Raw genomic sequence first — 60,948 nt, 5'->3', positions numbered from 1 at the left:
AGCATTATAACTTGACTTCTCTGATATTTGTAAGTGACAATAACTATCATCAAACCATAAACTGATCACTCAGAAGGACTTCTGCAACATGATGTCTCATCCCTTCTCATGTCCCAAGGTGGGATCAACAGTCCCCATGATGTGTCCAATGCTGTTTGCTCAACCTGCTTTTCCTGATTTTCCAGAAAATTCAACGCCCTGCCTCCTCTATGGTGTCCCAAGTTGCAAGATAGCTGCACAATTGCAATCTCGTTTCTAGGTGACTGTATGGAATGCTCTGCCTACTTTCATGTATGATGCTGCTGCATTTAGCATGGAAAACATTGAAAACTTATAAAGTATGTCTCATGTCCTCATACATTATCCCTACAAGCAGTGAGTTAGTTGAAAGATTGCCTCTCTGAAGGATATTTGTCTCCAGGAATTCGTATTTGATGGAAGGAATGTCCTGGTCTGGAAGGGAACTGTTTTGTTTGGATCAACCTCTAGTTATATTTGGGAAACAGAAGGCAACACAACAGCCTTCAGCAGTGGGCTCAGGAGATGAAAATGGCCTGCTGTTTCTCTTGGAAGGGAAAGGTGCAGAAGTGGTAACAGTCACAGTTAATTTGTTTGGCTAATGAACCATTAGTCAGAATGAGACACTGGTCCTTTGGTCATACAGTGTCACCAGTGAACTGTCCCAGTGCAACAGCTGCACTGTGCTGGCTAGCATCCCACGCTTGGCCCACATTAACATTTCATGGAAAAGGAGTATGAGGGTGTCAGGCTGAAAGGAAACCCCTAAGTGGACAGTGTTTCTTTTCACAGTGAAGCTAATGGCATTTTGTTTTGGAGGAATGGTGACCTATAATGGCTGTAACCTAATAACCACAGAGGTTACCCTCCAACTGAGTGGTTTTGTGCAGTAACTACCTATTTGAAACAAGATTGGTAGAGTCATAATTACCTCAGGGAATTAATAGGATGAATAATTCTTTAGCATTGTCTTGAAAGCAGGTCTTTCCAGTAGTGGACAAAATGCTCTAAATTTGCATGGGATGAAGATAATGGATTCTTTCTAGAATGTTTGGCTACTTTTCATTTTAGTGTTTAAACTCCAAAGAGCCTTGACAAAAGTTAGATCATCTCAGCTCTGTGATAGCCAGTAGCATTCATGTCAAACAGCAGTAGGTGTGAGGTTTCTTCTGGTTTCAGGGTGTAACTTTCAAGTAAATGGTCCCATGGAAGCGCTGCCATTGCCAAAAGGATTAATATTGAATCAGCAAGGATTTCTCTTTCTCAGGGTGGGTCTTGAAGCTAAGTTTCCCAGCTTCCAGGTGCATGCTTGAACCATGGTACTGGCTACTGTTTTCTGTTGGGTCTACCCTGTGTCTTTTGCTCTTCCTCATGGAAACAGGGAGCATTCCTGTTTCAAACAAAGACAAACAATCTTCTTTACAGGAGTGAGGTGTGTTTTGTATGAACTCACTTTCTTGTTTAATAATCTGTTTAATAATAAAATTATACAATACCACAACTGTTAGAATAAGATTTTGATTACACTATCCCTTTAAATAACTGCCAGCCCAATAAACTGAGCAATAATATGAAGAATGGAAAACATCTAGAGATCACAGAATATATCCAGAGAAAGGAAATGCTTTCATTACTGTTATAGTCTAGAGAAGACAGTAGGCTGGAAGCAAACCCTGTCTTCTGTTAGTAAAATACAATTATTGCAGATTTGAAGATGGGTCAACCGAAAAGGTATTACAGATCTACAAGGTTGCCAGAAAACATGAAGTGCACCATAAGGATGGAAAAGGTTTGGAGTGACATGTAGTGTGCAGGAGGAATCTTTTCCCTGATTCCAGATGCAATAGAAGGGGGTTTTTATACCCAGTGAATCTATGTGTAGTTAAATGAGTCAGGTAAGGCTTCTGGTTGTGGGTTAAGGATACTTCTGCATCAGGTCAATAATTTCATTGTACACACGCAAAGGTGCATCCAATCCCCAGATGAAATCCAGGTGTGCCCATTCAGGAATCTTCTTGTGATAGCTAAGCTTCTTAATTTTAGACAATAAAATGGCTGCATCCTTGGGATCTGCGAGCTGATCTTGTCCCCCAGTCCATACTGCAGTTGGTACAGTCATCTCTTCTATGTTGTAGAGAGGAGGAGTAGTCTGGAAAACAGTACAGGAATGAATGTCCAGGAGAGCACAGCAACTTTAAATATTCATTTGGGGTTTTCTTCTGTCACTGCTCAAAGTAGAAGTGTCTAAACCAAAGAGGAAAGAAGTTTCCTTGCATGCCTTTTCTGTTTGTGCTCACAGGGATTACTTAACTGAAAGCACAGCCAAAAGTAAAACACCTCCCGAGCTGGCAAAGCTATTTTTGGGTCTTTGCCCTCTCTAGTGGGAATCTTAGGGCGGGAGCCTGAAACTAGACAGAAATGTCAGGATGCCTCTGGATAAACCCCCTTCATGTTCGTTTTGAAGTACTGGCTGGTCCCAGAAGACATGGGCTGGAGAGAAAACACAACACACGACAAGGATGAAACGGATTATGTTATGGCTTCTGTAGGAGGAGAGGGAAAGCAGCTTAGGACTCCTGTGTTTGGAAAAGAGACATCAGAGCAAGGACAGGAGACAGGTTTATACAATCACAAATGGTATGAAGAAAGAGCACTGGAAGTAATTATCCCAAACACAAAACCTAGAAGGCATCCTGTGACTTTCCAGGAGCAAGCAAATTCAAGGCAAACCAAAGGAAGCTGCGTTTCATGCCAGTCATCATTAAAACATGTAACTCGAAATGACAGGCTGTTGTGGAAGGGTAGGAGGGTCAAGGATGGGATTAGAGTCTTGAATGGAAAAGATGTTCCTCAGGGTGCTTGAGGACAAAGTCCTTTTGTCTCTGGCTTCCAGAATTTAGGGATGGCTGTTAGTTTTCCAGTTTTCCTATTCCTAATGTTGTCATCTGTTTCAGTTACACTAGTAGGCAAGATGTTTTTGTTATTTTCTTTGTACTCTTTCAAAATTAATTTTCTGTTTTTTCTGCCCTTACTTCCTCTTATTCCTATTGATCATTTAATTGAGAAGTTTTTATCCTCCTCTCTCTCCTTCTTTTAAAATGTATTAAAGTTGTTATTGCTATTAGTTGTTGCATACTTTCTCTGTTGACTTCCAAACTGAAAAGTAATAATATTTTCATTTACTTATGTCCTGAAAATGTGTCTCCTACTACATCCTTGCTCTCTTCCTGTGTGTTTCTGTGCTGTCCAAGGTTGTTTCACCAAAACATACCTGTTGGTATTTTTCCATGTTCTTCTTTGAACTGCCCCAGTCATAAGCTTGGAACTTCCCCGAGCGGGCCTCCTAAGAGGATGAACAAGAGAAGGGTAGTTATAAAGCCATAATTTGGGAAGTTTGTGTGCTCTTTCCCTGATGAGCCTCTGACTCCAATCTAAAGTCCCAACAGAGTTCTTCAAAGAGCTTTGAAAAAGCCAATAGTAAATTGATTAAAAGTGTCAAAAAGTGAAAAGGAGTCAAACGTTTTTATTGTAACGAAAGACATTTATGTCTTCTGCAAACAGACCCGAGGATGTTCTCATAGGCAATTAGTTCAAGTTTGTAATACTGCTGTTAACAACTGCTGTCAGCAAGTTCATCTCTCTGCTACTGCCTTGTCTATTCTTACAGTTGTGTTGCCAAACTCAGCTCTGTGAGCGGCTCCATCTTATGTTTTTTCTTCCCACTCTGTTTTGAATACAGAAATTACAATTTTTAGTTCTTCCCCTTCTTGAATTTACCTACAGCATGGGTTATTACTACTCTGAGAGACACCATCATCAGAATCTTAGCATTGAAATTCTGCTAGCTCCTTTAGTTGTAATAACAGTACGGACAACAAAGACTTAGGAGTATTACTTCTGCATGTTTGTGCTCACAGTCTGTGGTTAGATGTCGAATTCCATCTGAGTCAATTTGCACAACTCCCCCCACTCTGCATTTGTTACAGGTCCAGGTCATGGTTACAAAAACAATTTTTCAAACCTACTATCTAGTGCAAACTCACAGCCAACAGTATAATTTTATTTTGAGTAAGTGCCTATGCAGATGTCACACAAACATATCTGTGTGTTTGCTTTGCTGAAAAGGGCATGAACACTCCTGCAAACTCGGTGTGCTTGCAGCTTCCTGTGCTGCTCCAGAGCCCGTGGTGCTGCCAGGAAAACTGCCTTGCTCCAGAGGCTCCTCCAGGGGAGCTCTTTGCATCCTCAGGGTGGGAGCCTAAAGACAGAAAGGCAGCTCCCACCAGCACTGCTGCTGAAGAGGTACTATGGTTATACCTTGTAGGTTAGGGATATAAACATTCTACTAAATATAGTATTTATTTTTACGGTTCTATCTCTGTCCAGACACTGACAGCCTTGAAAGCAAGAGAAAAAATTACAAGGGTTTTAATAATAAAATGTGACAATTTATATGGCAGCCTAAATCCTGCTCACTTCTTGACACCAAGTTGGAAACATGACTAATTTCTAAAGGTAAACTCTCCACAGAACTGTGGACATAATTTATAAGAGGTACTGGATACACAATAAGAATAGTGTACATCTGCACACACAGCTTCCAGCCTACATATTTTTACTCAAATGCAGCACTTCATTGTTGGCTTCAAATGTACCTCTACTACATAGGGCATTTCTATCCTGCTGGCAAAAGAAGAAGCAATGAAAAACTGAGAACTGAGGTTTCAGTTGCAATCCACAAGGTGCATGAGCTTCCAAGAAGTTGGCAATGGCTTCACAGCTGGTTATTTCTGTACCTCTCTATTCAGCTCCAGGTGAGAACCTATTTTATGTTTCTGGGGTTTGCTCATACCTGACTCCAGTGGACTATGTTCTGCACAGAAGTTCCAGCAGAGGTTTGGGCAATGTACACGTTGATTCGGTTCTGAAAGAGAATATTCAGTGAGCATTCTCCTCTTCCCTTCTATGCAGATGTACATCAAAACATATGCTACAGCAGTGCCATGTATCAGTAAAATCAACAGCAACTGGAGCGGCATGATTGGAGACTCCCTTAGATCTGCTTCACATGTGGCAGTGTCAGATTAGGAGTAGCACTGAAAAAGCAATCCCTAACCAGAACATTTTCCAAGATGACTGAGGATCTAGAAGAATCTACAGGTGAGAAGGAATGAATAGAAAGTCAGCAATTTAGACCCCAATCTGCGTGGTGTTTTTCAGAATTCTGTATCAGATTCTGTGTTAGAGAGGATCACTGTTGGACAGAACAGAAAAGGGAAATGCAATTTCCTGATGAATGTACAAATATTTGAAATAAAAGACACCCTAGCACTGCAGGGGTTTCTTAACAAGCTGCTGTGTGATCCTTTCTCAGTGAACACTTTCTGAGGCATTTTTTGAAAAATGCTGGAGCAAAATTTTGACTCCCAGGTGATCTGACCTACAGCTGGACAGAGCATGAGGTGCCCAGGTATGTCCTAATACTCTCCTACCCTGATGGTCCAAGGCTTGGAGAACGAGGACAAGGAGGAATATGTGTGCTCTTTTCTGTGTTGCAAAGAGAAAACATGAAGCAGGTAAACTTTTTATTTCTTCTTTTCCAGTGTGCCAGCATGCGAAATATCTCTGACGAGACCCGTGGCCACAGCATGGACCAAAATATGGTGCCTTGGGTGAGGTCTGTCAGAAGGCAGACTGCAGAATTTGTGGGGGCTCTGAGCAGCTGTCAACTAAAGAACTGGTGCCAAATGCTCTTCTGAGGGGAGAGGCAGTGGTTCCCTGCTAGAGGCAGAGCAATCAGCAGATACTGCTGTCCGGTAGTGGGGACTGCTCCCTGCAATGTGATACTAATAGAAATTCAGGATTCACACTACTGGATAGCAGGTGAATTTGGGGACCATAAGCTTAAGCTCCCAGCAGAGCTGGTAAAAGTTATACGTACCACATCAATGTTTTTCAGGTTACAGCCACCCAGATTGAAGAAGACACTTCTACAAAGCCTGGCAAAAGCTCGGTGGCTGCAGACAGGGGCTATTATCCTCGTTAGACACTCAGTCTGGGGAAGGAATTCTCTGTTGCCAAGCATACGCTGTGAAATACAAAGGTGACAATAATTTAGGAGTGTACACACTTCTCCAGCAATTTCAGTGGTTCTTACTCGCCTTTTCTCCAATTGTCAGATGATGTTTCCACAAACAAGTGAGAAACTACTTGGTTTTCCATTGCATCAGCCTGCTTGGGCATTACTCAATCTGGGTTACATCACTTATAATGAAGAGATATGTTAAATAATATCTCCAATTCATAGTTTAAGCTTTTATATCAGTTCTGGCTTTGCCTGGAGATATCTTGGAGATCTTTGAGGATCTGCATCTTTGTACCTCTCTGGGTGACCTATCCCCACGCTGAGCTGTTGCCTTGGACTGAAAGCTTTTCTTATTGCCCTGTCTGAACTTTCAGAGGCCTCACCACAAGGTAAACCTGCCCACATGCAAATCAGTCTACTTCACAAAGCCCTATACTTTCTATTTATCCATTTTAAGAGCTGAACAAACAAATATATAGTTAAACAGTGGAAAGCAAGATATCACACACCCTGAGCATTTTTTCAGGAAGGTAGAGGAGTTTTGTTGCTGGGCTTTTAGCATACTTGATAGCAGTGACAGGTGCCAATGCAAAGTAGAGTTTGATTTTTTGAGCCAGCTCTGGCATTGTTGAAAATGCAATGAAAGCTGAAAAAAAAAAAAAAAGAGGAGTTAAACCCTCATCATTTTAACATTAGACTGTTTTCAGTATTAATATAGGATACTCTGCACTTTCAATTTATAAACAAGCTTGTTAGTTGCTCAGAGAATATGGTCCAGCCTAGATTTATATGAAATGCTTCTTCTCCATCAGTTACCAGCTTGTAGTTTTTTTTCCCTATTCAGAGAAATTTCTCTTTCTATATTTTGCAGCTTTCTTCCAAACTTGATTAAACATAGATGTACACTTCTGATGCACATTCATGTATTTCTTATACTATTGGGAGGAAAAGTTGTTTTTCTTCCGGTCAATCCAATTTTGTATTTTCTTTTTTTGTGCCTACATCTGGTCCTAACTGGCCAACTTCTCTTTCTGTACTCTCATCTTCCTGTTTTGTTTATTTTGGTGAACTGACCAGCTGCTGTGGGCACACCCTTGCATCTTGAATAGAAACAATTTGTATGGCCCACACACAACAATTTCCAGTATAATTCTTAGTTGACAGATTTCCAGCAGCAGTGCATTTGATCCATTATGCTTAATTATCTTTATAATAAATTTTAAATGCCTACATGTTGAAAATTGCTTATACTAACACAGTATTTCACAACTACAAAGAGTTAATGAAAACTTCAGATACATATGTTAACTCAGTATCTTAAATCACATTTTATCTGTTTTCCCAAAGAATTTCTCTCTTGGGTTTAACTTACCAATGGTAGTACCTTGTGAATAGCCAATATAGTACAGCTTTTCCTGTCCTGTTTTCTCCAAAATGAAATTTATTGCCGCTGGAAGATCAAACTTTGCCATCTCATCAAAACTGCAGGCAGGATATTGAAAGAGAGGCATGCATAAATTAAAAACCAGACTTGAAACTGAATTCAGATTTTTTATTAATAGCTTGTCAGCAAAGGAACAGTCTGAATGATTTAGTGAATCATTCAGTTGTTCTTTGTTTTTCTGGCACTGGATATGGAAGATACTACTCAAGATTATTTGGGTTATTGTATTTCACAGACTAGTGTAATACAATACTAGCTACTTTCTAAGTAGCTGCCAAAACTGGCTCCAGGGCTGAGGAATGGCTTTGAGATGGCCAGTGCAGGTTCCTCTGAGTTGTTCTACTGCTATGCCTCAAGTTTGAAGAACCTGTTCAAGAAGTAATTAAAGTTGTCTCCATTACTATTATAGTTCACATGCTTTTATAGGGGCACCTCAGCAAAAGTGAATGTAAAGAATGTTTATTAAAAAGTAGCACGTGCAAATCCCTGATTTAGCCAGCAGAAAGGGGTCTATAAGGATGGTCAATGGATATCCTCTTCAGTGGTTCTGTCTACCTGAAAGCCCAGAATTCATCTTGATCAATGGAATACTTTTCATGTTTTCTTGACCAGCGATTCCCTCTACTATTTCCCATCCAAACATCAAATCCAGCATCAGCTAGCAGGAAGCCCAAGCTGTTGTTGGGCTGGTTTGTGACCCAGTTACTAGCATCTCCCAATAATCCATGCTGGAGAAACACAGCAGGTCTTGAAGCTGAAAAATAAAGCAAAAGCAAAACAGTTTATAATTGTTTTTATCTTTTCATTTCCTGGTTGTTCAGAGACATTATTGTCTCATATTCAATACTGGGATATTTTCCTGAATCAACAAATCATAAGAACAAAACCCTTCTTTCAGTGAGAGACAAAGTCTAAGCTCCTGAAAGAATTTATGGAAAGATCTGTTTGACACCAGAGTGAACTAACTTGGCACCCTCTGGTCATTGTTTGTACAGCTCAGACACATCAGCTTGAGATTCTCAACACTGATACAGAGATGAAGGTGTGGGATTGTTTTCAGAGGTTCCCTTTACCCAAAATATGAATCAGACACTGATACTAACTAGGTGTAAGCAAAAGCAAAGCAGAATTAGAAGCTGGAAAAGCTTTTGCAAAACAGGCTGATTAGGTTACCTTTATCCTATTTTTTTTTTTTTTTTTAGTTTTACTCATCAACTCTTACCAGGAAGTATATGCTTCATATTATGGTGGATTTTTATTATAAATAAGTGTGCTTGATATTAATTCTGTAGATCTTGCAGGTTGTTCAGGTCAGCCAGAACTCTCTACTACAATTTCACTCATGTATACAAGCTTTGGTGAATGTTTTAAAAATACCAGTTAGGTCTTTTGGGAATATGCCCTATCTAGGCTGGTATTGTGTCATATTAAATAACTGTACCTGGGCTTTCTTGATTCTGAGTGCCATAAGGGATTCTGTTAATGGTAAGGATATAACCATCTTCTGTCATCACTTCATACTCCTCGCTGGGGTACCCTTTGTAAGTAATGAGCTCTTTCTAGGAGAGAAGGTACAAATGCATTTATTTGCACAAGTCCATTTCATACATTATAAGACAGTCACAATGAAGAAATGTTAGAAAGCAGGTATACAGCTGGGGATTTAATCTACATGAATTAAGCATCTGAATGTATGTAACCCTAAAGCAACTACAAATTTCCTTTTTTCCTTGTATTATATCTAGGGCTTTACTACCCAGTTAAAATATGTCCTATAAAACCTGTATTGCACTCCTGCCCTACAGTCATCACAAGCCCTTGCATTCTGGTGATATAAGAATCCCTGCAAGCTCATAGCAGGACTTTATGAGCTGAGATGAGGTGTGTGGTGGAGACAAGGAGCTGTCTGGGTGCACTGCTTCTGATTTACTTTGATACAGCCTGGAACCAGCCTATTTAAACTACATTCAGAGAAATCCAGACAGCTGCACAACTATGATTTGGTGAGCAGCCTAGATGCAGTGAGCACTGCTGAAAAACTGACTATATTATGGGAAAAGAAAGATTGTAGCTGCGGGTTAGGGTATCAACCCTTTGGAGCGGCGGAAATAAGACACACAGCTACACGGTCATCCCTCAGGATGGGAAGGAGACAACTTTACTCTAAAACACACTGCTAAAGTAGAGCAACTCGCAACTGCAAGGACAGAATACAGATGATTGGTCCACAGAAAGTGACACCTCTTTCCCATACTTCTAGCATGTATCCAACAGGTGTTTATCTTTGTAATTAATTCTTCTGTTATGTTTACATTAGATAAAGTGGCTAGCTTTGGGAAAGAACCCTGGCTAAGCCTGAGAAACTCGGACTGGAAAAACTCACACAAGAGGTCTTTCTGGGCCTCAACAGCCACAAAAGATCAGTCATTTGCATAGGGAAGGGATTTGCATAGTTGCAAGTGACTTCTCAAGTACAGCCCATCTTAAGCTCTGAAGTAAATATTAGTTTTGACCTGCAAAGTTCTATCTGTTTTGTTACAAAAGAGGATTGGTTTTCACAATTTCTACTCAGAGAATTACTCAATGTATTTTGCCATGCAGGACAGAACTTCCAAGATTTTAACGAACAATAAAAGACCTAAGCAATTTTGCTTAGCAAGAGGTGTTTTTCTAAAAAGCTGTCCATTTCTGGTCTCTGCTGCTCACCACAAGTTTTTTATTCATTGCTGATGAAATGCTGACATTCTAGATAGTCATTCTTTCAGACAGGTAGGTAGTGCCAGCAATAGCAAGCTGGTAACTGATATTTAAAAGGAAATTATGTCTGGAGATTTACTATTTGCTTTAATTTCTATCAGAGAGAAGATGGGCTGCTATGTATGCAGGCAGAAGAGAACAGAAGAGAAAGCAGTAGTATATACAATGACTAGAGAGGATAGGTTAAATAAAGGCAGCTTATCTACCCTGTTATTTCTAACACTTAGAAACCCCTCTGCTGTAAGTCATGCATAACATCCATTCTCAGGTCACTCCATCAACCAACTTACAATACTCATAAAGGCTTCAGGATCCAGAGTTCTCTTCATTCTTCTCAGTTCTTCTGAAAAAGTAACTCCCTGAAACCAATATGTCACAGCAACAAGCAGCCATATCTTCTCCCTGCAAAATCCAATATATTAATCTCTCAGTAGTCCTCCTCTGCACTTGCAATCCAGACAGGTTCTGTACTTTTCTGATCAGGAAAGTGCTGTCTGACAGTGAATGGAGCCAGTCTGGTATTCCCCACTTGTTAATTAAAACGGAAAAAAGCTGATTTCAAACACCTATCTGAGGGCTTTGGGCAGCAACCTGGACTCTCTGCTAAGGTTTGGACTAGGATGGTGCTCTTGATCAAGGCAAAAGTATCAATGAATCCAAGAAAAGAAGCAAAGCTTCTGGAGAAATGAATTGCACTCATTTTCTGAGAAGTAGGTCACTTGTATTACCATACCAAGCATTTGATCTGTAGTTGGAAACTGGAAACATTTCTGGCTAACTCTGTGAAGCACAGTTATTGGGTAACTCCTAAGTAAATCAAACATTATCACATGTAGCTTTTCCACTTTTCAAAGTGGAGATAACCAAGTTGATGGATAGTTAGTGGAAAAAAATAAAAACAATTGTAAATAAAAAATTTGAATATTTATAATTTAATTAAAAGCTTAGGAACCTAAAAAAAAAAGCAGTTTTTTATAGTTGCAAAATTTATACAAACCTTCTTAATGACAAAATTTATCCACTCTATGGGATGAGGATTGATAAAGGAAAAGAACACTTTGCTAAATGCAATGCTAGGTGGAGACTGAGTGCAGGGACATCCAGTTTTGTTAAGCAAAAAAGGAACAAAAAAACCTGGGAGGTAGCTGTCCTTCTTAGATGCACACATAGCAGCCCCACTGTCTATGAAGACCTACATACTCTTGGCTCAAAGAAAATGCAGTATTTGTATTAGCATCTTCTCTACACAATTTAATCCCCCAGAGGCCACATCTAAACTTCTATCATCCCAGTGATAAATCTTTCTGTCAGACTGATTCAGCCAAAAAAATCTATCGCATTTATTGTTTTCATAATCAAGAAGACTTTAAAACTATTTTTTCCCAAAAGAATATGAATAGTTTTTGGTTTTTTTCTTCTCAGAGAACAACAATTTGTACACTAACTCCCTAGCACTACATTCTGGTACAATCTGTGCACTGAAAATACTTAGCTCCTTTTGTAGAAAAAGAGGCATTTAGAAACCTTTGTTTTACTGAGCTAGCACCCTTTCTTTTGGTTTAAAGTTGCCACTTCCTGATTCTCTCTCTTGCCATCTTCCCATACCTCTTCAGCTATCCCAGAGTTACCTAAATTCAGGCTAGGTGAGCTAGGCCTGAATCTCTTTAGTCAAAAGAAATCCTGCAAGAAATAGCCATACTTTCACCTACTTACAAGCAAAACAACACAAAGAAATGCATTTGTTCCCAAATAGTAAAGCAACTCCTCAAGCTCAGGGTTTCATATCATCTTTTGCAGCTCCCATGAAGCCTTCACCAGTTTTGGATCATAAATTAATCAAAGCATTACTGACCTTGTGCCCAAAGTCATGTGTTTGGCTGAGCAGCTGTGGCTGCAGAAGAATGAAAACTCAATTCCTGGCTGTTTGGAAGCAGGGCTGGCAGTGAAAGGATGGTCATGCACTGTTTTTTCCCCAATCATGCAGCAACTTGACAATAAGCCTCTGTTTCTTTCCCACTACTCATTCCTTCTACTATCACTTCAGCTTCTCCCTGATGCAGCACCAGAGAGGGGTGACTCCTTTTATTCCCAAACCTCATGTTTTTCAGCTCCTTAGCCACCACAGCTATAACAAGGCTCTTCTACTATCACAGATTGCTGGATTTTAAAGGAGAATACCAGCCTGTGTAGAGTGGCAGAGCAGGAACAGGAATTTTGAAAACAAATATATTCACAGATATACCTTATCATACCTAATGAAATTGCCAATAGACCTGCAACAATTTTCTCTTTTACTAACAACCTACCAATTCCAGCTTCTTGTGTTATCTGGAAAGGAAGGAAGGAACTCTGATACCTCTACAGATGTTACTCCACATATTTTTCTTTTATTTTTTAATATTTTTGTTGCTGCTCCATTGCTGCTGGAGTGGTTTCAGGAGATTTTCCTCCATTTATATTTCACCTCTTAAATGGCCGTAGAATTGAATGGATAGTCCCTAAATGAATAGTCTCTAAATGAATAGTTCTGAAACCAGAAGGGTTTTGTGTAATCTGTATGGACTCAGAAAACATTGCTGAGATGAGCACACGTGTGCCAGTGGTCTCAAGCAGACTCTGATGGGCCAGAATTGTTCAGCAGTGGAGATTAGTTAGGCCTGAATAGAGAGTCCAGACAGGTCCTTTTCAAGGCATTCAGGACAGTGACCTTTTTAAGTCTCTTCTTTTTGTGGAGGACAAACCCAGTGCAGCCATGTTCCACCATGAGTGGAATCCTCACTACAACACTACAAGCTTTGCAGAAGTATGAGTGAGGATCTTTTATTCCTTTTTTTTTACTTGTGTACTCTGGTATAAAGCTGGTGGGTTTTTCATTCTGTGTGTTCCAGGTATTTTTAAATCTTGAAACTATTCTTTCTCGTTCAGTTCCCAATTTTTATTCCTCCAAATATTCTGTCTATCTCACAAATGCTATTCATCCACATAGAACAGATCAGCTTAAACACTGAGACGAGCATTGACCAAAGATTTGAGCAGGATTTGATATTTCTATTTATATTATAACTAGCATGCTTTCTTCTTGCAGTGTTTCCTGTGGTTAGGATCAGAAATATTCAATATATCCTCAGAAGTTATTTTCTTTAATATTTACAGATCAGAGAGAAATATGAAAGAAAATCTCAGGAGAAGAACTACAAGACTTGTTATCAGGCCTTCAAAGCGAAATAGAAACATCTGAGTTCAGTTTCTGGCAGCAAATTAGGAGAGGAAATTATTTTCAAAGAGCTAGTTTAGAACAGAGAGTGTTTTCAAATACTGATTCTCCACACAAGATGGGACTTTTTTTGAATCTTCTCATTATTTCCTTTATACACTCCAAGTTCTTTCATCTTTCCTATAAGAAAAGCAGGTTTCCACCATTTTAGAGTCTCAGTGTCATTTGAAGCTCGACAAGAATTTCACGAGTGAACTGTTTAAATGTGTACTTGCCTTTGAGTACCTCATGCTACTCTAAGTAATTAAGATGTGCCATTAACTCGCTGTGAACAAAGCCAACTTCATTCTTTAGTGCAAAACAAAGCTCCAATAATAAAAAACTCACTAAAATATTGCATAAACATGGCACAATACCATAAATAGCAAATGACTGGATAAAGCCATTGCAGGCAGTATGTGTTCGAAGTGAGTGTTTGAGAAGGGAAAAGGTGAACTAGGGTGAATGTTGGGCTGATTAAAAAAAAAAAACAGACATGCCCACTCTGTTGTAAATCGTCAGGTTTCAGTGGAAGTTACTCACACTGTAATCAGGTATGGAATTCGGTAGAAATGCTTGAAGGTTGAGATGTTGCTGTCAGAGTTGTGCTGCATCTTCTCGAGTGTGGTCATATGTAAATGAACTTTAAACTGGTCAGTCTAGGTGCCCTTATATAAGTAAGTGCCTTTATATAAATTGTTCACTGAATGCTGTTTATGAAGCCTCAACTCTTTCCAGTGCTTTTTATGGATAAAACCCCCATCAATGTACAGAATATAATCCCTAGCATTTTTGTGTTTTCTGTAAACTCTTTGCTCTCCCCATTCCCTCCTCCTGAATTGGACCTGGCTCTGGAAATGACATAGGAATGGAAGATATTTTTATACAGCTGAATATAGCAGTTCATCATGGATCAAGTATGTCCTTTTGGCTTCTTCATGCAGCTAGTGAACGTAGTTATCAAAAATGTTTGGCTATTTTAAGTATGTTAAGGAGGGCCTCTAAGGGGAGGTATGCTTTATTGAGAGACAGACTTGTTTTTGTGGAAGTTGCCATCCAGGAGTCTCCAAGGGAACACATAGCAGCAAAAACAGAAGGATCCCCTCGTGCACTCATATGGCTTTAAAGGCATTTCATGTCATAATGGTGCAAACAGTTGCTTCCTGAGAGTGAGAAAAACACTGAGAACCAAGCACGGGGTCTAGTAGTGTGCTCTCTACTGAATCCCTGGGATTATACCTGGTTCCCAGCAGCATGCAACAACTGCCCTCAGCCACCCACCCCATGCTGTTGCCTTGCCTGGAGTGCTCTTGGCCTCCAGCACAGGCACATTTTGGGGGTGAAGGCAGACCCTCCCTATTCACCTCCAAACAGCAAAGGAGCAGTAGAGACCGTACACACAGACAGAAGTGCAGAAGCATAAAGCACCAGCAAGAACAGGCACTGCTCCTGTCAGAGACTCTTCTCAGCTCTGTCAGGCCTGCAAAAATATTTCTGGTGGTCATCATCAAGGTCAATGGACTTGCCTGGGGTCACCAGCAATTGAGCTGAGTAGCACAGTATTTGTAAATTATGAGTGAGGTAGCTCTGCATTGGCACTTAGATAATTATGAATCCTCTGTGTGACAAAGGTGAAGTAAGAAGTGTCAAAAGGAAGGGCTCATGAGGGACAGAGAGGGCGGCATGCTTGGCTGGGCTGCTCACCCTGCTGATGCCTTGTCTGGAAATGTCCCAGGCAGAACTGCCCTCCTGCTCAAGTGCCAGTCACCTATGGAAGGGGCAGCTTGTACATGAAAAGCTCAGCACCTGTCTGTTAACTTATCCAAGGGAAAATACAACTTGCGAGAAGAGCAACTATTTCCACAATACTTTCTGGCTGATGCTGAAATATGTGAAATGTATGCAAGCCAGGATTTCTTCACCTCCGAGGGTGGATGAAGTTTGTGTTGCAATTTATGAGCTTTGTATTGTTCAAATTGTTTTGCCTCACAATCTGCAGGCAATTATTTTTTTATCCTTCTGCTAATTTTGTAGTATTGTATAGAGCAGCATATTTTCACCCCCACAGATATCAATTATATCAACTATAATTAGAGATGAAAGGAATTTACACATCTACCTACATATGTGGAAAGCTGAAAATTACATATGCTTTATTTGTTTTGCACTTGTTGCTAAATGAAAGCCCTGGGAGTGTGAATTGAAATCCTCTGGCAGAAGAACTGGCACCAGTACGAGCACTCAGTGTGCAGCAGTCCCCTGGTGAGCAAGGGCCATTGAGCTCTGCTAAGCACAGACTGAAGCGGTTTCTGGTCAGCTTCGTGCTGCCATCAGCAGCAGCTACCCAGCTGTTTTTAGGGGTCAAAGGGACTGTGGGCAGAGGGGCTTTGGTTTTTCTTAATCCTAATAATTAAAGTAAGGGGTTTGCTCTGGGAAAGAAGGAGGGTGCTGGGGAGGTTAGAGACAGCACTACAAAACCTCTGTCCTCCATTCAAACTGGGAGTTTTGCATACCCGTAACTGGGTTGATTGGGGGCTGAGTTAGCAGCATCCCAGAGTGGGCTGGTACCCCTGTCTCTCTTCCCATGAACACTTTTCTCCTTGCCTTCTTTCAGCTGGAAAATTCTCATCAAATATGAATTTCATTACTAATCATCTCCATCATGGTTCGTTAATTTTTTTTCATGCATTAAAAACAACTTCCCCCTAACTTCTGCTACGGCAGCAGATTAGATAGTCATAGACTTGTCTTTCAAAATCGTAAAGCACTTATTTTTTCACTTGTGCATTTATACATAGTAGGAATTTCTTTTGAAACAGCAAAGGTTTTGCTGATTCATAGATCTGATCCTTTTTCTTTAAAAAGTGAAGATACAGTTACCAATACAAACTAACGGTTTGCTCTGAGCATCAACATTAATTTTCTCACACAAAGTAGTCTACTGTAAACAATGAAAACTGAAATATACAGTAATTATAAAATTAAGATGATTACTTTGTACTTAGGATATAGAATATTGTTTTGATCTTTTGTAAGGCAAAAGGAACATGATCAAAATATTTTAACCTTAGCTATAGAAATGCACTTTAAATAGCAAAGCTGCTTATCAAATATAGTCTGTGTTTTCAATGGAAGCTTTCCCTTATAAAGACAAAATTTTCCTGCTGATCCCAAAGTGATACTTTCCAAACCAAATGAAGAACCTACATGTTCTATTTTACTTATGTCAACAAAATGTTTCATACTCTTGCTACGTGAAGGAAGTTAGCTTCTAAAATGTTAGTGCCAACACATAGTTCCACAACATTGCACAGAGGACAAATGAAACTTATGGACCTCTTTCAAGCTCTGCTCCAGTGAATGTTCCACTAGACACCAAAAGTTTTCATTAAACAAGAGAGTATTCTTTCACTAAGACAAACAATATCAGACAAGGGCATAATTCTTACCATTCCAAAAGAAATCCATGTCTTTTTGATGATCAGGATGACCTCTTTGCTTTGGAAGCATTTTCTTGTACGGTCTTGAGGCAGGAAGATCCCTTAGAAGAGGGGTCTTGTGGCTGTTTTGCTCCCCTGGAGCAGATAGCAGTGGCCATCTGAAAAGCAGTCAGTTCCCAAGGTCTGTCTAAGAGGACACTGTGTCCCTCTCTGCTAGTGGGACCGTCAATCTGCAGGAGAGAGGCTCCAATGTTAGAGGAGAACAGGTCTGAAAAGCTGGTAATTTGTATTTTCCTTTTGAAAACCAACAGGACAACTAGTCAGGTCTTCACTCCAAAAAGTTCTGGTGTGGTAATACTCAGGCTGACTCTCGTCTGAGCTGGCAGCAGCCCTGCAGAGCAGCACACAGGGGTACCAGCTAAGACCTGGCCCTGGCAGCGTCACTTTTGGGGTCTGTACCCCTTGCACTGTGCCCTGTCCTCACCTGGCAAGGCTGGGCTGTCATCTCCCTGCTGCACAGTGCCCAGCCAGATCAGACAGCACTGGTTGTACCCATAGTCTTGCCCAGGTCATCCTGACATCTTGAAATAAGTGTCTGGTGTCCATGTCTAATGACTGGGACATTGGGCCACTCATCGCTGTTATTTAATCTTCTCAAGTAATTCTGATCTCCAGGGCTTTTGTTTCCTTCCTGTGCTTCAGCTGGCACCTCCAATTAGGGAGATTTTGTGCACGAACTGTCCTGTTACTTGTCTGAACAGCTTCTAAGCTGCAATCTTGTTAATCTGAATTAATATTCACATAAGCATATGAAAATTGTGGCTGAAATCCTTCCCTTTGTGCCCTAAGGGATGTCAGATTTTTTTTTTTATATAAAGCATAAATCATGTTGTAATTACAAATTGTCTGAAAGATACTTTAGAAAATGGATTACTAAAGATAAAAATGTCACTCTTATTTGCCTTGAGAAAGTATCTGACACAAACATATAAACAAAATTTAACAGGCAGGTAAATATTTGCAGTTAGCAATGCTGTAAAAATTTTAATTCGATCCTAGCAGAATTCTTTTTTGTTTAGTAAATCATTCCCTGAGCACTTGATGAAGCCACCCCGGTTTCCTGTCAGTTTATACCTTACAGTTAATTGCAGGCTCCAGTCAAATATTTAAAGTATCTCTCTTGCTCTTCCTCTTCTAATTTCCTAATCATGCTGCAATCTTTACTGGTCAGGACACTTGCAATCTTTCTCTTCTAGTTTGTCAACTTTTTGTAATCAAACAACAAAGCCTTAATTATTTTGTGGAGGGCTATGCTGAAAACCAGGGAACATGCTGACAAACACTCAGGCAGCATAATCTCCTGAACATTGTTCCTTTAGGAAAGCAGCTGAACCATCCCCCCTTTGGCCTTTGAATAAAATCATGGTATGCTTCTATACTCCTGCTAGATTGCTCATCTTCATGTTTTGAAAATGGATTGTGCCATTGCAAAACAGAATTGTTTTTTTAGACTAGTATAATTTTCAAATAGTGAAGACATGCACAAGTACTTTTAATAAATGAGTTTTTCTGATATTATGGACCCTCTGCAATCAGACTCACCCTTAAACTTACGGGCAATGTATAGTGCCAAATTTGTATGTGATACACATACTGGATACCTATGTTTTTAGTTTCATAGGAAAGCATTTGTTTCCATAGAAGGCACTGGATTAGGAGGCACACTGAAGTTACTATCACTGTTTTCTGCTTGGCTGTGCATGGTTCACTTCTAACAAGTGAGAAACTGAAATTAGACCAGTCCAGAGAAAATGGGATCCACCCAAAAATGGGAGTTTCCAGTCTCCAGGGATCTTGGCATGTACATGGAAAGAATCATTACCATTTTGTGTACTGTCAATTCTCACCTGGCATGCTCAGCACCCTGGAGCTTGTTCCAGATTGTGCAGAAGTGAACCACATCTCCATAGCAAGTTCTAGCAAGGGACATTGAGGAGGGCCATCATCATTGGGATGATCTGGGGAAGGAGACAGCCTTGCCTTCCCCACTGCAGGACTGCTCAAATCAGCAGATCTTCCACCCGATGCCTTCCCCATGCGTGATGCTGCCAGTGGCGCCAGGGAGGGGGAGCAGCACGAGGGGCAGGTCAGCTCTGAGATGGCTTCTGTGACCACTGGTCTATAATTTTCACTTGGGACTGCAGAGAATTACAGACTTGGACTTTATTTATTAGAAAATTAAATCAAAGCCAGGGCTAGATAATTGCTTACAGCAAACTGACTTCTCTATGTGGTACACCAGCTGTCAGCTACCAGTGGGTAAATCATAAATACAGGGTGTATATGCATACAGGGTGTGTTCATGCAATCCTCTGCTCACAGTGGCTACATTTTCCCTCACAGGACAATTCACCTCAGAGGGAATTTTGGGGAAAACGTTTTTTTTTTCAGAATTTCAGGCACTAATCTCTCTGCTTTTTTCCTTTTTCTTTAATCCTTGGTCACTTTTACCTGTAGGACACTGGAAAAAGAGTGGAGAGTAGCAAAAGAAGGGGTTACTCAACACAACAGTAATCAGATCCTGGATCCATCAGCAAGAGGTAACCAAGAGGCACGAGTGCCATTTCAGATGTCCTTGAGAACCTTGCCTGCCTCTGGGATTTGACTCAGGCTCTGTATGCAGTCATTTTGGCTGAACCAGTTTCTTGCTCGATCATGTCTGGACTGTGTTTTATCTTAATCTGCTAAAGATTGCTTTATTTACAAAACTATAAGCAAATAATGAAGACTGGATTTTCAGGTAAACTTCACTTGGTTTATGCAAAGCAACAGCCAGATTTTCAGGTGTAAAAGAAAGATGACTGATGGGCACAAGTTGTTTAAAATCCTGAACATCAGTGATCTGAAAATCTACACTGTATGTAGCTGAACATTATAGGGGAAAAGAAGGATGAAAGAAGTGGTCATTTATGAGAGGAATTCTAAACATTTTCCCTTTCCCAGGTGATGCAGACTAGGCAGTTTTGTGCATTCAAAGCCATAAACAAACTCTTCAGGATCAGCAGGTGCTCCCAGTTCTCAGGATTTTTCTTTGTGACAGAGGAGAATAGGAGCTCAGTGTCTGATATCCTCACGTGACTCCAGGAGTAGCAATCTTTATGGAAGTGCCAACCAATCTTTCAATAAAATCTTAGTAAACTCATTAATTTATAACATCATTATAATTTAAATTGTGGTTTTTCATAGCTTTGACAAGCCTGGAAATTACTAGCATGATCGTATCCAGTTTGATATTATCCTTGGACTTCAGAATACTTGATAGATAATCTCACAGCTTTTTATCCAGTTCTTTGATGTTGTGCAGGTTAGAAGGTTTTGGGTTTTTTGGTTTCTTTTTTGTTTGTTTTTCCTGTTACTGATATATTTGGTTTTGGTATTTAGTCTGGTGGCGAGGCTACTTTACACCATTATGACTTTTCTAGTCATGATATATTTTCATACCTGCAACAGATTTTGGCTTGTACAACAGAGTGTGTGTATAGCCATGCTGCAGAGGTTAGCTCTGTTAGCATGTGAACCCCAGAGGGTTTGGTGCCTTTGAAACATCAAATGCACGATGCATCAGCTACCCAGTGTGCACACATGCAGTTCTGCCTGAGAAATCACAGTCACAAATAGTATCACTGCACCTAATTGGAGACAATTACCCTGGTATTTCCCATCAAAGCAGTGTGGATTTACCAAGCTGAGACAAAATGAAATAGCAGGCTCTTAATATGCAATGCACATTGTCTTATTAGTAACAGTTAGGGGTGGTCATTTAAGATGAACCTGGTTTGTTAAATACAATCATAGCATGGGGAGGTGTGGTATCTCCTGGATGAGCTGAGGGAAAGCTGGATAGCCCCAGCAGTGGGGTTACAAGGACGAGCCATTCCCACACACACCTTGGCATGCCACGGCTCTGTCCCATGCTCTGCCCTCCCTCTGCACGGGGAGGTGATGCACACTGTCCTGCTGCTCCTGCCATAAAACCACACAGCGATGTGCAACAGCAGAGGATTGCACAGTGTTCAAGCCATCTCAGAATTAAAAAGCTGATAGAAAAGTTATACAGGGCAACTAATCATCATGTATCCATGTTTGCTTATGCTTGCTATATATTTGCATTTTTTGAATCTGCCTTCTGGGCTTTGAAGGGGAAAGAGACACTCCTAATATATGTGGCAATTTCAGTTTCAAATTCAACTGTATGTTGCCATAGTTCTGCTCAGGAAGAAGGAAAAGAAATCTCCATTTGCCCTCTCCTGCTTTTCATATACATCCATTTATGAGTGATTCATCCACGACAGAGTAAGTTTATAGACTTGTGAACTCAGAGGTCTGTTAAAGTTTCTCCTGACTATTTCGAATAAATCAGATTTAAAACATGATTAAATAGATCAAATGAAATATAAACCACAGTATGGTAAAACAGAAATTCTACTTGGCTTTGGTTCTTCTTAGCAGCTGTTCTGCACAGGTATTGAGCCATGCATACACCTACTTAGCTTTATAAGAAAGCTTTTCATAGATGTCAAGCTTTTTCTTAAAAGGATAGAACAAAGGCAAAATGCTATGAACAAAATTATATTTCATCTTAGTAACTCCAGCATTAAAATCACTGTAAAACAGATTAATGTTTTCAGAAACATGATTTAACTTGTAATTTCTAATTATTGTTAAGTGAAAACTCTGTAAAACTTGATTAACAATTACCATTGCTGATTTTCTACCTAGGATTAGCTTTGACTGAATTCCATTCAACATGTAATTTTGACTGTGCTTGCCTGCGATGTAGTCTTTTTAATAATAAAAACCACCCATCTGAATGGCTCATCTGAATGCCAGTAAAATGTGGGTTACAGTCCTATAAAAAAGGTTTAACACATTGCTCAGCTTGATTTTTCTTACACTTTTGTTTTTAATTGTTTTACAAAGTTAGCTGGTTGTAGGGAAGTTATTTGAATAATTACTTTTTCAATGAAACTATTGAGTAACAAAGCTCAGTTTATGCATGGCAGTTCTGAGCAGTCCAGAGGGGCTGCATGAGCATTTCACAGGTGACACAAGAGTTTTCACAGCTATAAGCAAGTAACAAGAGAGAAGAGAGTCTGTCCAGAATGGCACAGGGCATTGTTTTGGGGCAGAACCAGCACAGTGACTGCAATAGCATTTCCACGGCAATGTAATTCCATGTGGCATTTTTTACTTTGCCTTATCTGGAAGTTTGTCTCACATGATCTGTCATGGCACTCTGTCTAGATACACAGTATTGATGAAGTAATTCATACTCGTGGCAGGGTTTCAGGACAAGCAGCATTGAAATTAAGGGGTTTGGGGCATTGTTAATTGTAGCTGTGGGACATAAAGCAAAAAATATTTTGCCATTTTGTGCCAGCTTTTCCATGGCTGAAAGTACTATGTAAGTGGAAAACAAAAAGACATGGAATTTTGATTTAGAAGGAATCAGCTTGAATAAGGAAGTGTTTTTTTTCTGTGATTACTAGCTGGAAGTGAAGAAAACATAAAACAATGAGCTTGATAAAATGATTATAGCAGAAATGCAGTATTTTAGTACTGGATAAGAGCCAGGAAAAGTAATGACAAAAGCAGAGGCTTCTCCATTTCCAAAACAGTCAGCAAGAATTTGTTTGCAATTTCCTTCTTAGGGCACTTCCATGAGAGATGTTGACAGTAAGACTGTCATATTTTTCACCCTGTCACAACATGTAGTCCCAATGTGAAACACATAACATGTCTATGCTGGAGAAGACACTGAATTTCCATTTCTGCAGCTGATGATTTCTTCTGAGCTTGAAGATGCTTGCATGAGAAACAGATGCTGAGATGGAATAAGAATTAATTAGAGATTAGTAAGATGGAGTTCACATTCCTGCCTGAGCTTGGGTTTTTAAGGGAAAGGAGCTGCTACAGGGTTCAATTCCCTTCTCAAGTCCAATCCCCCAAGAACGTCTCAGATCAAGCTTCCTTGCCATGCTGCTGCAAACTTATATACACAGAAAAGGGGACAGTTTCCTCAACAGGCACAAAACTAGAAGAAGTAATAAAGAACCCAGAGCAAGTCTCCCCACCTTGAAAGGAAGAAATGGAGTGCTACTATATCAAATTCAAAAGTCCTATCATTATATCAAATTCCCCCAGAGAATTTTACTTAAGTGTGGCTTAGAGAGTAGCCAGTGCAGAAGAGTTTCTTCCCCTCAGTTTTGTGCACAATAAAACCTTTTTGTGCTCTTCTGCTTTCTCATGCTATTGAAGGAAGTAATGCAGTCTAGCAAAAAACATTACTGAAAAAAGCCAAATTGCTTTTTTTTATGGCACAATTTTTTTTTTTTTTTTTTTTTTTACATACTGCATCAGCAGGCATCAAAAGCTGGAAGGCGAGGTTTGCAAAAAAAAACCCCTGGAAAAACATAACAAGTTAACTAAGACCGCTGTATAGTCTCTCTTTTCTAGGCACATTCCCTGTGTCTGCTCCCTTCTTTCCTTCTAGGCACAAATTGGAAGATGTGAGTCCCCTCTGCAATGTGTTGAAAGCCTCATCCAAAACGAAGCTGCAAGCGTGTGTCTCCAGGGAGTGTGGGGGCACTCAGGAACAGGGGCCTGGGGGCTGGCAAGCAAGGCTGGGCATCTTGGTGACCAACAAACACCATGGCCACTACCCCACTGGCCATGTGGCCACCCCCCACCGACCACATGACCCCCTGGTGTCATGTGACCCAACCCCCGGCCATATGACCCCTGCATTGTCATGTGGCCCTGCCTCCCTGGCCACGTGATCCCCAGCATCACGTGGCCCCACCCCACCGACCACGTGACCCTTCCTGCTGGCCACGTGACTCCACAGTGTCACGTGGTCTCACCCTGGTCACATGGCTCTGTCCCACCTGCCATGTGACCCCCTGGTGTCACATGGCCCCGCCCCCCCAGTTTCCTCATGTCTGTTTCGAGGAGGTGTTTGGCACTCCGAAGGCAGCCACAGTTCGAAGTAGTGGCAGCTTTGGTCTGCAAGAAATCTGGCTCCGTTCAGGATTTTAGCAGGCAGAAGACCAGTCTGTGGAGCAGGGCCCTGAACACGAATGGTGGCTCTTTTCCATGGGAAGCAAAACTCACCCCCCAGTTTCCTGATATCAGTATGGAGGAGGTGTTTGGTACTCCAAAGGCAGTCAGGGTTCTAGGTGGTGGCAGCTTCGTCTGGGAGAAATCTTGTGTTGTTCTGAATTTTACCAGGCAGAAGCCCACTCCTGGCCCAAGGCCCTTGGACACAAATGGTCGCTCTTTTCCATGTGTCACAGTGCAAGCTGGCTTGTACTGGGCAGTTATTCTGACCACTGATAAGAGAAGTGGCCTGTCCTGATAAGACAGACCCCCAGAGAACAGAGATAGGACAAAATTGGAGACAGACAAGGATGTGACCCAATGAGTTCCAGCCCAAGCTGCAGAGAGCTATTGGTCAGAGAGCTGAGCAGCCTGAACTTGGAGCCAATCACAGGCGCTTATCTGGGAACATTAAACGGGGTATTTAAGGTAAAGTCAGAAGGGAATAAAGGCTTTTTGTCACATGGATTACAGAATATAGTGTCTTCTGTCTCGGGCACTACGCCAGTGAACGTATCATCCATGGGAAACAAAACCCACCCCCAGTTTCCTGATGTCAATTTGGAGGAGGCATTTGGCACTCCAAGAGCAGTCAGGGTTCTAGGTGGTGGTAGCTTGGGTGTGGGAGAAATCCTGTGCCATTTAGAATTTTAGCAGGCAGGAGATGGGTCCCTGTAACAGCACCTGTACATGAACGGTTGCCCTTTTCCCTGTAAAAAAATCTCAGTGCCCAGGTTTCCTGATGTCAGTATGGAGGAGGCATTTGGCACTCCAATGGCAGCCAGAGTTCCAGGTCACGGCCACTTTTATCTGGAAGAAATCCTGTGCCATTCGGCATTTCAGCAGGCAGAAGCCCACTCCTCACTACAGGGCCCTGAACATGAAAGGCATCCCATTTTTATGGGGAACAAAACTCACCCCCCCAGTTTCCTGATGTCAGTTTGGAGGAGGTAGTACATAGCTTCTCTTACAGAGGAGTTTGGGAGAGGCAGGAAGGAGCTGTACAATCATGTCTCAGTGCATATAATTTTGTTTAGTGTGACTTGATCAAGACAATATTTCCTTTTAAATAGTGCTCTGAAGGGGAAAGGTTTGGGGTGAAGAAGTGGCTGGGCAGAAGGAAGAGATGAGAGTAGGATAGGGATTACTGTTAAGAGCTGTTCACAACTTCCCCCTAAGCTGTAGAAGTCCAGGATGTGATGAGGAGGAGCTGCCAATAAACATTACTCTTCCCATTTTTTCCTTTTTATTTACTTTTTTTTTCTGTCTTGACATCTGGATTCCCTCTTTGGTCTGTATCCAAAGACCTGAGTTGGTTCCTGGTGTTTGCCTAGAGCCTCAAAACAAGATTCAATAAAGCCACATGCTGAGTGAATAATTGCCTAGAATTAGAATCCAAAAGCTACTTCAAACATGCATTAGAATATAACCTACGCAGTCATTTCACTAGTGGTATGTCAGCTGATATATGGTGGCTGGAATTCATATTCCTGCTTTTCCATCATGCCAAGCAGACAAGGGAGCTAACAGCTCCAAGTAATCCCAGGCAGGTTTGGGATCTACTTTTGGTTTCTGTAACTTCCCTCACAGCACAAAATGCAGGAGGCCAGCCAAAACAGAAACTGCATTTCTGTCCCAGCACATAGGAGAATCCCCTGACTGGGATAGAAGAAGGTGCAGGGCTGAAGAGTGGTAGGGTTGCAGGTGTATTAGTGTGTAGCATTTGGAATCAAGTGGAGACAGGTCCTCTTCTGCATGTGGATATGACTCAATACTGAATTAGAAGCCACCAATGCCACTGATGTTGATACTGGTGTTTGCTGATGTGAGTGTTGCAGTTACAGGCTCAAGCAGGGCATTTTGGATTTTAATTACTGACACTGCAGAAATGAAATACTTTTTACTTTCTGAGTGTGCCTTATTTTCCTAGCACTGCTGTTGTTTGGGTAAAACATTAATTTCCATGTTTCAAATATGGAGCAGTGCTCAGAGAAATGAGGGGCCAGAGTCCCTGTGGGGATTTTGGGAGTTAGGAGGGGGACCATCCAAGTCCCTGGTGTGAGGTGGGAGCACTGTGGTGGGGCAGGTAGTGTCTGTCTCTAGGGCTCAGCGACAACTACTTGTGCATTGGAAGAAGAGAGGAATTTTAAGTGAAGCTTGCACACAAATTTGATTTTCCTGCATATAAAACTTAAAATGGAGTAACTGCTCGCAACATACCAGTTCACTACGTTTTGATGGGGGCTGTCAAGTAACATTGTAGAGTGTTTCCACTTCACATGTAAAGCAGGCTAATTTTTCCTTATGCAGGGGAATCTTTGGTGGAAATTTTGAAGGAAACAATTTCTGCCAGGATTACCTCACAGAGTTTTACCTTACACTTGTATTTCTTTTGGATGATTCATCTCATTTCCTTTCAGTATGTGAATCCACAGGAGTTTATAGCTTTATGCACTCTAACTCAGTGGATTAATCTCAATGGACCAGGCGAGTAATGTATTTTTGCAATGCAGGACAAAAATTACGTAGCAGAGTTCATGTAGTGGCCTGTGGACTTACAGCTCAGGCAGCTCATATTCAGATACAGTGCATTGCAAAGTTAATAGCATCAAGTTCTCCCTCTTTTTCTTTTTCTGCAAATACCATGCATATATGAGAGCATTTCTCATACAGACCCCCCACAACCCTCTACAGCATCTCTGGTGCTTTCGGAAGCCCCTGGGATGGCTCTCACAGCTAGATGTAGGGAGCGGGGCCAACAGAGAAGTGCACACTTGAGTGAATAATCTCTGAGGCCTCTGCAAAGTCATCTGACACCCCCTGAGGCTGAACGTTTCCTCTGCACTGGGTTTTAAAGAAAGCCCGAGGCTTTGTTTCTTTAAGCAGTTGAGCTGCTCTAACAGCCTGCTGACTCTGAAAGAGGTTCTTTTATCCCCCATCCCCTTCATTTGTGGTTGGCCCTCCCTGAACTTACTTGGCTCATTACCCAAGAAGATAGCCACCTGCTTTCTTTTTCCTAATTAATGTTCCACTGGGCTAACAGGTCTATGTGCTGAGGGAGCTGGAAGGTGGCACCAGGCGTGGGATGGGTGGTGAGGAGCAGAGAGGGGGATGTGCAAATGGACTCCTTGGCAGGGAGAACCTGGGAAGCAGCTCAGGTGCTGTTTGAGGTGCAGCTTGTCTGCCTCTGAAGGAGCAGCCACTTCCCCAGTATGGATGCAGGCTCTTGGCAGACTCCAGGGTGAGACAGCCATGGACCTTAATTGAACAGGCAATTTAATACCACAGAAAAGACAAGAAGCTTTTTTTCCCAGCCTTTATCTCCTGAGCCTACTAGCTGTGGGGTTGGAGAAGAACCAGGCCAATACAAGGGAGTGTGCAAAAAAAGCAACCAGGTCCAATGCTGGCTCCATGAAGCCTGAAAAAACACCTCACCTGTAGCTTCCTCCAGTCTTGATTCTGAAGGGAAACCTACAACGGACTTTTAAAAGATGAGGCTAAAAAAGGAAACCTAATTGTGGGGACTCTAATAACTGCAAATGCATTTTAAGCACTTCACAGAGCAATGAAATTTGCTCCCTACACACTTCAAAGTGCCAAAGGTGCTGTCACCACATTGCTTCACCCCTTGCCTGCTAGCCCTGCTGCCCAAAGGTACAAATCATGCGGCTGGCTGATCGAGTAAAGGGCTGAAGGACAGAATTTGTGGCAGACCATCTGTTCCCACCCAGGCTGCCCAGGAGCTTTGTTGAGGGCTAGACAACAGTCTGCAGCAAAACAGTCTTTCTCTTGCCAGCAGATTGATCAATTTATTGGTAGCAGTGCCTTTTCAATGAAGCTTATCTCCCTGTCTGCAATTAATTATGCAATGTTCAAAGAAGAACCTTGGATGATGCAGAAAGCTGACTTGGCTAATGAAAGTGGCTCTAACTGCAGAGCAGATGTGTGGTCAAGCTGGGGAACCAGCTCTGCCTTTTTGGGGAGAGTAGGCCAGGGTGGGTATCCTGTTAGCATGGCTGGGTTGGGACCTTGGTTGGTGCAGGTATGTTTGTCACCGACTTTAGAGGAAAATAGCTTTATTTTTTTATTGCCTAATGTGATGAATACACCAGGTTGAGAGTGAAGCTGTGGGCTTGCTGCTATCAGTTGTGCAACGTTAACTGGGTGCAATTTTCTGAAGATATTTTTACAGGTGCAAATCCACCCTAAAGGAACATGTGTATGTGACTTTTCCCCAGTACACCATGACAGGGTGGAAGATTAATTTCTGCAGCCAGAAACAGGAGGTCTCTAATCCATGCATCATATTTAGAGCAGATTGATACCAGCTATTTTAAATGTTGGTGATTCAACAAAACGTTTTTCGTCTATGTCTCATTGTAGGACTGACAAGTGTGTGTAACCCTTCGTAAACTGCTCCTGTCAACAGTTTCATTATTAAACACAGGCAGTCAAATATTGTGAGTCAGTATCTTTCATCTTCGTCCTCATCCATATCACAAATTAGAAGTCACTTAAAAAAAGTTTATTAAAAAGTAGCACTGGTTTCTTATCTCAGTTGCCTTCTGATTACACTTTGACCTACACTGCTTTCCTAAATGAACATGCTGATTGCTTCTTGGAGAGCTGAGATCTTAAGTAGAAGAAATAATGTATTTACAAGAAAACAGCCAGCTAACTGGCCTCTACCTTATAAATAGTCTGGCAGGTCCCAGGATCCTCCTCTAATTACCATCACTTCCCTCCAATGCTGTGTGTCTGGGCTCAGAGCAGTTACAGCTTTTCATCCCAACAGCAGTGACAGTGTGGCTTCTTGTCCCACGTCCACGGGAACCCAGCCACCTGAACTCTTCCCATATCTCCTCAGGTGGGAGCTGAATAGGAGGAAAATGCTTGATTACAACTGAATGGTCCTCAAAAGGCAGAAGTTATGCCGGGATTAAGACAGAATTAAGGGGTTCAGGGAAGAGCTGGCATGGAAGAAACTGGTGGGGCAGCATGGTAATTTTATTATTGCCTTTGCTCTCTGGGGGCCATAATTACACACACTGGAGTTACACACAGTCTGCTGTGCCAGTGTGGTGCTGAACCTCAGGACCTGGGCTGCCATATTCTGCTCCTGCTTAGGTGTCCCCAAGGCCAGGGATGATTTCCCTGCTGGGCTCAGAGAGTGCCTGGGGAGGCACTAAGCAGGTACTAATGCCAGGGGTGTGCTTGGTCCCAGCCCACCTCCGAAATATGTTCTGCATGTCTCAAGCTGCTGCAGCGGGTGCAGGTGCTGTGAGGGAGCCTGCAGGCTGCAGTGCCCTGTGCTGAATGCAGCTCAGCCCTGAGCTCTGCAATTTGCAGTGAGGGCCAGAGGGACACGAGTGCCCCAGCAGAGGCTGCTCTGGGGCACGGAGGTGTCCCCTCCTCCTGCCTGCTGCTGCAGAAGGGAGGCACATGCCATGGCTGTGGTGCCAGGCAGGAGCACTGCAGTGTGTGCAGTGCTGAACAGGGGTGACACGGGTGAGGCCATGGGACAGAAACCTCGCTGTGCTGGCACTACCTGAACCACCGCCTGTCCCCTGGGCCTGCCACAACGCGTGGGACCAGGGAGGGCAGGAAGCCCCTGAGGAGGGGGTGGCACAGTTGTCACCCCGAAAGTACAGAAGGCAAAAAGGGCCACCAAAAAGGGCCACCTCCCGAGCCCCTTGGGCTGCTGGAGCATCTGTTCCAGGGTAGCAGGTCTGTCCTGTCCTCATTCCTGCTGAGGGCTCAAAAGAGGCCTGTGGAGCTGAGAGGGGCGATGATGATGGGGGCATCAGGTGGAGTGAGGATGGGTGTTGTATCCGACGTCGTCTCCTCAGCCTCACTCTCCACATCCTCCAAGTTCTCGCTGACAGAGGGGATGATCTGCACCACCTTCTCCTGAAAGTGCACTTGCTTGCGAGGGACTGGCATGGCTGCTGGTTGGACAGGAGTTTCTGGGGCTGAGCTCCTGTCCTTGCTGCCCTTCAGGATGCTCTTCATATGGCCCAGCAGCGAGCGGTGCTGCTCCCTCTGGGCCCCGTGGAAGGTGTAGGTCTGCTCAGTGTCACCAATGATGGTTGGGGCTGCCTCAGTGGCTGAAGGGTCCACGTACTGACCTGCCTGGGGATGCGTCTCTTTGTGCCCTGGGCTCTTCCTCCTCTTGCTCAGCAGGAAATAGGCCAGGGCAGTGAACACCAGCATGGACCCTGGGGACAAGACTGTGTTGGCTGGGGGCTCTGGCAAGTGGGAAGATCTTGCCAAGCAGCATCTGGCCCAGCTAGCCCAGTGCCACTGGCCACCAGCCCAGCTCTCTGCACATCCCCACCCCCACCCCTTGACAGACCATGCTCCACTTCCATCTGCACTACTCCCCAGTCAAACTTCTCACCAGGGATGGTGACATGCCAGACGAGGACAGGATGCAGGAAGCAAGCAACTGAGAGCAGCGTGTACCCCAGGAATTTCTGGAAGCTCCCTGGGCGTCTAGCTCGCTTCCAGCAGGCCTGTGCCAGGGATTCAGGCTTGTGACTGGGGAGAGAAAGAGAGGTCCATATGCCAAGAAGATTTGGTCCTAACCATGACCCATCTAGGTGCAGATCCTCACTCTGGTTTGTCAGGAAGTGGGTGTGGTTTCAGGGAAGGTAAGCAAAGCCTGAACATCTCGTGCTGGGAGAAGAGCATTTGCCAGAGGCCAGCATCTCAGCTGATCACTAATCAAGTGCCTATTATTTGGAACAAGGTGTTGCCTGTAAGCTGTGAGGACTTCTGAGTTTATGCTAGAAGACAGCAGCAGTGCACAGCCTCTGAAAAGGACATAAGGATTGTCTACATTTTAACTTCTGTGCTGTCTCTGGAGGGAGCTGAAGCTCACCCGTGGATCTGGTTCTTTCTTCAACCCTGGTACCTTGTCCCTACAAACTGTGTTAAGCAGATGCTGAAGACCAGGGTTTGTTGTGCTGATGCTCAGGAAATGAAGGCACAAGCCTGGGTTAAAATGCAGGTTTAAATGGCTGTGCACATGGACCCATTTACCTCCCCCCTGTATGAGTGCACTTGCCTTAGGGGCAGGACTTTTGGTCTGGCACTTGCAGCTCCCCTAGATCTGGTGTTGCATGTAAGGGGCAAGGTCTCTTTGGGAGGTCCCACCATGGCTGGAGAGTAGTGGGCAGGGTCTACTCACGTGAAGCACATCTCCAGGAACAAACTGATAAAGAAGAAGCCTTCACAGACAGTAACTGCAGCCCCTGAAAAACTGAAAGGTGGAGCTGTCAGGGGAACAGGGCTGTGTTTGGGTACATTCTCCAAATGGGCAGAAAGGGCAAAGGGGGCCAGAATTTACAATCCAGTTCTCAACACAGTCTGTGTGCTGGGGTCTGAACACCCTCTGCTCATCTGGTTTGTGAAGGAAAACTCACAGCCCTTCTGTCCCTGGGGAGTCAAGTTGCAGCCAGTGTCACCTCTGGCCTGCCTGAGTCTGCAGTAGCATCTCTTTTTCTAACAGAAATAGCTTATTTTTCTGAAACCTCAGTATGGAGATCTGAAATACCCAAAGCCTTGGACACTGTTTAGTCTGGTGCTACATATGATGGAGGGGTTGACCTTGTCACCCCTGCCAACTCTGATTTCAAGGGCAAAAATACTTACAGCAGATAGAAAGCCAGGCTCTTGAACTGTCCTTGCTGCAGCGTTTCTATGCCCACACCGATCAGCACTAGAAAAAGAGAAGGCAGGAAAGTTGCTGACTGCAGAGTTCATTCCCAGTTCCCTTGGGTTAGTTCCCAGCTCCCAGGATAGATGTCCCCATTTCCCCAGGGGCTAGCAAGGCAGCTTCTCCCATGCAGGGCAGCATGTTAGAACTTCCAGTACTAGTGATTCATGCTGACACACCAGCCCAGAAGAGTCAGAGCTGAGTGCTGCCCTTGATGTACAGCCCTGATACTCATCCCAGCTGCACCCCTATTATGGCAGCCTTGCCATTGTGTGGGCTGGGGAAGGGTGCTCTGGGCATGCCAGCTGGCCTTGGACAGCTGGGGGAGGTGAGCAGCAGCGTCCTGTGACTGTTCCACCCTCTGCCATACTTCCACCTCTCAGGTGCCACAGAGCACACTGCCCACTGCCCCTTCCTTCTCTGCCCAGGTCCCCTCAGTGCCTGCCAGCCCCATTCCCTTGCCCTCCCTGCTTGTCCAGGCCTGCTGCACCCCACACATGGCTGCAGAGCAGAGGAACTGTGCCAGCTGCCTTCATGAAGGGCTGTAGCCATAGCATCAGGATCCTTTGCTAGCCAAACAGTAAAAAATATAATGGGAATAGGCAGATTAAAAACAGGGAATGAACATTCTCTCAGTGCCTCTACCAGTACAGAACACCAGGGAGTCAGTTTTAGGGGAATTAAGAGTATTAGCAAGGCTAAAATCTTTGATGGATTGGTCAATAGCTTAGGGGACGGAAAATTTCCTTCAACATCCTTAGTTTCCTTCAAGATTATTTCTAAAATGGAGCAGATATGTAATGCCTCACATCAGCTGCAGCATGTTGGTCAGCACAACTTGTGCCAGTTCACAGGGCACAAGTGTCAGCAGTGTGGAGCTGAATGAAGCCCAGGTTTCATAGCCAGAGCATTGCCTTGGGCAATCTCCTGTCTGTACCTGATGCCTCCACCCCTCACTGAGCAGTCTCCACCCATCCACTCGGACTCAGGAAGTTCACTACTGGTCCTGTTCCATGCACACTGGCCAAAGTTTGAGGTGCAGGTTGGATCCATTTCTCTGAGCTGTGCTTTGCCCCTTCTGGAGAAGGGTACCAGGCTCCCAAACAAGGACACAGATTGGTGTCCATCGAGACTGCAGTGTACGTCAATGCCAAGGGTCAGCTTTCCCATCAGGGCTGAAAGAAATCCCTCTGTGTTTTCCCTGTGTCTCCTGCAGCTACTGGCCCTTGTCAGCCAAGGGAGCACATGGGGCCCATGTGCTACCCTCCTACACTGCCTTTCCAGCCCTGAGCTGAGCACGGAGAAATCAGTCTCATCAGAGGGCTGTGAAGCTGCAGGAGCTGTGTAATCCTACATGCATCCTACATTTACTGTCTTGTGACTGAGAACCATCCTTTTTAATCTTCCCTACAAATGTGGAGTTCATTCATTCTCATTCATTCATTCATTAATTCATTCATTCACTCATTCTCTGTGGATGAATGCAGAATTCTACAGCTTGACTGTTAGCTCAAGCCTCTGCTCTGGATGGGGAGATTTCCTCCTTTTGCACAGCTTCTGCTTTATCCACAAAGCTGTTTGGATGAAGAATCTGCAAGAAGAAAAGACCTGTTTCGAGCTGTTTGTTTGGCCTAGTCACTGCCTTGATTTGGATCTTGTCCAAACCATGTGGCTAAAGGCACATGATTAGGAATTAAATGGTTGAAAGCATGAGAATTAAGAAATAAGTAGGAACTCTTTCCTAGATGCAAAAATCACAATCACTGAACTAGAGATGCTGCAAACACTATAGCAAATCACAGGGCTATTTGAGGACTCTTTGCTAACTTGCCATAAGACAAATTAGTCATTTTCTGATACAAAGGAAACCCTGTAGCCTCACCATTGCAGAGAGCCATTACACTCCAAGATCCTGGGGGAAGGAGAGGTTTATATTATGTGGGTAACTTGTATTTACTAGCAGCATAAGGAGCTGGCCAGGCCTTCTCAGAATCAATTAGTGAGGCTGATGCACTCTCCATTTCATAGGTTTTTTTTTCAAACAAAACCCATGGGAATTTCTTCTGCATGGTTTCCATTTCATTCAAAAGCCTCACACACCTCATCAGGCACTAAACACTGCATCAAGCCGATTTCTTACTCCATTGAAACTCACATAGGAATAAAACACAGGCACATCCCATTCTTCATGGGCCTTTTGGGAAAGTCAGGTGATACTGGGAATGCATCAGAGCTATGGAAAAGCACAGTGAGTTGCAGTGCAGCTCTCTATGCTCTGTGACACTAAGCAGACAGATAACTTCAGTGCTCATTTAAAGAAAAAATAAAGAAAGATGTGCAAATGCTGCAAAATTATGAAAAGAAAACATGCAGGAGAGAAAGATGATATTCCATTAACACATTTCTACATTGTAGACTACTTTCAATTTTGTTGTTTTAGCTTTAGTTTTCTCATGGCAACAAGCTCACATTTTCTCCCAGGAAGGTCTCTATGAGTTTCGTTGGAGTTTTAAGTGAGAATATGACCAGTGTGAGGTCATGGAGGCCCAAAGGGATGGGGATGAAGAGATGAAGAGATCTGCATTTTCTGATAAAAGCTGTGTCCCATCTCCCACTGTTGTAGTATCATCATGACATGGACTTATCTACTGGAGTTTGTACAAACTCAGAGACTCAGATCTCTGCCTGTTATCAGTATCAGGCCTTTAAAGCACATTCCAGGGCCTCCATCACCCCAACTGTGTCCTTGGGAACGTGTGCACACTTCAGCTGACCTGTGTGCTTTCTACTTTGTCCCTGGTTTGAGTGAAGTGTTTCTTCATGACTGTCTGCAGCTGATAAAGGAAATACAAAGGTAGGAGGGCCTGCTGTGATTTACTCTTTAGTGTCTGACTCTGAAATCCCTGGGGCTTTGAAACAGGAACCACAGGTACCACCTCAAGTCACCTCTCACCAGGAACCTCTGGGTCACCCCTCCAGCCTTTAGACATGCCACACCCTTTGATTTCTGCTTTACTCATGGGGAAGCTGAGGCAGAGAGTGCTTCCTGTCCTGTCGCATAACAGCTAGTCAGCAGCAGTGCCAGAGTCAACCCCTGAGCCTTCTGCTTTAGCTGATTCCCCAAGTCCTATCTGGAGATGCTCCATGTGAGATGGTGTTCCATCTTCGTGAGTGAGCCACTGTATCTAACACCTAGCTCAAAACACCTGCCTTTCATCTGAAACCAAACTCTTGGGTGTGCCACCAACCCCAGAACACCCTGGCCCAAAGCAGCCCCTGGCAGCAGGTGAGAGGATCTCACCAGGGAGCAGGTGGGTGAATTTATGGAGTTTGTACTGCAGCTATAACCTGAATTGCTCTGAGCTGCTCCCTGACAGGCTGCTAGAGAGGCAGAGCAGTGCTTTTATAGTAACTATGCCATGATGGCTGGGACAGAACCTCTCTACCCTACCTGGCACAGGACATCTTACTGTGCACACTTCAAGGAGCTCCTCCATCCTACTCACATCCCATAGTGTAGCCCAGCACTTTTGCACAGCCATAAATATTTTGCTTTTCAGTCTCATTCACATCTTGCCCATGTCTGTCTGCTTTAGAAGAATACACTTTAATGTTCTTATTTTATTTTTTTCTTTCTTTTTTCTTTTTTCTTTTTTCTTTCTTTTTTTTTTTTTTTTTTTTTGTGTGTGTGTGTGCTTTAGCTTGTCCTCTGAATGTTGGCCCTTCCTTTCTGATGTCTCACTGTGCCTCCCACGGCATTTGGAAAGATCTTGGCCAGGCACTCAGCACTCTCCTACCCGGGGTCCCAAAGCAAAAGTGAGCAAGTTTCCTTGTCCCCCCATAGGATGGGGCCGTGCTGCAGCACGCTGCAGGCTGCTTGGAGCATCCACTACGTGCCTTTTAGTCCCAAAGACAAAGAGAATTTGCTCTTACCTGCTGCGGTGGAGATGCCCAGCAATCGGCAGGTATACTCCAGGGCACTCCAAAATGCCTTGTGCTGCATGGCAAAGAGATGAAGACTGCGGTACAGCCAGGCACAAACTCCTCTTCAGAGCCCCCACCTCAGGCGTAGCCCAGCAGCTCCAGAAACAGGCAGAGCCTCTCGTGTCCTGGACTGAGTGACCTTCCTGGAGGAAAGGGCAGTGCGTGCAGGACTGGCCACCTCCACAGGGCCTCCCAGGGGAGGGTGGTCGGGCAATGAGCTGCCACCCCAGGGAACTGGTCAGCGCTGCTCCCGCTGCTCCCGTGGGGGCTGTGGAGACCCGGCCTTTTCCTGCTGGCTGCTGGCTCCTTCCCGGCCCGGGGTGATTAATGACTGCTGAGGCAGGGGTGCGGCTTTGGGAGCGTTTGTACCCCAAGTGCATGGGTGCACGGCCTTCCCTGCTCCTGAGGTGGAGGCTCTGGAAGCCCAAGCTGATTAAACGAATGTGAAGTCATTAGTGCTGTGCAGCTCCCGGCAGGTTAACCATTTGTGAGGATGACGATGTTTGCTCTTGGCAAGAGAGCAGCACGTTTCTGGCGAGTCACGAGGGGCACCCCAGGCCACTGCCTCCTGCAGCTGAGCCCCCGGCCATGGCTGCTGCTCACCACCCAGGTCCCAGCCAGTACGGCTGGGAAGAGTCTGTGCTGATGTGCAACCACAGGAACAAGATCAAACGTGTTCACAGGGGTCCCACAGACTTGGGACAGCCATAGCTAGGGAAATCTGGCCCCATCATTTTTTGGGAACCCCGGTGAAATGCATTTTTGTTTTGTAGCTACCGGAGCCATTTGAACAGCACCGGGGTCTCACAGGTGTCATAACATATGAAATGAGCTGCACAGGTAGTCTGATCTCTTTGCCTTAGATTTGGTAGACAGCCTGAGGATCCTCGGCTTGTCCCTGCAGGACACAATGCCTCAGGAGAGAGGCAGCTCTACATATGTCTGAAGGACAAGACAAGAAAACACTGGCTGTTCTGGACCCCAGCCCCACAGTCTTTTGTGCTTGAACAAGAGATCTCTCTGGAGGTCACCATTGATGTTCTGCTGCCACTCAGGGAAGAGGTGGTGTGTGCAGCAGCATGGCAGTCCTGGCATGGCAGTCCCAGCAGGAGGGTCATGTGAGCACAGCACAATCCCAGTGGGCAGCACAGACGTGTGGTGCCTGCAGGGCAGTGGGTTCACAGGTCAGTGAGCTCACCTTGTGCTGCAGCTGGAGTCTGGAGAGTCACTGCAGCCCCTGCCCCTTGCTGTGCTGGATGGGAAGCTACTGTGAGTCACGCTCAACTCACACACAGCCAGCCCTACAGGGAGGGAGCAACCAGCTGAACCTGTCCCCCTGTGATGCCTTCTCACCTGCCTGACACCACAAAGCTGAGCCTGGCCAGTATGTGTTGTACTGACTTGTCCTGGGAGTAGAGATGACTTGTGCCAAGGACACAGTAACAGCTTCTCTTCCATGGGTTCTTGGTTTGTATTTCCAACTGGTATTTTCCCAGTGTTTTTTTAACATTCGCAAGGTTGTGAGTGGCAGAGATTTTGCAGCAGACCATCCTGACAAGGTTTGGGCACAGTGCACATTTTCCATGTGAAAAATGGAAAGGCCCACAGGAGAAGGGTTCCCGGAGCATCCTGAGGGGCAATGCTGAATGGTGCAAACCCAACTCATGTCTTTGCTTTGTGGCACTGTCACACTTTGGGTGTTCCCATTTCCTCTTGTCTTCCTGCACCACCTCGCATGTTTGATGGAACTACTTGTTGTTCCACACTGGTGCCTCAGTGGGGAGCCTTCCTTTTCAAGAGAGTGGAAATCAGAGGCAGCCAACAGGGAAGGTCACATAAAGGCTGAGGGAAAACCCAGCTGGGGTACCTGCTGCCCTGCCTGCTATGGCTGGGCATTGCCTGGGTGGCCCCCATGCCCTCTAATGGTCCTTTGCTGCAGGCTCCAGGAGCACTCTCTCTCTCCACTAATCACCAAAACAGCTTAAAGGCCCCGGAGTTTACAGAATACAGATTCACAGAATATTCTGAGTTGGAAGGAATCCACAAGGGTCATTGAGTCCAACTCTTAAGTAAATGGCCTATATGTGTATTGAGCCCACAATCTTGGTGTTATTAGCACCATGCTCTAACCAACTGAGCAGATCTCAGGGATTCTCAGGCTGTACAGGTTGTACAAGTTCTTTCAGGTTGTGCAGTCTGGATGCTTTTTTCCTTGCTGTCGCGTTCTTTTTTTTAACACTGATGTATTGAATTGAAGGTGTCTCTTTACAAATGTGAAAAGTAGAAAAGTAGTTTAAAAGCAAATAGAGGAAAGGAAGACATAAGAGTCTTTCAGAATTACTTAGAGCCATGAGCTTAGGCTTGGAGATGCAGAAAACAGTGCAGCCCTGATCTATCACCACCCATCCTTCAGCAGCACCCTGCACTGCTCAAGGCAGCAAGCTGCTGCCTCCTCTTGAGTTGGGGATCCCCTTAGCCAACATGGGAGTGCAGCAGGCTCGGCTCTTAGCCTGGCACTCTTATTAAACTTCACTGAGCTCTCACCCAGAAAGTTAATGATTTTGTCTAAGTGCCCTTCACAGCAGTGTTTCCTTTCTGGAAAACAACATGCCCCAGGGTTTTAAATAAATGTAAATGTATGGGTGCCAGTGGTGATGGTTATGGAGGAACAGAATTTATTTGGAAAAGGCAGATTAATACATTAACAATTTAAACCTTGCGTCTCCTCCCCGTGTTCCTTTGGCTGCCCAGCCTCCATCCTCTGAGTGGGCCTGTATTAACCTTCCTGAGGGTCCTTGTCCCCCATGTGGAGAGACCCTTAGCGTGGAGTAGCACAAAGCCTTCACTCACTCACTCTTCCTGGGTGCACTAGGTGTTTCTCTCACTCCAGTGCCCAGCAAGGTAGCATGGAGTGAACTGGTATCCTCAGACTTCATTTGTATCAACACACATTTAGCAGGTCCTTCCTTCCATTTAGGATTTTTTTGGCTAGTGCTCCTACAAAGCAACCTCACATGAACTTGATTTTTCACAGTAGACCCTTCTGCCTCTGTTCAAGTGGGGAGATGATACCCTTAATGAATGTGTGTTTTAGTGAGCTTTAGGAATGAGTTTAGGCAGTCAGAAGAGGACTGACAGCTTCTGAGCTTAGAGGGGTTTAATAGCCTGTAACCAACATTGCAAAACCTATGCACCAGCACACGTTGTTCTGGGACACTTAAGAGCAGTGGTCCTCACAGCACATTAAACCACTACTCTTGCACAGAGGGTTATCATTTGCACTTTGGCTGCTAGCCAGGATTCACATTTACAGTCTGCTTCCCCTGATGTATGGGTTGATTTGAGAGGATATTATCTCAGGGTTATGGCTTCATGGTCATGTTAGTCTCTGTCTTCATCTCTTCCTACTCACACTTTGCTCAAGTCAGTTTTGCTGTGGCACGACCACCGTGGCCATTTTTCTGTGACCAAGGCCACAGGGCAGGATCTGGATTGGCTGCCCCAGTAAGGATGTAGGGGAGCAGCACACTCACCTCATGTTTGTCTCGGCAAAATGGTGATGCTGCAGGAGTGCTGCAGAGAGTGGAGATCCTATCCTGGGGCATAGGGTACCACTAACCGTGCTCTAGAAGAAACCTGTGGGAACATGCTTAACCTGGCTTGCCCAAAATAGAAAAACAGTTCCCAACCTGCCTTGGACAATGTTCTGGAAATCTGTTTCTGGTATTTCACCTCCTCTTCTCTCCTTAGCTATAACCACCATGTCAGGTAGCCCTGTTCAGCAGCCTTGGTCTCCTCTCAGCAGCAGCAGAGTGTCCAGCTAAGACAGACTGACACCAATGCTCTCCCTTGTCCACCAGAGGACAGGGAGCCAGCAAGCAGCTGCCCAGAGCCTTTGCAGCGGTGCCAGGTGCCACCTCCCTGTGCCCTCCTTCCACCAGGTCACCTGCCATGGAGAGGAAATGGACTGTCACAAGAGCAGGCTGATGGCAGATGGACCCAGTCGGTCGGAAGCACCAGTGAACTGCAGCTGTGGGTTCACTGGGTACAAATATTTCCTTGCAGTCAGCAAGTTTCACTCTGCCTTGTATCCCCAGAGGTCCACTGCTTTCCAAACCAGTCTGAATGCACTGACAGCACCCTGAGGCGAGCTTGGCAGACCTCCCTCCGCTCCTGAGCCGGGAAAAACATGGCACAGGGCTGCCTGAAGTCACAATACCAGCAGAGCTAAAGAGAAAATCTGAAGTATGCCACCTCTTCCTTTGCTAAAACAGGAAATTATGTCCTCTGCATTCTCCAAACCCGGGGCAGCACTGCAAGCCGTGCTGGGGATGCCCGGCAGGGGACAGCAGGACCCCACCACTGCACAGGCTGCTCCCTGTGCAAGGCAGGCTGCAGCCAGCCCCCTGCAAGGTAGACATGAAAGGGCATCATTAAGTTTTACTGTTTGAACAAGAAAAGCGTGATAGCCACAACATGGATCTGAAGGGGACCGGGGAGAACCCAGAGCTGCAGTGAACACAAATCAACAGCTGGCCTGTTTTGCTTTATGATCTGTGATCAGAGGGATCAACACGCTGCTGAACACTCGTCTGCTCCTCCAGGAATTTCTCACCCCAGCAGAAATGCCAAGTGTGCCTTGTGCCTGGCAATGGCTGGAGGGGGGGGCGGGGGGCTGGCTCTCATCCGGGCATCCGGTGTTAATAAAACTCATCGCACACGGTGGTGTGGGATGATGTGGAGATGATACCGGGGAAGAGGGCTGAGGTTGATACCTCCGTGGCAAAGGCAATCTTAAGCAGAAAATGGGTAAGTAGAAACACATCTGAGGCACTTGTGGGGATCTCACAGACCTCTACAGCACCTCTATCACTCTGACTTGCTGGTGATTTCTGCTTTCCCTGAAACCTGCAAGCCCTCACCCCAGCCCCTCGCTCAGGAAAGCAACCTCCCAACATGTCAGCATGAACTTCCCTTCTCTTATTTGCCACCTGTTTGACACCGACCTTAGAGGCTTTCCAAAATGTGGACTAATACCAGCTCCCTGTGGCAGCATGTGTGAGGGGCTCCTGGCTGGCCATCCCCCAGGAGTGGGGCACAGCTCTGTACAGCTGGGATCAATCCCCATCCCAGTGCTGCTCTGCTCTCCAAGGGGGTGGGCTGAGCAATGTGTGCTGAGCTTGTGACATTTTACACAGTATTTGGCAGAGAGATGTGTGATCAGGATGCATGCATAGATAGGCAAGTGTATGTACATATGTGTTGAAAACCCATGTGTTTTTCTTAAACTAAGCTGTAATAACAAGAACTATCAAAATTACATTTATTTATTATGCATTTGATCTCCAGATCCACAGCGGGGTTCCCAGAGATTGGTGTCCAGCTCCCAGAACCACGTGATTATGCAAGACTCTCCATGAAAACACATTTCTAACTCAGAAAACTGCAGAGAAAAATATGCAGAAACTGACTCAAAATCCAGAGGAAAGAAAGATCCCAAGTTAAATCTTTGTTTCCTATTACTAATAGTATTATTTCTAATTGTATGATTGAAATGCATGATCTTTGGGGGATAGTAAAAGCTAAACAAGGAATGTCACAGGGAACTAGGCAGAGGGGACATGAGGAGAGCTGAGATTAAGGTCAAGGCAGTAATTCCAAATCTAAGCCCCAAGGCAAGAAATACCTTCGATCTCAGCACTTCTCAGCTGCCTGTGAGTTTCTTTGCTGACAGCAGTGTGAGTGGTTAGGAGGACTGAGGCAGGAGTGGGGCTGGGAGCTGCAAAATACCATGAAGGCAGCAGAAACCTGACAGGGATAGGGGTGCTCCCCCAGATTAACAAGGGGCAGAGGATGCCAGAGATGTATGAGCCTTCTGTCCTGGGATCTGCCAGGGAGCTCCTCAGGGATGTTCCTGGCGCACAGGGGGGCTGCTCCATGTTGCAGGTACAAGCCTTCTCCTGTGGGACTGTCTCCACTCCACTGCGAGGCAGCGCAGCCACAGAGCTGATTGTCAGCTCTGACAGGGACTGGGCAAGGGGAAGCCCTCAGCCTGGTGGGGTTGCTGTAGTGTGCCCAGGGCAAAGGGAGCACAGCTCAGTGCTGGCCTTGGCAGTGGGGACTTGGAGGCTTTGTCCCTCTTCCTTAGGAATCTCTGGTCGTTGTGATCTTGGCTCTCAGGTGGATGAATGGAGATCTCAACTTGCATGTAAAGAGGGAAGGGAAACATGAAAGGAGTTACTTATGTGATTTAAAGGCTTTGCTGCCCCCTGCACAAGTCCCTGCATGCCCTGTATGCCTGCTGCCCCTCAGTTCTTGACCTTTCTTACAGTCTTCATTGGACTCGCTTGCAGTGAACTGCTCCCATGCAATAACCGTGGGAATTCCAGACGTGTTCAAAGATGACATGTCACAAAGACCATGTTGCCCACATATACAGGAATCCCCTACCATGAATCAGTCAGCTCTAGAGCTTGGAGAGACTCATCATGCTGAAATTGGCATCAGTGCCTCTCAATGGACTATCACACTAAAAATAGATCCATCTCCTTTTTCCATGTCTGGGCTGAAGTCTAAATCATTCCCAGAGCCTGAATTTGATGGAAGTCCTTTAGCAGGTAGGTATGTTGGTTACATAGTCTAAGAGGCAGCTAGAAGTGATCAGTAAGGCATACACAGGCAGGCAGAGCAGATGGAAAAGACTGTGCTTAGGATCATTTACTGCAATATGGACATGGCTTGGGATCTGGGTGTGAGGGCCATGGATTTCACCTCACATGGATTCAGTAAGCACACATCCACTTTTCCCACTGACACTGAAAAATTCCTCACACCACAAGAAGTCCCATGGGACTGAAGTAATCAAATACAGAGGTAATTGAAGATTGAAAGACCATCCCCACCTTAATAATAACAACGTGTTGTTTGTAGCAGTGGACCATAGTTAAAGAAGTCCAGCCCCAGACCACAGGTCACAAAAAAGCAGAGTACAGAAGGCACCAAAGGTAACTACACAGCAGCATTGCAGAGGCAGAGAAATGACCCATGAGATAGTCCAGAGTAGTCTTAGCCTATGTGTACAGAGCTGAAGAAGAGGTGATATCAGTCACACATCTTCTGTCTGAATTTCCAATTCAGCTGCTGCTGGGACCCCTGAATAAAGACTGTAGCTTGCTCCCAAAATCAGTCAAATCCTTCCTCAGTAGCTGTCAGTGGATATGAGTTTTGGGCTGTCACAGTAAGTGTTTGAACTGCTGGCCAACCTGCTCTAAGGTTCCATCTCCTCTCTTCTGACTTCTCCATCCCTTCAGCTTCCACTCCACAAGAAAATTTCTATCATCTGCCATCACCCTGGGAGACAGCAACTTGCAGCAGCAGTACTGGAGCCACATGACCGTGTGAGAGGGTGTTCACAAGGGGTTGCTTTCCCTGGAGCAGTGTGACATGTTACAGTGTTCCATGTGTGCCGAGTGACTCTATCACTGAGACCCAAAAATGAGGCCAACGGGAGTGCTGTGTCAACATGAAGTAAATATCCTCAGTTTTTCTATTGCACGGATTAATTTTCATTTTGAATGGGGAAACTGGGGCGGGGTGATGCCTTGATCCAGATAGTGTCACACTGCATTATCAGCAGCACAGCTTACTCAGGGATGATGAATCTTGCCTGCCTGTCTGTAAGTCTTCACTTCCCTTGTGAAATACAATGCTAGCTCTCAATCAAGGGACTTACTCAGCTAAACTCTAACCTAAACCTATGATTCATTCCCTGAACTGAAAGTTGTGCTATAATGATGAAGGGTGAGATCCACCTCTGTGTGGAGCAGGTCTGTAACAAGACTAAAATACCACCTTAACACAACAAAACAAGGCTGTTGTTTTACTTATTCCTGTAGAGAGAGAAATTGCCACCACGGGAGGAAATGCAGTAGTGTAAAAGGAGCTCACAAAGAGATCAAATATTCATGTGCAGGCTCTTGGTCTGGAGTATATTTCATAAGGAAGGCTGGTGGAGCAGCATTTTATTAGTAGGTGGGAGGAGGGGGTGCTAGTAACTCAGTATAAACAAGCTCTGTGCATGAGCTTTATCCCACAGACATTCACCCATCCATCAAAACCATTTGACTCTTTGCCTTCTTTTCTGGCAAAGGGGACTGGTAGCTTCTCCCTGCAAGGGAGCAAACAAGGTGTGCACAGCAGTGATTGATGCACCTGGGGGTTGAGATACATCAAAAAGCCTGCTTGCTGTATTTCGAGTCCCAGTGAGCAATTTATAGAAGGGTTTATGTAGATAAATAACCAGGGAGATTTATGTGAAGCAATACAAAACATATGTTTTTGGCTGCAGAGATGTAGAAATGCTCAAGGACTTGGAAGCTGTGTAGCTGAGTTATTTGTAAAAGTGTTCCTGCTAGTAGGATTTATTCTGAAGCTTCATTTTACTTGGCATTGCTTCCAAAAGGCTGCAGAGCAAACAAGCATCGCAGGATCACCCCTTTTACTATATTGCCTGAAAGAGTTTCAAGCATATAGATTTAAAACCAGAAGTTTGGTCACATCACCCCTAGTTGGGGCTGGGAACAGGAAAAGGCTGAGAACAAGGAGAAGCAGTAGCAAAGGAGACAGACCTCATGGACATGGAGGTTGGGTGAGGTCAGACAAATCTCTGGAGAGACCCCAGATGCCAACTTGGTCTGCCTAGGCACTGGGCACTGGGTGCTTACCTCTGAAAAAATGGATGCTTACCTCTCTGAAAACCTTGAGATCCTGCCATGGCTAGTGTGATTCAAAGGGAGAAGAGGAGACAGTCCTGGCCTTAGCTGGAAAGCTGGGATTAAATTTGAATTTGTCCAACACATCAGGTGAGTCTATGGTAATGGGGATAAGTTTCTGCCATGTATTATATTTACCTGGCTTGGACATCCCCTGCAATCCTGTGTCCCACTGGCTGTGTAGTGTTCCCTTTGCACTGAGATCCAGTCCCTGAACTTGGCATGGCCTCATTTGTGCCTGCTGCAGGTTAGAAGCAGGCTCAGTGCTGTGTTAGTGAGCCAGAGCCTGGGTGTGCTCTCACTGCTGTCCCACCCTGAGAGCTCACAATCTGAGGAAGTTGTGTGCCCTGGACCACCCCCCTGCTGCTCCTTTGCCCTCGTGGGATGGCACAGAGGACTGTCAGAGTAGGCAGCTTGACAGAAACTTCTTAAATCAGAAGAGACTCACTGTGGGCAAAGTCACCCACTATCTGTCAGAGGATGAGCACCAGGGAGAGCTGGCAGTCCTCACGTCCAGTCCCACCACCCTCCATGCAGACCCTGACATATCCACTCCCCTGACAGAGGGGCAGATCACCTACCACCATGGGATACTGCACAGGAAATAGTGATACAGCTGTCTGGCAGCCTGAACTGCCTCATCACTAATTTTTCAAATCTGAGTCTGAGCTGTTCCTGCAGGAAGGAACAAAGGAATCACTCAAACAAATTATACCTGTCCCCATTAGGTGTGCACCCAATGAACACTGATAAGCACATATATCAACAATAAAAGAGTAAGACTGGTAATCCCTTCTGGTTGCATGTCACTTATCCATAAATTTTATCCCTACATATCTCCCTGTCCCCTGACCCTCTCTCCTCCATGTCTCCATCTCCTGGTGATGGAGGCAGATCTTGGTGTGCCAGTGCCTGTCACTTTCTACCCTAGGCAGAAAAAAATATCAGCTATTTCAAGAAAAGTTGTGACTGCTCCTAAATCTTAGGCTCCCTTTCCCTGTGCTGGACTGCAGAGCTTGGGATTTGCTTGGCAATCAGCCCTCCCATCGATGGGAAAGGCCCCCTGCCCTCATGTGTGCTCACCACATGGGCCACTTTATTTACATAGCTGGGTCCACACATTTATATTTAGTATGTTTGAGAGGCCACCATGGAATTAGAAAGCTAAAAATGAGGATGGAATAAAATATATGGAAGTTAAGGGGGGGATATGAGTGAAAACTGAGGAGGCTGGAGGTAACTCCAGGGCTTGCTTGGCTGTGTGACCATGAATGCTGGAGTCTCCTGCTCTGAGCAAAAGGACCAGAAGTTGAGGTCACGTTTAGATATGAACCTGGATCAGATTTGAGCCCTTCTTCAAACATTCTTACTTGAATACAACTTGAAATTAAAAAACCAACCTAGTCCTATGGACTATCTCTCTGTATCTGTCTATCCCAATTTGGAAATTTTTCGTCACCACATAAGTCTGACCAGAGTTAGGCCTATGGTTTCTCAAGACAATGCTTTAACTCAGGTCTCTTAAGTGACCCTCCCTCTGTGAACAGCATCGTCCCCCCCAAAAAAGAAGCCATTTGTTGACAGCTGGAAGTTGATGATGCATTCATCTTCCTCCCACACCCTACACACATGAAGGGAATGGGGTGGATCTGTTTCTGCCAGCATCTCCAGTGGCACACAGCCTGCTGCAGCTCTAGTCACCTCTCACCTGAAGGGCCTGCTGAAGGTGGTCTGTGATAACAAACGGTTTTGGTTCCAGCTGAAAGGTTTTTTTTACCTTAGATGTATTTGGTAGAAATGTTGCATTCAGCACAACTAATTCCTTCCTATAGTAACTATAAGCACAGTAAATTAAACTTTCACAGGTCTGAAGTACATAACTCTCCTTTAACTCCAGGATCTGTTTCCCTGGCCACCCTGCACTAACAAGGGCTTTGCTGGTGGTGTTGGGGCCTGGGCAGAGATGGTGCTGCTCACGCGAGCTGGTGATGTGACTGGTACTAAATTATTGCTCATTGCCCTTGGTAGATTTGTGTAGCTGCAATGATTGAGGCTGGTTGTGAGTTATGGAAGGGCAGTGGGTGCTTCCCTGCCATGGCTGGGATTAACCCCCACACAAGCAAAGAGAGTTTGAGGATCACCCTGCAGCCAGCTAATTGTTTCTAGCAGCTGAGTGCCAGCAGTCCCCTCCCCTTGAGGAGGTAAATTTCCTCATGTGCTCTGATGAGATGGGCTTTAATTATGAAGAGAAGGAAACACGGACCCTAAGAAGAAACTTTTTGACTCCCTAGCCTGTTTTGTGCTTTGCTGGCGAAAAAAAAAAAAAAAAAGCAGCTGGGGAAAATAAATGTGGTTTTGAGGTTCAAGCAGGCTCTTCTACCTTCTCTGAGTCAGCGCAAGCAGCAGCTCCCAGGAAGGTAATTTCAGTGTGTCCAGGCTCCTAATAATGCAGTGCTCTGTTAAGGAAAGGTGCTGAAACCCTCCCCTCTGCAGCTACAGTCAGTCCTTCAGAAACCCCAGTCACGCTCCTGGGTTTTCCCATCCACAGCAGGGTATCCTGAACCCTGAGAGGAGCTGGGGCTTAGGGTGCCTGTTTTGATGCTAAGGCTGCCTCTCAGGAAAGCAAGCAGATACAAATTTCATTTACTGTCCTTAGTTCAGTGGCTTAACATCCTTATGGAATAGCTGTGGCAGCATTTTTCGTTGATGGATATTAAATTTTCTATGATTGGGGAACACAGGATTTTGAATCTCCTGTAGCCTATGATAAAACTTGTTTCAATTCTGGCATGAAATTCAAAGGCAATTTCAGCCTTTTTCAGAATGGCAGAAAACGGTATTCTTGACCAGAAGCAAAATTCTCTTTTAATGACTGCAAGCTCTATTTCTTTCATATTTGCACCTCTAGCCAAAGTTATTCTTGCTTTAGATTTATCTCTGCCTGCAAAACTCTCAGCTTCAATCTAGCAACATTTTCTTATGAGACAATGTTGCATCATCTAACTTCAGTCAGAAGCTCCTCAGGCTGTGAAAAGTGAACAGAGGAGAGATGGTATCCTATTTTAAGAAATATTATCTGTGCTGGTGAGGGATTTTCTGGGGGATTAACTTTCCCCTTGGCATGAGGAGAGACAGCAGTGAAGGCAAGATTTTGCCTTGGCGCTCTATGGCCTTGATAAATCAGGCACCACAAATCACTGCTGTTAGAACTTTAAAAGTTCACATCCTTTAATGGGTGGGAGGCTGAAATGCCCTATCTTTTGAGAAGATCCTCCTGTTTCTTACTTGCATGTTAATTTAGCAGCTCCCAAAATAGCAACGTATAGTACCTAGATTCATAATTCATAATTAAAACTCTTGACAGTGTTCAGGCTCCACTGTTAGTTTGACCTCTATGCCTCTCCATGAGCATACATCTCAAGGGATTCTTGCCCTCTTCTCAGGGAGGGCCCTGTGACTTATCCCATTAAGTTAACAGAAGGTCATATAATAGTCATAAAAATATTATGGATCCCTCCCACATTCCTCACCCATGGCAAAATACTGCAACAGGGAACAATCAGTGCTTTTTAGCTGGGCATCCAATAAATCTGGAGGGGTATTAGGCAGAACTGAAGCTCTACAGCTGCTGGGGTGGAGCGTGAGCACAGATGGATGGATTGGGAAATGGAGTTCTTTTTTGCCTCTGTTACTGTTTGTAAGCAAACCTGTGTTTCAGGTTTTGAAATATCTTTAAGAGGTGTAAATGTTCTATTTATTAAAAGATCTTGTTTTCTGTTTATTTGTCAGCTGTGTTACCTAGGGAAGTAAATTCAACAAAATTGACGTAGTTTTGCAGAAATGCTGTTCTGCTTGCTTGCTTTCTCAGCAGTGAAGAGGCTTGTTTTGTATGGGACCTACTCAAAAGCAACCTCTTTCCAAACTCCCTGTACTGCTCCTTGCTGGAGTCTCATTGCTGCCAGATGAGCAGCTTTGAGCCTTGTCTCTTGGATTGCAGCAGCAGCATGTAATTCAGGCTTTTTGTACAGAGGAATTGCAATGCTCCTGCAGGCTGTCCTTCTCCTCAGCTCCAGCCCACGAAGTCCTCTCCATCTGGCTGCTCTGGCTTGGGCTCTGCTTGCAGCTGGGGACTGAGTCAGGCTGGCACTGTCAGCCCAGCAAGCAGCCAGAGCATTTCTTCTCCCTGTGGTGCCTGAGCTTGTCTCACGGACTCATTCCTTACTCTTTTCTAAGCCCTTGGGAAAGATCTGGGGGAATGTGGTTCTTTCTATACATTTGTTATTTGATCTGCTCTGGGTCTGAGCTGCTGTGTGCTCATAACCTCTTGGTGGGGTATTCGGGGTGAGAGTTGTGCCATGTGCAGTAGGATGAAACTGGTTGCTGCTACTTAGGCCAGCACAGGGTCACAAATCTTTCATGCCACTTGGGTTCCTTCAGGGAAACTTGTCTGACATACATGTTCAAAGTTTCCTCCTTCACACTCCCCAGTATTTGCTGGAACCCCTTGGTTCTCTTGTGCCTTGTCTTGGTACGTACAGAGACACTGTGCCTTTGCTGAGGACTCTGACACCATCCCAGCTCTACCTGGAATTTGGGTTCCACAGCCCTGCTGAGTCCTGTATGTCATACCTCAAGCCCAGCTTTAGCAGAACCTTTATCTAGGAAATGCATTCCATTTTGTTAAAACATGTCACAAGGGGCAGGAATCAAAGGATGCTGCTGCCATGTGACTGAAGTCCATGTTCTGAACCTTTTGTATGCTCTCATCTCCTTGCTGTCGAATGTTTGTTGTGTGTGTGCTTAAGAGGGCAGCAAAACAAACCTTGCCTGGCCTCTCTGGAGCCAGTTGTGTGGCAGTAGTCAATACAGCTGTGACTAACTCCTGCAATGACACAACCTTTCAAGATGAACATTGACCTTTATAGGCTTAAGTGTGTTTCTCCCAGTAAACAATGGTCATGGCAATATTCCCAAATAATTTATCTATGGATGGCAAGTAGCTGGAAGAAGTGTCTACAGACAGAATTAGCAATTTGAAGAAACCGATGTGTGCTCCTGCTATTGACTCTGTTGAAAAGTTTCTGCAGGCACTGAATGAACAAAGGAGCAGGCTGTGTGGCTGTTGAAGAAAATCCTCCTGATGCTGGAGGTCAGAATCTATTAGAATTTTATCCAGAAGTGAATTAATGTGTTGACAATGTGCTGCAGGGGTAAGGTCACATGCAGTCACTAGATTTTTCTCAGGAACTTCTTTTGCTTCTCACGCAGTTTTCAGGCTGAAATGATGTATGTGAGGAGAGCAGCAGGAGAGACAACTGCAACTCATTGCCTGTTAGCCTTTGGGATAAACTTCAGATTTTTGCATGGGGATGCTAGCCACACTATCTAGGAGGGAAGTAGTCTAATTTGCTACATCTGCAGGCTAGTGGGCACCCTGTGCCCCAGCTTTGGGCTGTGGTGTGCTAATGAGGAGTCTCAGCCTTGCAGGGAGTCTGTGTCCAGGCTGGCACCTCTGGGATGCACATGCTCACTGCCTCACAAGAATGCTCTGGAGACATCTCCTGTCTGAGTATTCTTCTCCAGAGGGCATGGAATGAGCACCTGTAGGTCAGTTGCTGTGCAGTTGCCTTTCCTTGGAAGGTGTCTGGCAGCAAGGAGCTGCCTAATTCAGAGTGAGGCTGGTCTCTGCAGGATCCTGGCCAGCCTCAGCCTTGGACCCCTCCTAAGGATCAGCTTGGGGGCCCACTGCAACCCTTGCTCAGGCAAAGGCCAGGCAGAAGGAGAAAGTAGAACTCAAGAAAATAGTTTCCCCAGGGAAGCTCCTGCAGGAACAAAAAGCCAAAACCTCTGTAACAGAGCCAAACATCAATGAAGGAAAAATCTAATTACCCCTTCTTGTGGGGTTTGCAGTACAGGAAATGTGGCCCTCTGGGACAGATGTAAATATAGGCATAATCTAATGCCATACTTGCCTGAACTCCCTGAATTCAGGATCTCCCTATTAAGCAGTCAGTTGGTTCTAATGGGAGTTGTTGAGCTGGAGGTGGTGTCTGCTTTTTCCACTGTCTCCCTACCAGTCTGTGCACAGTGCAGTAGGTGAAGGCCAGGAGCATTGAAAAATAATTGGCATGAGTTACTTCTCTTGATTCTTTTAGCTTTCCACATAATGTGCCGATATCTGTAACCTCCTGTCTGTTTCTACAGTGATTGCTGGAAAGGAGTGTAAAAAGAGAGCCCTTCAGGTATGGGAAACTGCCCTGAACAGCAGTCTGTGTGTCTGTCTATGCTCCCTCCTGGCAGTGCTGCAACCTGTCTTCAGCAGAGATCTGCCTCAATTTGAGTGGATTTGAGAGCTGCAAGAACTTGGGTCTCTTGCCAGTCCTGATTTTTGCTTGTGATTTGTTGCTGAAATCTTGAGAGCTGACAGGTTTGCTTTCCAATCCTGCCTTTGTGAGCCGGTGGGGTGGTCCTGGGATGATCAGTGCAGGTCCATGACCCAGTTTCCACAGACATGTATAAAGTTGGTTGTTTCAAACTGCTGAGAGGTGCTTCAGTGTAGCCATGTGAGAAAAGATGTTGGAGTGCATCAGAGTAAGGGCCAAAGAGTCTTCAGCACCTGCGATCTCCATTATTGTTGCTACAGTGCAGTACACACTGTGCAGTCATTTGGCAAAGGCTTGTCATCAATGGAACCTGCCACTGAGCAAAAACTGCCTGAAGAACCCACATTGCTGCCTTGGGCTCAATTTGACTATCCTAGCCAGGGGGTTGTGCCTTTAGGAAGTAGTGTGCTGCCTGAGATGTGCCAAGAAGAGAATAGATAAGTTTCCCTCGAATGAAGAGAATGCATGTGGTAGAAACCCAGAAGACTGGCTGCAGGGATAGCATTTAGCAGGGAAAGGACCACTTCAAGTGTCCTTTGTTGCGTTAATTGACTGCTATCAAAGTGTGTTTTCTTAACGTGCTTTCGAGGACTGATCTGGCCAGATGCAAAACACTCTGCTATGAAGGAGCAGCTGTGTGTGCTAGCTGGGTTTGCTTGGCTCTCAGTCCCAGAGAAAGGGCAATCTGAGTACTCAGCTATTCCTAAAAAATTGCTGCTGAGGAAAACAAACTAACAGACGCAGCGGGGATTTTAGCATACAACTGAGGAGCTGAGATCTTTTCCCCAGCAGAGCTCAGCACCGGTGTGCTCCCACACAGGCTGCAGGCAGTGGCCTCTGTGCAGGGGCTGTATTTGAGCCCAGCCCCAGGGAGCTGCTTTCCACCTTGGGCACAGCCTGCAGGGCAGAGTCAGCCCCTGCAGCCTGGGCACAGCCTGGGCTGTAAGGCCAAAGGAGGGCACGGTCCAGCCAGGACTGGCAGAGTGTGTAACTGTGGAGGTTGGGTTTACTGACCAAAACTGAATTTGGAACCAGTGATCAAGACATGTCTTTTTCTATAAGATCTGTGCAAGTTAGACAAGAACTCATGGCATCTTGGTCCATCCTAGAACACTGTCTTGTTCCTGCAACAAGCAGTGGAGCATCAGACTGCTTCTGATGGAAGAAGAGGGTAAAAAAGTAAGTGATAACCGGTTGTAAAGGCTGATTTTATTTAGTAATGAAAAATTGCCAGCCTGCCTTCATAGCCTTGTATCCCCTGGGGAGCAGTAATGCCAGTTCATGCAGTTGTATGAATACCCACCAGCTTCTTCAGGCTGGAGTTCAATTGCTCTGTCATGTTTAACAGAGGTAGAGCAGGAGTGGGTGAGGTGATGTTACCCAGACCCCTGTTGTTTTGGGAATCACCCAGCGATGCAGGCAGCTCCCTGAGCTTAAATGAAGTTCTTGGTAGCAGACTGATAATATCAAACACTCAGTGGCCTGGCAGCACTTCTGAAAGCCAAACTCTGGAGTGAATGACAAAGTGTTTTTCCGTTCCTTGGAAAGTACAAACTGCTTTTCTTTTTGCTGCCCCACCACTCACTGCATGTGGGGGATTTGTTTATGTTAGGCTGTGTAAGGAAAAAAAAAATCTACATGTTATCTCAGAGCTGGGCAGATTAATCCAGAGGAAGATTTACTTGAGTGCAAATCAAAGGCTTAGTTTTCTTGGATAGTTCTTCAGTGTCTTGAATTTAAATCCATCATGCTATCCCTACAGCACTCAAATATTTCAAAAGAATTTGGAAAGTTTGCTGTTCACTGCAGTTTGTAACTAGACTGGAAGTACAGAGTGTATTTTGTCTTTTCCCCCCTGTTCCTAGGGCTTCAGCTCTGCTATCTTTTATCTAATTTATTTTTTGTTGTGTTGAGTGTTCAAGATCTCTGAAGCCCTAAGGAAGGCTGTACAAATTCAAGGTACAGTCCAAATCCAGGATATGCACTCCTAGTTCTGTGTAAACAGATTCAAACTGAGCCTATGTAATTGATGTGCCCAGGACTTAACTAATCTCTCACTGCCCAGAAGAAGGACAGTATTTCCATGTTTGCTACACTTGTCTGGTTTTCCCAAGTGTTCCAGGCAGGCATTATAAGACCCTTTGATTTAAAATGCATATGTATTCCTTGCTTTAGGTGTTAATTCATTTCCTGCATCATGTTCTCGAGTTGTTGTTGTCCCACTGCCTACCTGGGGAGCTCTGCTTCTGTGTCCACATCAGGCACATTAGGAAGGTACTGGGAGCAGTAAACTCTCCTCCTGATCAATGATTTTTTTCATGTGAGTGATGGGAATGGCAGTGGGCTGCTGCTTGTTCTGACACCTTCTGTGCAGGGAGGGCTTTAGAAGTGGGTAACACTTTCATTCCCAGCTTCTGCCTTCAAAATATGAGTGTACAGAGAATATGGGTCTCAATATATTGATAGTTGGACAGTCCAAGAAATGTTGCAGAGTTCTGAGGTATAGCAGAATGACCATGTGGGTCTGGGTTATTTAGAAAGTTGGGCAGGATCAGTTCTGAGTGTTGACAGATAGTTGATGGTTTGTGTATAGCAGCTTGGCTTCCTGGACTGATTCTTGTGTCCAGTGTGGTCTGGAGGTATTCCTAGTGAGAGCTTGAGCCCTGGCTTGTCTGTTGCATCCACGGGACAAACTGGAGACTCTATCTGCTTTTTCCAGCAGTTGTGAGCGCTTTTCAGTTGATCACATGTATGCAAGTAAAATGATTTTTTAAAAAGGTGTAACCAAATAGATGTCAACTGCTGCTGCAGCTCTTTAGTGTGAGTAAAAAAGAAAGCAGAGTGGCTCTGAGGCTGAGCTCCACATCTGGCTGTCAGGCTGCAGGAACGTTGGATGCAAGGGGCTGGCCTAGAGGAGATGGGGAATTCAGACTCTGAGCCAAAGACACTGGGATCACAGGGAATGATGGAAAACCAGGTGCAGGAGCAAGAGTGGTGTTTCCATGGTGTGATTCCAGCAAAAGGGCAGAGAGCTTAGGAGATAAAAGGTTAATTAGCCAGAGCTTGGGGTGTTGTTTGGTATGTGTCTTGTGTTGGGAACTAGCATCTTTAATGAAGCCTCTTCCTTTGGGATTTAAATGCTGGGTTCAAATAACAGTCAGGACAAGAAGTTTTGTTTCCCATGTCACATCAAACTGGAAATGGCAAGATATCCAAACAAATTGGCAGCTCACATTGTCAGGTGCAGAAGGCTGAGAACTACCAGCCAAGTCTTTGCTGGGCTCTTCCCTTAATTTCTTCAAGTTGTTAGTGTGTGTGAAGGTTCTGACTCAATCTCTGCTCTGGGCCCCTACGGACCAGCTTGTCTTCCTTTTGGCTTAGGGAGCACTGAAGTAGATCTCAAGTGAGAAGCCATTTTGTCCAGCAGCCTTGAAGAAAGGCAGTTTTCTCCTGCATGTTTTGTGCAGCTGTGGGCAGTCATGCACAGTCACAAATTTTTCAATTCTTTATTCTGTTCATATTTCTGGCTCAGGCACCATAACTGAGAGCTGGGTATAGAGTATTGCATTTGCATTGCTGCCACAGATTTCTGTCTTGGTGCTGATGCTAATAAGGTTGCACTTCTGTATTGGCATGATACTCCAGTAATCAGTGCTTGCCTTTGCTTCGTCAAACATAAAATTTGTGTTTTTCCACTGCTAATAAGAGGTGTTTCCTACAAACAGGGAACTCACATACAGTTTTTAAGATACTTTTCTCTACTACAATGGGATTGCCCATGGATTTATTGTCTTTCAAAACATTTATCAACAACATGATGAATCTGCTGCTGCATTTGTTATCAACTGCACATGAGCATATTTGGGAGACACACTGTTAGTGCATTCAAAACCATGAGGAAGTTTCCCAACTGATTTCCTTTTTTTTTTTTTTTTTTTGCAAATCGGTCCTGCTGAAGTGAATGGCAATTCTCTTGAGTGTGAGCTAGATGAAATCAGTTCATTTTTGCTCAGATTACAATAGCTTTTGACAACTTTCTGGAAAGCATAGACAAATAAGAAACCTTTTCATGGGAAACCTAGACAAATGAGAATCCTCTGATATGGAGGTATTGCCCACTTTGCCAAAGGTTTTTTTGGAAGCAAGTTATCTCTAGACAAGAGGCTTATCTATTCTGTTTTTTCACCAGCATTGTTGCACAGGGTGAAAATGTTGCCTATTCCAGAAGGAGAAGATTAGTTTGATTTTACCCACAACTTGCTGTCAGGTCAGATATTGTTACTTAGGTAAAAATGTGCCAATTGTTTTTTTCTTAATTTTTCAGGGTTTTTTCCTTTTCCATGATATCTGTGAGTGAGAGGTTCAGAGCCTTGCATTCTACTTTTCATGTTATCTTCCAGATCCATTTTATCTCTGTCCAGATCTTTTTGGCACAGCTCTCTGTGCCCAAGTGTTAAGGTATTTTTACCTGGCTCAGATAAATCTTTTATTTTAGTGGACATCAGATAAAGACCAACTATTTCTATGATGTCTGCTATATTTGGAAAGGCCCTCCTATTCTAGTCCAATGTAAAATTCATTGCTGTCATGACTGACTCAGCTTTTCCTTTCCCAGGCTGTATCTCTTTCTGAAGTAGACTATAGAGATTCTGCTTCCCTGGATGTCTTTGTACATGGCACTAGAAGGCAATTTGCACTTCAAATTGGATGACACTTCATGGCTGGCTGACATGAGCATGTGTCTGACATTGTAGCTGGCCCAGCTTTAAAACCAAGTTCCCATTTGTAGCTGCCAAAATCTTCATAGGATATATAGTATTCCAGCTGATGGCAGAGGTAATTTTCAAAGGGGGCTCAGATGGAGGGCTTGTTCTGTCTCCAGTCCTTGGGATTAGCAGCATTCATGGACATGTGTGAACATTTGCAGACCCAATGTGAAAAGCCAGACTGAGGATTTCATTAAATCTGTAATCTATTGTCATTTGGCTGCAATCTATGACTGCAAAAAAGCAGCCACACAATTTTTTTCCAAAAATTTACTTCCAAGCTAAGATCTATTTGAAGAAAAATAATTTTCCTGTATTACATTTCTTTGAATTCTTATAAAGATGTTGTGCTTTGTGTATGGCCTAAGCCACTTATAAGCCCCAAGAAACAGTTGTAGTGCCAGGGCTGACCCACCTGCAGTACTGGTTCCAGCCGCCATGGGAATTTACTGATCTCTGCTTTCCTCCTTGTTTTTCAGCTGGTTTCCTATTCAACCTTTTGCTTAGTATACTCTTTCATGTCACTTTGGTCCAGCTTTTGACTTTTGATGTTAAGCACTGTCCAACACCTTTGAGTATATTGAATTTTTGAGGGAATTTTAGAGTTTGAACAAGTTATGCTGCCTTTATATTGCCTTTTGAATGCCCTGCTAACTTATTTGTTGTCCTAGTTAGTGCTTCATCCAATTCCCTGCCAGATGTTTTCTCAGACTTCATCCCCTAGGAGGTGCTCTGAGACAATTTCCCACTGTTGATGATTAATTGGCAAATCTGTCTTCTGTGTTTGCTCCTTAAATCCTTGTTTAAGCTACAGCAGGACAATGTGATAGTTTTCTTTTTTGCCGTAAAACTTGACAGCTGAGACACTCTCCATAAAGGAGGATCTCTTCATCTAGTTGTTTTGTAATCAAAGCTTGGGAAGGAGCTGGGTAAAAAAAAAAGCTTTCTGGAAAGAGAGGAAGTTGCAGCCTAAACCTGCTGAAACAAAGGAGTGCATAGTGCATTTCTTAAACTGTAAATCCCAGCAAATATCCTTTCAGAATTTGCTCTGGGATTGATGCTTGGCAGCAAATCATGGCTGAAGACAGGGCTATTTTTGGCCCAGTTAGGATTTCCCTTAGTTTTGTAGCCAAGTGCAAAACCACCATCCAGCTGTATTGCTAGATATAGCACTGACCTTTTTACCTTTTTGGACCACAGTGTGACTCTTAATTGAAATTGCACTATAATTACACCTTATATCCCAAACTTGTCTGTCTCATGAAACCAGCACAGCATATTGGAACAATCTGTTCTCAAGTGATACAGAGCACACTCTGAGGAACCACTGTGTCTCATCTCTGCTGGTGGTGGTGATTCCTCCAGAACACCACGGCTAAAGTTACTATTGAAGGAGGTGTTCACTTGGGTGGAAGAGGGTGCTGAGGCTGTGGCTAGTTTCAAGGGAGTTTGCTCCCCCTCTGAACTGACCATCTAAAACATTCCCATTAAGAAGAAGGAAAAGGTCATTGGAAAAAACTTCTTTGAGATCTTACAGGAAGAGGAAGATACATCTGTAGAAATTGGAAGTTCCTTCAAAGCTGCTGTGACATCTGCACAATCTGCAGAGCAGTGTGCACTGTTTGTGTCAGTACACCTTGACCCTGGATTCAGGACTGGAATATTTGTCCTGTCTGTATTTCAATCCTGTAATATGAGAAGTACCAGCTCTACTGAGCTCTCAATCACAGAATGGGTCTGGCTGGAAGGAACCACACTGGGTCATCTGGTCCAACCTTCCTGCTCAAGCAGGGTCATCCCAGATCCCATGGCCCAGGATTGTGTCCAGGTAGCTCTTGAATATCTCCAGTGTGGGAGACTCCACAACTGTTCAGGACAATCTGCTTCAGTGCATGGTCACCTTCCTCCCTCTCAAAGGCATCCTAAAGGACAAAAGGAGGCTATTCCATGTTTGGCTAAATCTCTGATTTGAGCAGTTGGAATATCAGGATCATGAGGACATAAATATGCTGCTTGGTTTAGCGTGTTTACTTTTGTTTCCTGTAGTTCTGATGCTTTCCTGGCTAAAATAAAACATATTTATACCAAAAGACTCAGTGAACTTTGTGCTAAGGAATACAGTGATATTTATATGAAGGGTCACTTTAACACTGTACCTTGTGCTCTGCCTAGGAAGAAGGTGCAGAAGAGTTTTGTAACACCGTTTGCAGACCTGCCAGCAGGGAGTGGGAGAGACCTGTCTGAATTTGGAGATCAGCAGTGAGTACAATACTGCTTTCCACCTAACAAGACTAAGTGAGTAAAACACAGCTCCCCTGTGCTGCTGAAATATCTGCAAAATGATACAGAAAATAAATGCTGTAGCAGCAAGCCAGTTCTGCAGTAGTTATTTGGCATATGATATATGCAAAAACTCAGGGCTATTATTCCTTCTCAAACTCTGTCCAAGCTACCTTCAATGGTCTCAAGTAATGGGAAATCTGTCACTTTTTCCTGGACTCCTCCTTGTTCTAGGAGCCATTTCTTCCAGTCAATCTCCATTAACTTTCCTTTGGTCAGATTCATACAATTACACCTTCTCTGGCCTTTCTTTCTCTGATTGCTGCTCTTTGCTTTATACATGTCTAGGAGAGCTGTACAAATAGTCTCTACCTCTAGGATAGTTACCTGTCCCAAGAGGAATTTGCCAGTGCTGAAGATAGGCATTTTTACCATGATGGATGACCTCATGGAGACAAAGTGAAACGTGGAGTCTTGAGGACTTGCCGGTAAAGTTGGGTAATTGGTTGCATATGAGGCAGGTTAATCAATGTCATTGTCTTGTGTGTTCAATGTACAAGAAGAAGGTTGCATGGTGGTTTGGGGCTGTCTAGAGGGGATATGCAGAGTTGAGAAGATGCTGTGCACTCAAGATCAGTGTGGCTAAATGGTGAATGCTGGTTAAAACCTGGGAATAACAGCGTAAAGACTGTGCAAATCATGTCTTCAAACATCAGCCTTCACTCAAGATGGCATGACCCTGACAGGTAGATGTGTGTCATTAGTGTTATACTGGGGGAGTGTGAAGGAGCTATGCTGACCCCACTTTAGGCAGGTACCTAAAATGAGGTAGAACTTGGTGCTTCATTTCTCAGCATAGCTGCTTGTGGTCTTTAACTGTGTGTCTTGCTGTTTTGTCTGTAAACTGGGGGTAATGCTGCCCTACCTTCACAGGAGCTTGTTAAATGTGTTTTTGGGGCACTGAGACTGAGGAGTGGTGAGCAGGATACATTAAAGGAGGTGAAAGTAATAGCATTGTGCAGACAGCAGGGCTTAGGAGCCCGTGCTGAGCCATCAAGGGGGAAGAAAATTGTGAGGAGCTGTTAAATGAGATTTACCTTTCCTGTGTTCTCATGTTTTGTGGAGCAATAGTCTTTGACCTGTATTTTAATGCTGCCTACACTGGATGCTTTTCTCTGCTGTTCTAGGAGTGGTTTTGGCTCTTCTTGATCATTTTATCTCAAGTGGGGCTGGGTATATAAATGCTGTGTGATTAAGTGTATGAGGAGGATACTGGGGAGTTGTGAGCTGATGTTCTCTGCACATTGACTATTCCAGGCATTTTTCCTCTTCAGCTGGGCTGCACTAAGTCAAACTATCTGAGTGAACATAGGGACAAAGTGACAAAGAGTAAATCACTTAAGAAATGGCAAGCCTAGAATTATGTGTGTTATTTCTATATAGTGAACTTGAGGAGCCTGATGGAGAACTGTTTTGTCCATTGATGGAAATAGTTTCCCTGATAAACTATTTGCAATTACCTGTTAATTGTCTTCCTTCAGCTCCTGTCGTGCCATCTGGAAATCACCAAAGCCTGGCTATTAACAACTGCCTTCTCAGCTCAGCAGGAAGACTGGGCTCCTGATTTGCTAATCAGAGTATCAGGCAGTCACTGCTGCTCCTCTTGTCTGGGCTTGAAGTGTGAAATACAGCATGATGATGGTTGAAGGCAAGATTACTGCATGGGGCACTCCATATTTACCCTCCTGTCTTGAAGAGACAGCTGTGAACACAACTCAAGTGGAGCAAGAAGGGGTTGGTCTCTCCCCTTTTCCCAGATAGGATCATTTCTGCTTAGGATTGTCCAAGGTGCTTAGGGAACACACTGCTCTGCTCCTACAGCAAGCTGATACTGAACTCCCACTTCATGCAGTTTGAAAGGCCCAGGTAGAGCTTTCCCACCAAGCAGATTAATTTGTCTTGGATTTTCTTGTGTCTATAGTGAAGACAAAGGAATCCAGAGTTTTCAGTAGCTAAGAAAACCTTGAAGCAAACAACTGCAAAATCACACTGCAAACTTACACACTACTTTTCCTGGGAGTTCTGTATGGGTGCAAGCAAATGGAAGATGTGAACTTTTTAAGACAAGATGTTTGTAAGCTGTGCATTCTCAGGGAAAGCAAGGACGGCTTTTTCAAGTGTGAGTGATTTGAAAGCCTTGTCTTCACAAACTTCCTCTAGAAAAGAATTTGGCAGGAGACCACACAGGATAAACTTCAGGCAGAAATTATCTACTGGAAGGGAAAGGAGTCAAAACTCAGGACCTCTGGTGGGAAAAAGAGTTGAATATGTAACAGGACAATGACTGATCTTCCAGTGCAACCACTCCAAAACAAAACTGACAGGAAGGAGTAATCCCCTCTGCCTTGTTCACTGCGTTGGGCAGGGACACCAAAGAGTGACCAGTGTTTAGGGCAACAGGCACACAGAAATATTTCCTCTTAATCAGCATCATGTCAGACTGGTTTCCTCCAAGGAACTCAGATCATATTGATGAACATAGAAGAGGAAAACATCACATTAAAAAAAATCTTCATCACTTTTTTTTTTTAATGAAACCAGGCATTTTTCCTTTGTCAGAAGCATTGCAAGTGTTTCACCAACAGGTTTATTAAGTCAGATTTTGTTCAATGAAAAAATACTGAAAAGCAAAGCTAGTGTGTATTGTACCTAAAAATTCATAAGGAAGATGAGAAACAAATTTGCTTTGCTCCTAACTTATATGAGCTTTGCAAAGAGAAAGGAACATTGTTGACCTTGCACCTTTGCTAAAATGAATCAGCCATCTGGAGCTCAGTTTTTTCTTCAGAAATAATTACTGGGAAATAAAAAAGCTACAGTTATTGCCTT

The 60,948-nt window shown here is 44.3% G+C and overlaps 2 protein-coding genes across 4 annotated transcripts; both read right to left on the bottom strand.

Moving 5' to 3' along the window:
- Positions 1 to 1,466: 1,466 nt before the first annotated feature.
- On the bottom strand, positions 1,467 to 12,279 carry LOC106852671 (lipase member M-like). Of its 3 annotated transcripts, none has more exons than XM_088169092.1 (10): positions 12,157 to 12,279; positions 10,595 to 10,706; positions 8,989 to 9,106; positions 8,103 to 8,301; positions 7,476 to 7,585; positions 6,613 to 6,749; positions 5,960 to 6,106; positions 4,871 to 4,942; positions 3,290 to 3,361; positions 1,467 to 2,167 (listed from the first exon to the last, which is right to left on the bottom strand). In XM_088169092.1, exons 1-10 carry the CDS (start codon positions 12,171 to 12,173, stop codon positions 1,934 to 1,936), a joined length of 1,218 nt encoding a protein of 405 aa, XP_088025218.1. In that variant the 5' UTR covers positions 12,174 to 12,279; the 3' UTR covers positions 1,467 to 1,933. The 3 variants fall into 3 exon arrangements, with proteins under 3 accessions (XP_088025218.1, XP_088025216.1, XP_088025217.1); XM_088169090.1 differs by lacking the exon at positions 12,157 to 12,279 and adding an exon at positions 12,018 to 12,152; XM_088169091.1 differs by lacking the exon at positions 12,157 to 12,279 and adding an exon at positions 12,018 to 12,152 and having other exon boundaries at positions 7,488 to 7,585.
- Positions 12,280 to 29,749: 17,470 nt separating this feature from the next.
- Positions 29,750 to 35,878, bottom strand: TMEM72 (transmembrane protein 72). Its single transcript, XM_088168608.1, has 5 exons — positions 35,809 to 35,878; positions 31,812 to 31,878; positions 31,348 to 31,419; positions 30,556 to 30,695; positions 29,750 to 30,373 (listed from the first exon to the last, which is right to left on the bottom strand). Exons 1-5 carry the CDS (start codon positions 35,876 to 35,878, stop codon positions 29,913 to 29,915), a joined length of 810 nt encoding a protein of 269 aa, XP_088024734.1. The 3' UTR covers positions 29,750 to 29,912.
- Positions 35,879 to 60,948: the final 25,070 nt, after the last annotated feature.

The sequence above is a fragment of the Sturnus vulgaris genome, chromosome 8 (assembly GCF_052056855.1).
Source record: "Sturnus vulgaris isolate bStuVul1 chromosome 8, bStuVul1.hap1, whole genome shotgun sequence".
Lineage (NCBI taxonomy): Eukaryota > Metazoa > Chordata > Aves > Passeriformes > Sturnidae > Sturnus > Sturnus vulgaris.
Note: the sequence above shows the minus strand (reverse complement) of the source record. Positions and strands in the feature narration are given on the sequence as shown.

Bases quoted from the DNA above. Each gene is read 5' to 3' on its own strand.
- LOC106852671 (XM_088169090.1), bottom strand. From the start codon at position 12,043: ATGCATTTCTTTGTGTTGTTTTGCTT. The intron at 6,750-7,475 runs GTAAGTTAAACC...TTTTTTTTTCAG, and splicing joins TTCACAAGGTACTACCATTG to CTTTCATTGCATTTTCAACA. The intron at 3,362-4,870 runs GTATGAGCAAAC...TCATCCTCTTAG, and splicing joins ACATAGTCCACTGGAGTCAG to GAGGCCCGCTCGGGGAAGTT.
- TMEM72 (XM_088168608.1), bottom strand. From the start codon at position 35,878: ATGCAGCACAAGGCATTTTGGAGTGCCCTGGAGTATACCTGCCGATTG. The intron at 31,879-35,808 runs GTAAGAGCAAAT...CTCTTTTTCTAG, and splicing joins GGGCATCTCCACCGCAGCAG to TGCTGATCGGTGTGGGCATA. The intron at 30,374-30,555 runs GTGAGAAGTTTG...TCTTGTCCCCAG, and splicing joins CTGGCATGTCACCATCCCTG to GGTCCATGCTGGTGTTCACT.